General features: G+C 42.6%; 2 protein-coding genes across 2 annotated transcripts; both read right to left on the reverse strand.

The window, feature by feature from the left end:
- Positions 1–17429: 17429 nt before the first annotated feature.
- LOC141049590 (keratin, type II cytoskeletal 6A-like) lies at positions 17430–26815 on the reverse strand. The gene is made up of 9 exons (XM_073546157.1): positions 26108–26815; positions 25782–26002; positions 24346–24406; positions 24059–24154; positions 23135–23299; positions 22575–22700; positions 19786–20006; positions 18997–19031; positions 17430–18918 (listed from the first exon to the last, which is right to left on the reverse strand). The coding sequence occupies exons 1-9, from the start codon at positions 26711–26713 to the stop codon at positions 18539–18541; spliced, it is 1911 nt and encodes a 636-aa protein (XP_073402258.1). The 5' UTR covers positions 26714–26815; the 3' UTR covers positions 17430–18538.
- A 22089-nt stretch (positions 26816–48904) lies between these two features.
- LOC141049591 (keratin, type II cytoskeletal cochleal-like) lies at positions 48905–56149 on the reverse strand. The gene is made up of 9 exons (XM_073546158.1): positions 55636–56149; positions 55295–55527; positions 55076–55136; positions 53877–53972; positions 52618–52782; positions 52404–52529; positions 51835–52055; positions 51347–51381; positions 48905–49383 (listed from the first exon to the last, which is right to left on the reverse strand). Exons 1-9 carry the CDS (start codon positions 56092–56094, stop codon positions 49214–49216), a joined length of 1566 nt encoding a protein of 521 aa, XP_073402259.1. The 5' UTR covers positions 56095–56149; the 3' UTR covers positions 48905–49213.
- Between the last annotated feature and the right edge of the window lie 15940 nt (positions 56150–72089).

Genomic DNA, 72089 nt, shown 5'->3' on the forward strand with positions numbered 1-72089 from the left:
TTAGCGGTGGCCGTGCGCAGGCCGACGCTGCGGCCTTTAATGCAAATGTGGAACGGGCCTAACAAAAATATTTTTTTCTGTGACAAACGTGATGCAACAAGCTATATCTGAATTTGAAATTGTTTTGAGAATATATTCTATTGTATCCAGGCCTCATCCACAGTAAAAAAAAAAAAATACTTTCTTCTGTTTTTAATGTTTTACAGCAGGCTAGATGTCAGTTTGAAATATTTGGGTGCTGATATTGTTCTCCATACAGAAGTACACATCATAAAATCGAAATTGGTTTTCTTAACGTCGTGTTACCTAAAGCAGGCTACATTTCATCTTTTCATTCTTTGGTGTAGATATCGTTCCCCATACAGGGGTACACATGATAAAATAAAAATTTGTTCTGTTACTACCAGGCTCCAAAAATGTGGCCATATCTGAGGTTGAAATTCTTTTGTGCTCATATCCTACTATGTCCAAGGCTCGTCTACAGTAAAAAAAAATCTATTTGTTTTGTTACTACCGTGCTATATAAAGCAGGCCACATTTTATCTTTTAATGATTTTGGGCTGGTAATGTGCTCCAGCCAGGAGTCCATATGTCACAATATAAATTCTTTGTGCTAATTGCATGCTCCTTAATCCATGCCACATTTAAGCATTGGACAGGACTTAGAGCAGGATTTCTTGCTTAACATTTGATCAGTAACTGGTGGATGAGTGACAGGTATAGGCCTGGTGCTCTGAGAGCTGTTCCAAATTCAGGCAACACAAATGAAGGAGACCCAGCTTGGAAACTAAACATTTCTAAAGGGCAGATGCCACTAAAAAGTGGCATTAATTTCTGTTTATTTATTTTATTACTCACATAGCGCCAATAATTCCACAGCACTTCAGACATTTACAGATATTAGTGGCGCTGACCCCATTGGGTCTCACAATGTAAATTTCAGTATGTCTTTGGAGTGTGGGAAGAAAAATGAGTACTCAGAAGGAACCCTTGCTAACACGGGGAGAATGTACAAAGTCTTTGCAGATGCTGATGGAGCGCCCCGGCCAAGGCTATCGGGGTACTCGGCACCGGGCCCGTTGATCTCAATGGGAGTTGTCACGGAAGCTGTGACCCGGTCCGTGGCCCTGGGGCTCCATGGCAAAAGGGGATGAAAGAACAATGAAATAGAATTGATGAATAGTTTGTGACGCCACCTGTGGTGTTTGGCAAGGGAGATGATAAGCCGACGCTGCATGCAGATCCTCTGGGACTGGTGGTGTGTTGCAGCCAAGATGGTGAAGCTCCCCACAGGTGGAGCTGTAGTTCCAGGGCAGTGTAGGTGGAGGGGTAGCTGAGAGGCGCAGGCAGTGTAGAAGCTGGTACCCAGATGCAGTGGTACCAGGTGTGTTGGCACGGGAATGAATGGAGGACACCGGGACTTGTAGTTCCAAAGCTTTACTCACAGTCTGTAGTACACACCAGTGCCTGCCTCCATGCCGTGTCCTCCGGGTAAGGGACCCAGTCAACCTCCAGGTCAGATGGAATGCTCCTTTCCAACACTCCGCCAACATGTGCCTTTCTGAACTTCTCCTCTTATAGTGCCTTTAAGTGTGAAGATCTCCTAGTACTGAGTTACACTGGAGTTCCTCTTGACAGATGTTCCCAAGAACTCTACTTGTATGGCAGACAGCTGTAGTCTGCTTCGGGGACTCCTTATTCCTGAATCCCGGCTCACTATCTATGTTGCTGTTGTGCCCCCAAGTCTAAGATGGGAGTAGTGCATTTACAGCCCACTACTCAACCGGTGTCTGCTGCAGAACCATTAGTGCCCATACAACCTCGGGGACCGGGCCCGGGCCTTGCGCTTAGAACTTCTAGGCAGGGTTCTTCCTCTAACCCACGTCCTCTGTTCCCTTTTACTCCTACATTCCATACTAATCTCTCCTCATGGAAGATCAGGTTTCAGTTCAATGTCTTTCTCCTTCTTTCCTTTCCCGTGCCAGCTGGCTCAGATCACTGAGGCAGCTGCAGTACTCCTTCCCCCATCCCTCTCCCAGGGATCTCCTTTCCTAACTCCTCTCTGAGTGATTCCGAACTCTGTGACTGACTGACTGACTGAAATTCTAAACCTTCCCACTCTTTTATGTATTCTAAACTCCACCCGCCTCCCAGCACGTTTCGTGTTCCAAGCAGGGAGCCACCAAAGGTGCTCTGCTACACTCCAAGCAGGGAGCCGCAATGTGGCTTTGCTGAACTACCATGTTGTGTGGGATGCGAGTGTTGGAGCGTGGTTAGGAGCCTCCAACTCACCTGGATGGTGGGGTACCACACCTCAGGAGGAGGAGCAGTACCTCCGTGGCAACAGAACCCTCAGGGGCACCACAATGAACTTGTTGAGTTTGGAACCCAGGAGGACTCCAGCGTTGCAAGGCTGCTAATGTTTTTGCATTGATGACTCAATGTTTCCAGGGTTGGAAGTCTATCACTGTGATGCACACTGTGTGCCTCACTGCTGTCTTGGAGAAAACCACTGTCAAGATTGTCTTCAATTATATTTTGATACTGCAGTTTGGGCGTGTCGCTTTCCAAGGCGGAAGCAACTGGCAAAGTTTACGTTTGTGTCATGGATCGAACAGACTGGCAACCCAGTAGTCATCACTAGAGTTGAGCGACTTTTGGTTTTTTAGGGTCGCGTTTCGTTTCGTGAAACCCGACTTTTCCAAAAGTCGGGTCGAGCAAGATTGTCCGATTATAGGGAAAAGTCGGGGTCGTCCCGAAACACGAAACCCAATGTAAGTCAATGGGGAATAAAAGTCAGCAGTGAGAGGAGGACAGGAAACACACCAACAGTGCCCATTTGAATGCCAAAAGCATCAATTCTTCTTACTTAAGCTTGTCAACCTTAATTAACTTCATAATACAAGTTACGCACTGAAAAATGGGGGTTATTTGGCTACAGACTGTGGGGGGGAGGGCTGGCTCCAGGTTTTCATGTGCCCTGGGCGAAAGAGCGCCCCTTTAACACATACCACAACTCATCATGCTCCGATACGGCAGAGAAATAGCGGTATAGTACAATGAAAAATACCTCACTTTTTACATCTCATGACGAGGCCCATCTATTTCTCCATACAGAATCATTGGTCCCATATAATGTTTGAAACAGTATATGATGAGCTCCACATAATGCTACAGTATATGTTGGTCCCCATGGATGAAGCTCTACTGTCTTATGGGCCCAAATAATGCTCCAAACATAATGGGCCCCATTTCTAATGCTCTAGTGTATAATGGGCCCTGTAAATGCTGCTCCAGTGTCTGATGTCCACCTTTGGAATGTTCCAGTGTATGGTGGGCCCCATCTATCATTCTCAAACGGTGTTAGGCCCAGTATGTATTGCACGTGATTGCACAAAGGTTAGAAAGGGTACCGTATCCCCAGATAACATGTATGGATAGCGTACACATTCAAAATATATGTCTCAGGAGGCAGGCTCAGACGGTGTTAGGCCCAGTATGGATTGCACGTGATTGCACAAAGGTTAGAAAGGGTACCGTATCCCCGGATAACATGTATGGATAGCGTACACATTCAAAATATATGTCTCAGGAGGCAGGCTCAGACGGTGTTAGGCCCAGTATGGATTGTACGTGATTGCACAAAGGTTAGAAAGGGTACCGTATCCCCGGATAACATGTATGGATAGCGTACACATTCAAAATATATGTCTCAGGAGGCAGGCTCAGACGGTGTTAGGCCCAGTATGGATTGCACGTGATTGCACAAAGGTTAGAAAGGGTACCGTATCCCCGGATAACATGTATAGATAGCGTACACATTCAAAATATATGTCTCAGGAGGCAGACTCAGACGGTGTTAGGCCCAGTATGCATTGCACGTGATTGCACAAAGGTTAGAAAGGGTACCGTATCCCCGGATAACATGTATGGATAGCGTACACATTCAAAATATATGTCTCAGGAGGCAGGCTCAGACGGTGTTAGGCCCAGTATGGATTGCACGTGATTGCACAAAGGTTAGAAAGGGTACCGTATCCCCGGATAACATGTATGGATAGCGTACACATTCAAAATATATGTCACAGGAGGCAGGCTCAGACGGTGTTAGGCCCAGTATGGATTGCACGTGATTGCACAAAGGTTAGAAAGGGTACCGTATCCCCAGATAACATGTATGGATAGCGTACACATTCAAAATATATGTCTCAGGAGGCAGGCTCAGACGGTGTTAGGCCCAGTATGGATTGCACGTGATTGCACAAAGGTTAGAAAGGGTACCGTATCCCCGGATAACATGTATGGATAGCGTACACATTCAAAATATATGTCTCAGGAGGCAGGCTCAGACGGTGTTAGGCCCAGTATGGATTGCACGTGATTGCACAAAGGTTAGAAAGGGTACCGTATCCCCGGATAACATGTATGGATAGCGTACACATTCAAAATATATGTCTCAGGAGGCAGGCTCAGACGGTGTTAGGCCCAGTATGGATTGCACGTGATTGCACAAAGGTTAGAAAGGGTACCGTATCCCCGGATAACATGTATGGATAGCGTACACATTCAAAATATATGTCTCAGGAGGCAGGCTCAGACGGTGTTAGGCCCAGTATGGATTGCACGTGATTGCACAAAGGTTAGAAAGGGTACCGTATCCTCGGATAACATGTATGGATAGCGTACACATTCAAAATATATGTCTCAGGAGGCAGGCTCAGACGGTGTTAGGCCCAGTATGGATTGCACGTGATTGCACAAAGGTTAGAAAGGGTACCGTATCCCCAGATAACATGTATGGATAGCGTACACATTCAAAATATATGTCTCAGGAGGCAGGCTCAGATGGTGTTAGGCCCAGTATGGATTGCACGTGATTGCACAAAGGTTAGAAAGGGTACCGTATCCCCGGATAACATGTATGGATAGCGTACACATTCAAAATATATGTCTATACATCAGGAGGCAGGCTCAGACGGTGTCAGGCACAGTATGGATTTGACGGCCCAGATTACACAGCGGAGGAGCAGGGAGAGGTAAAGGTTGCAAATGCTGGGGCCCTGCCCAAGCAAGGGGGGCCCACTCGTGGGCGTCGGTACTGGCACTGGGCCCCTCATAGTACAGCGGTGTGTCTGACGGCGGGTGTGCACCACCACCGTCAGAGACACTTGATTGCACTATGAGGGACCCTGTGCCAGTGCCCGCGCCCAAGAGTCGGCCTACCCACCTGTCCAGGGCAACGGCACTCGCACGGTGTCGTGCGCTAGGTGGTGACCCCGGCCATGGGGGGGGGGAGGCAGCACAGTTAGGGAGTTTTAGAAAGTGGCATATGTTGATGTTGGACATTCAGCTGATGCAAAAGGCGAAATAGGTGAAGTACCAGGAAGAGGTGGACCAAAGCAAGCCATTTTTCTGTCACCCTATGTGTCATCAGGGGAAGGTGGGACAAAATCCTTGAAACCAATGCGTGGTTCATTTTAATGAAGGTTAGATCATCCACATTTTGGGTTGACAGACGGGTCCTTTTTTCTGTCAGGATTGATCCAGCTGCACTGAAGACTCTTTCCGATAGCACACTTGCAGCTGGGCAAGCGAGCTCCTGTAAGGCATATTGGGCCAATTCAGGCCAGGTGTCCAGTTTAGCGGCCCAATAGTCAAAGGGGAATGACCTGTGTGGGAGAACATCGATATGGGAGGAAAAGTAGTTTGTAACCATAGTTGACAACTGCTGTCTCCTGTCACTTTCCATCGATGCAGTATTACCAGTTGTGTGAGCGGTATTTGAAAAATCAGTCCACAACATTGTCATGAAACCCCTGTCTCCAACGCCACTTCTGCTGTGTGCACCACGAACACCTCTGCCAAGCTGCCCCCGGCCCGTACGGCTCGTGTGAGAACCATCACCGCTGCTGTGTGCTGGGAATGCCTCAAGCAACCGATTTACCAGAGTTGCTTGTTTATTAGCCAATATTAGGTCAAGGTTCTCCTGTGGCATGATGTTTTGTAATTTGCCTTTATAGCGTGGATCCAGGATGCTGGCCAACCAGTAGTCGTCATCGTTCATCATTTTGGCAATGCGGGGGTCCCTTTTTAGGATCCGCAAGGCATAATTTGACATGTGGGCCAATGTTCCCGGTGTCAATGATGCACTGCGAGTGCTGGGTGGAGGAGGACTTTCTGGCAAATCCACATCCCTCCAGTCACGCAAAAACCCTGTACCAGACCTTGCCACACCAACATTTTCACTTGCCCCACGAGATGCATCCTCCTCCCCTAAGTAATCATCCCCATCATCATCCTCCTCCTCCTCTTCTTCCTCCACCTCGTCCAGGAGAGGTCCCTGAGCAGACAATGGCTGAATGTCATCAAGGATTCCCTCCTCCTCTTCCTCCTCATCAACATTGGCTGCAGACGCCTGCTCCTTAAGGTGCTTCAAAGTTTGCATGAGCAGACGCATAAGTGGGATGCTCATGCTTAGGATGGCGTCATCTGCGCTTACCAGCCGTGTGCATTCCTCAAAACACTGAAGGACTTTACAAAGGTCTTTCAGCTTCGACCACTGCACACCTGTCAACTCCATGTCTGCTCTCAAAGTGCCTGGCCGTGTATCCTCCCACAAATGCATTATGGCCTGCCTCTGCTCGCACAGCCGCTCCACCATGTGCAGGGTGGAGTTCCACCTTGTTTCAATGTCGATAATGAGGCGGTGGTTGGGAAGGTGGAGCAATCGCTGCAGCTTCTGCATACGAACGGAGTGTACAGGCAACCGGCGGATGTGCGCGCACAGTGTTCGCACCTTCTGGAGCAGGGCTGTTAACTCCGGATAATTTTTGAGGAAGCACTGCACCACCAGGTTCAAGGTGTGAGCCAAGCAAGGTATGTGGCTGAGTTTTGAAAGGGCTATGGCTGCCACAAAATTACGGCCGTTATCACTAACTACCTTGCCTGCCTCAAGATGTACACTGCCCAGCCATGACTCAGTTTGTCGCTTCAAGTACTCGGCCAGCACCTCGGCGGTGTGTCTGTCGCCCAAACACATCCTCAACACAGCCTGCTGACGCTTTCCACTAGCTGCTCGATAGGGGGACACATCGTGTGCAACAGTGGCAGCTGCAGATGGAGTGCTCGTACGACTGCGCTCTGTGGACGAGCTTTCGCTTCTGAAGGAGGAGGAGTAGGAGGAGGGTCGAACGCCTACAGCCAACTGTTTCCTATACCATGGGCTAGGCAGCACTGTCCCACCACCGCTGTCCCCTGTGGACCCTGCATCCACCACATTAACTCAGTGCGCAGTGATGGACACGTAACGGCCCTGGCCATGCCGACTGGACCATGCATCAGTTGTGAGGTGCACCTTTCCGCTCACTGACTGCTTGAGTGCATGGACAATGCGGTCTTTCACATGATGGTGGAGGGCTGGGATGGCTTTATGAGAGAAGAAGTGGCGACTGGGTAGGTCATAGCGTGGTACTGCATAGGCCATGAGTTCGCGGAAAGCTGTGCTTTCCACCAACCGAAAGGGCATCATCTCAAACGAGATTAGTTTGGCAATGTGGGCGTTCAAACCCAGTTTACGCGGATGAGAGACTGAGTACTTTCTTGACCTACTCATAGTGTCTGGGAGGGTGAGCTGGACTTGAGAGCTGCATATGGTGGAAGTAGCGGTGGACAGGGCGGACTGAGAGAGGGTTGATGATGGTGATGGAGTTGGTGTTCTTTCTGATGGCCTAGAATCAGTCTTTCGTTGATATAACAGTGGGATTCCCTGACTGCTGTGGTCTTGCAACGACACCTCAACATTTGCTGCTGTGCTAACCAGTGGGCTTACAGTGGGGGAAACAATGTAGCGTTGCTGACTACCTTCGTTGTGATCAGTTGCACATGTGGCACTTGAGGTTTGGTGTTGTGTCCACGCTTGCAAGTGCATGCTGGTTAAATGTCTAAGCATGCAACTGGTATTCAAATTTTTCAGATTTTTCCCTCGGCTAAAGGTCTTTGCGCACTTCTTACAGATAACCTTGGCCTGATCATGAGGATTTTGTTCAAAAATGTTTGGAACCTGTCTTTGGAGTGCTCCGGGCCTGCCAGATAACAGCTGTTGCGATGTCGATGTCTGCTGTGGATGCTCCTCATCTGAGCTATTGGAAGCAGCACCCTCTTCCCCCAATGGATGCCAATCTGGGTCAACAACTGGGTCATCCATCACCTCCTCTTCTATGTCATGTGCACCTTCCTCTGTGTCACCGTGTATGGTGGTATAGTGTGCGGGAAGGGGCACCTGAGTCTCATCAGGGTCAGAATCTGGCTCTGTACACTGCGAGGACAATGTAGTGCTCGGAGTGAATGTACCAGCAGAATCATCTATCAGCGGCTGTGCATCAGTGCACTCCATGTCAGATTCATCTTGGCCTGGGTAATTCACCATTTCACTTGATAATCCAGGCATGGTATGTGAAAACAGCTCCATGGAGTAATCAGTAGTATGGCCTGCGTCATCCTTCAATCTTGGTTGGGGTGAAGGACACAAGGAAAGGTGTGGTTCATGAACATGAGCCTCCAATGACGACTCAGTGCTTTTACTTTTTACAACTGAAGAAGAGGAGGCGTTAGAGCTGGAGGCTGAGTCAGCAATGTAAGACAAAACTTTTTCCTGATGCTCTGGCTTTAAAAGCGGTTTGCCAACTCCTAGAAAACTAAGCGTTCGAGGCCTTATGTAGCCAGACGATGACGCAGGGTCAGCACCTCCTGCATTCGGTCCTATTTTGCTCTTGCCACTACCATCAGATCCACCACCAACACCATCATTACCAGCTGCCAACCCCCGCCCAATTCCACGGCCTCTTCCACCAGCCTTCCTCATTTTTGGTAGAAATGTAGACAAAATCCAACAAACTATATAGTAATGTAAAACAAGGTACAAGGTGTCTATAGGACAGGGGAGATTTTGAATTTCTGCAGACACTTGTGGACACTGGACACTTTTGGATTGTGTGAGGCCCACTGATATCTGAGCGCTATGTGACAGGCTCGATGGCACAGCTGTGACCAAAGTGACTAGAGGATAAGGGAGATTTTGAATCTATGCACACACTTTTTGACACTGGACACTTTTGGATTGTGTGAGGCCCACTGATATCTGAGCGCTATGTGACAGGCTCGATGGCACAGCTGTGACCAAAGTGACTAGAGGATAAGGGAGATTTTGAATCTCTGCACACACTTTTGGACACTGGACACTTTTGGATTGTGTGAGGCCCACTGATATCTGAGCGCTATGTGACAGGCTCGATGGCACAGCTGTGACCAAAGTGACTAGAGGATAAGGGAGATTTTGAATCTCTGCACACACTTTTGGACACTGGATGGACACTTTTGGATTGTGTGAGGCCCACTGATATCTGAGCGCTATGTGACAGGCTCGATGGCACAGCTGTGACCAAAGTGACTAGAGGATAAGGGAGATTTTGAATCTCTGCACACACTTTTGGACACTGGACACTTTTGGATTGTGTGAGGCCCAATGAATATCTGAGCGCTATGTGACAGGCTCGATGGCACAGCTGTGACAAAAGTGACTAGAGGATAAGGGAGATTGGATTGCTTTTAAAAAAGCAGTTTGCGGAGCAGTGGGTAAACAGCAATGCAGGAATGTCAGGAAGCCTTAGAAGGCAGCCCAACAACCAACACCACTGATACATCACTATATAGCCTCCCCTTGCACTGCACACACAGTGACTGGTGTGTTGTGCAGGCCAAATTGCTAGCAGCAGAAGCAGTTTTTTTGTCTTCTCAGCAGGACAAAAAAAAAAATTGGGATTGCTTTTAAAAAAGCAGTTTGCGGAGCAGTGGGTAAACAGCAATGCAGGAATGTCAGGAAGCCTTAGAAGGCAGCCCAACAACCAACACCACTGATACACCACTATATAGCCTCCCCTTGCACTGCACACACAGTGACTGGTGTGTTGTGCAGGCCAAATCGCTAGCAGCAGAAGCAGTTTTTTTGTCTTCTTCCCTGCCTAACGCTCTCCCTACAGAATCAGCAGCAACCTCTCCCTATACTAAGATCGGCAGAAGTAAGATGGCGGTCGGCGTGCACGCCCTTTTATACCCCCTGTGACGCCCACCAAAGCAAGCCAATCACTTGCATGCCCTTCTGAAAGATGGTGGTGACCCCTGCCTATGTCATCACGTTGCCCACAGTGTCCGTGGATCCTGATTGGCTGAAAAAGAGCGCAAAACAAACTTTTGAAACGCGACTTTGACGCGTAAGTCGCCGACCTCGTGGCCGACCTCATCCTAGGGTCGGGTTTCGTTTCATGAAACCCGACTTTGCCAAAAGTCGGCGACTTTTGAATTTTTTCGACTCGTTTCGCTCAACTCTAGTCATCACTATATCAAATCCTAACAATACGGGCAACAATCATGTTGCAAATAGTGCTGCAAGAAGGCGCTCATGGAGTACACTTCGAATGCCCATGGCATAGAATATGTGAACAGATCTGCAGACTCAGCCATCTGTGGTTCCCTACAGTCAGTTGGGTGGTTGGAGAGTTGTGACGTGGGGTAAATAAGGGTAATTGGGTTGCCACCTCTGAGGATTGTACTGTGTGTGATGTTAAGGTGGAGGAAGAGGAGCAGGGGCCACCTGATGCAGCGCTTGCCATCTACTGGAGCACATATTCTTTCTGGCCCTCATCTACAAAGCGTACTGCTGTGTGGTTGCCAAAGAAAGAGAGTGGAATAGCCTGTCCAGTAACAGAGGTTGTAATAATGCTGCACAATTGCTCACTGCAGCAAAACAAACCTATTTCTCATTTCTCATATAATACCTGTCTCACAATCTTAAACAGCTATTCAGTACTTTCAATTCTCTCCTCCTTCCACCAGCTCCCCCTCTCAAATCAGCTGAAGATTTTGCCTCATTCTTCAAGCTGAAGATTGACAACGTAAGGCAAAGCTTTTGGTTAAAGTCCCCACAGCACCTCCTCATAAGTATTCAACTCTCCTCCAAAACCAACTTCACTATCAAGGAAGATCAACTTTCCTCTTTACTCTCCAGCTAACGTCTCACCACCTGTGAACTTGACCTAATAACATCCCAAATCATTCCAAACCTTACCACAGTCTCCATCCCATGCCTAACCCACCTATTCAACCTGTCACTAACAACTTTTGCCTTACCCTCCTGATTCAAACATACCTTGATCACACCCATCCTCAAAAAGCCCTTCCTTGAGCCATCCTCTGTGTCTAGCTATCACCCCATCTCACTACTCCCCTATGCCTCCAAACTACTGAAACATCACATCCAGTTTGAACTGTCCTCCAACTTCCTCTTGCTCCCTCTTTGACCACTTACAAAATATGGCTTCCGACCACACTGTTCCACTGAAACTACCCTGACTAATGTCACCATCGACCTACTAACTGAAAAATCAAAACGACATAAGATTGTTTTCCTCCTTTTCCTGGACAAGGCATCTGCCTTTAAAACAGTGGACCATTCCCTCTTACTACAGACTTCTGATCTCTTGGCATTACAGACTTGGCCCTTTGTTGGATCTTCTGGTACCTGACAGACAAAGAATTCAGTGTCTTCCACTCACCCACAATCTCCTCATCTCGCCCCCTATGTGTCGGTGTCCCACAGTGTTTAATTGTAGGCCGGGCACTATGCTTAGGGAGCATGCGGGCACTCCCATCCTCTTGACCGTGCACGTCACCCTCCAATATGGAGGTGCCTGAGCAATGTTGTTAGTTTGCCTTGCTTGCTTGCTAGTTGTCAGGCTCCCCAGGTTCGCCTGTCTGCTTGTCTACCCTTTACCCATCTGCTTGTACCTGTCTGTGCTCATCTGTCCATCATCTGGTCCAGCCTGCACCTGCCAGTGCCCATATGTCTAACATCTGGTCCAGCCCACACCTGTCCGTGCCTGTCTGTGTAACACCCGGTCCAGTCTGCACCTGCCAGTTCTCTCCTGTTCCTCAGCCGGTCCAGCCCACCCATGTCAGTGCTCATCTGTTTAACTGTCGGTCCAGATTGCACCTGCCAATGCCCAGCTGTGTAACATCCGGTCTATCCCGCACCTGCCAGTGCTCTCTTGTTCTTCTGCGGGTCCAGGCCGCACCAGCCACTGTTCATCTGTTTAACTGCTGGACCAAATCGCTCCTGCCAGTGCCCATCTGTTTAACATCCGGTCCAGCCCACAACTGCCAGTGCACATCTGTGTAACACACAGTCCAGTCCGCACCTGCCAGTGCCCATCTGTGTAACACCCGATCCAGTCTGCAACTGCCAGCACCCATCTGTGTAACACTCAGTCCAGTCCGCACCGGCCAGTGCTCTCCTGTTCCTCATCCAGTCCAGCCCGCACTTACCAGTGCTTATCTGTTTAACTGCCCATCCAGATCACACATGCCAGTGACCATCTGTCTAACACCTGGTCCAACTCGCACCTGCCAGTGCTTATCTGTATAACAGCCGGTCCAGTCTGCACCTTCCAGTGCCTTTCTGTTCCTCAACAGGTCCTATCTGCTCCAGTGGTTTCAGTGTCCCTACAGTGCCTGCCTGCATTCTTCATCCCTCTTTTGGGCTGTACCAGCCTACCCACTTTAGGGGGTTAGCTGCCACCCCCTCTAGGTTAGCCCTGGAGTAGCACCTGGTGCCACCTCTTTGTGCCTCCTTGGTCACGGTTTTCGCCTGCTGATGCTTATCTGAGGTCAAATTACGCCCTGTCTGGCTTTCCAAGGGCTATATTTCAGTGGATCTACAACCATGCCTGTTATAGTCTCCATCTGCTAGGTTGGCTGTGGTGGAAGAAGTGTCTGTCCCCATTATACTATTTCTACTCTGGTGAAATTGATGCAGCTTTGGTAGTGTATGCCACTAATTTTTAGAAATGTGTAGACTCCTGGTGTGTGTAATCTGTAGCTGTGGGCCTCCGAGAATGGCAGGCCTCCACTTCCTTGTTACTACCCGTGTTACTACCCTTGCATTTTTCTGACAATAGTAGTCTACGAAACTGATATTTGTGCCACCTGAGTGTGGCTGAGCATAAAAGCATGTTGAACTGTTGCATGTGGTATCAGGGCTCCCAGCACAACAGGCCTACACCGATGCCTCACTCACCTCGTCTTAATTTGAAGTTCAATTCAAAGCAGTAAATGCTTGTCCAGACCCTAATGCCTCATGCATGGCTGATTGCTGCCATGCCATTCTAAAATTTGTACTATGGGTGAATTGAGGCCATTTTCTTGGTGTTTTCCCCTGATTTGATTTGTATTGCCAGCTTTTGGGCCCTTTTGAAGGTGCGGTGTACGCGTTTGTTTTTGCATCCCATTGACTCCAATGGCGTTCGACTATGTTCGGAAAATATTCTATGAATAAATTGGCGAATATTGCAAAATCGGTGATCGTAATCCGAACCGAACATTGAAATATTCGCTCATCTCTACTCAAAGGTCATCGTGTCCAACCCCCTACAGGTTTCACTAAACTATCTCAGACAGACATCTGTGAAGCCTCTGTTTACCAATCTCAGTGGAATAAACTGACCATCCAATGTGTATGGGAGACTCCTAGCTCAGGATAAGGATCGGGCAGTTAATTTTCAATTGCAGATCCTTTTGCTTTGTGGCAGATAAGATGCTGACAGATGATTATGGCAGCTGTTTACTCTGCTCTCCCCATACAGCACAGGTTTTACTGAGCTGAGTGTTCCTGTGTAGGGGGGAGTTGGGGGAGCTACCTGTTTGATAAACGACTGTTCGGTTGACAATTACCCAATGTGTATGTTCAGCTTAAGCATCAAGTATCAGACTTGTCCACCATCTATCATACCTACATATATTAATATGTTACTATAATAAGCTAAAAATAAATGTTTTTAGAAACTTGCATTATACAAAGAGATCTTGCAGCATGGTCTAGGCCAGACCTGGGCAAAGTGTGGCCCACGGGCCACATCCGGCCCTCTGGCTGTCTTAGTCCTGCAGACCAAGACAGCCGTGGGGCTGGAAACCTGAGGTTCGTCGGCCGCAATGTGCCCAACCTGCTGTTAATGCTGCCATTGACCCCCATTATGTGGCGCATCGCGACGCATGCTGTAAAGTGGCACGCGTTCGCGATGTGCCATCATTCCCTGACGGAGCCTCGGACGTGATCTGCAGCGTCTGAGGCTCCGTCACCGCTAGCGCTGATGAATCATCAGCGCTAGCGGTATAGCATAACGCATATCGCGTTATGCTATAGCGTTAATGCAGCCCGTCAACGCTATGCGTTGAACGGGCTGTGTTAACGCAATGTGAACCTGGCCTTAGGCATTCAGAGAGACTCTCGAGGGACAGAGCGCTATTTGCCTCCTGGAGCGCAGATTTTCCTAGAATAGTTTGCAGACTTCATATTCAGAGCCCCTAAGTGCTAGAAGAGCAGAATCCCTTTCAAGTGACCTCATTTTGAAAATTATCCCCCTTTGGGAATTTATCTACAGGTGTAGTGACGATTTTGACTCCATGGGTGTTTTGCATAAACAAGCAGTAGTGTATATTACTGAGCAAATTGCAAACTGCCATTTTAGTGACCAGTGTGTTGTGGTGCTCAACTCATGCCTCTAGAGGCACACACCTGTAAATTAGGTGGACTGTCATCGCAACAGAAATGCCAAGCATGTAGATTCTAAATGTAGTTTAGGCACACTGTGGGTCTCAGAAGGGAAGGGGGCCTTTGGATTTGGGAGTGCAGAATTCACTGGATTTATATTGGGGTGCATAGAGCCATAGCACTTTTCCAGAGTCTTTGTGCTACCAATAACGTGGAAGCCCCCTATATTTCCATTGGCAGGTGACAGACGTGAGGGGGACTTGGTATTTTTGTGGATTGAGTTGAAGCTTTTATTGGGAACATTTTACGTAATGTTTGGGAACACATTTATCCTGCGCTCTATGTTGAGCACTTACTTTGGGGTTTCCATCTAAATCAGTTATAAGCCATTGCAATGCACAAGACAGCTTAACTGTCCATGCTGCACTGACACAAGCTTCTGAGGCCATGCTCTGCTCATGGTGTGAGGGACTTGCCGTAGTCTGGTGACCCAGATGTCGTGATGACGACATCGGGTCACCATGGCAATGATCGGACTCAAGCTGTTATGTCGTGGGGGCGTCGACCAGAGTGCTGAGGTGGCTACCTCCTTCTGCACATCTGCTAAAGGCTGCAATCACCGTATTTAGTGGGATATAGTGCCGGGAGTGGTGGGGGTACCACTCCTGCACTGAGTGGCAGGTTTCAGCTGTCAGAATTAGCCTGAACAGCCTCTGCACGCGAACAGCCTCTGTGTGTACAAAACCGCCTGGATGTACTCAGTATGCCTAAGGTCGTTAAGTATCAACCATCCAAGATTGGAAAGGGGTTAATAGTAATGCCACAGAAAGAGGATTTAAAATTAACCCAAAAATTCAAGAATTGACACAGCAGAAGGGCAACTGTAGTTACGGTAAACCCATATAAAGATTGTGGCAACACAAGGGCAGAATACTGATGATACAACCACTCACAACCTACCAGCTCATGGAGGGGGTGATTGCTTAGTATTGAAATTGCACAAAAAAGACTGTATAGGGTGTTGGTCCCACACAGGCAGTGCACAATGACTGGCCTATTAGTGATGTCCATACTGTTTGACTAGGTGGGCTGCTCAGCACTATATACCTGCATCTTCATTACATGGGTTTGCTGCATCCTGATTAGTGCATTAGTTCTGTGATCCGGGCAGGTGTTGCTCTTTTTTGCTGTGACAATTCCCATATTTTCTCACTCTGCAGGTTTTTTTTAATATGTTCATTAAACAGTTTTTTAGAAATTCTGCAGAGATCAAGGGTTTAATCTCCTTTTTAAAACTGGGTGGACTTAGCTAAGGAGAAAGGACCTTTAATCAATTTATCCCACTGAAGACAAGGCAAAAAGGGGAGGCTCCTGCTGCCATAATTTGCCTTATAGCCAGATATAGAATAGTGAGGAAGAGTAGAGGGGAAACTAGGTGCATGGATTTCTCAGGCTTAAGAAAATTTGTGCGGGAAGTGATACGATATCTTTTTATTGTCGTGTATATTTTCTAGGTTTAAGATTCCTTCAAAAATGTCCAGTAGATTTGTGCTAACCACTGGAAGACACAGACAGAAGAGTGTCCCTGTGCAACAGCAGTATATGGCCCTTTTTGCAGTCCAATAGTTCATCATAATGCACAATTCCACCTGTTTTGGAGAAGGATATGGGTCCCTTATCTCTTGGGGCCCTGTGCGGTTGCACAGGCTGTACCAATGGTTTATAAACCCCTGGCACTAACTGTATGAACAAGAATCTGTAATTTATACCATTTTGGAGGCTTAGGTTGGTAATGAAAAAGTAAAGCCTCAAGGAAAAAGTAATTACACACTGATGCAATGCCTTTCTACTATTGCATACAATGATGCAATCAGCAGTTCGGTATAAGTATTGGATTTTTAGTGGCAATTTAGGAAACATTTCTATCATCTTTCTCTGTAATGTATGTCACAAAATGATAACCAGACCATTGGCCTTCAATGTACTCTAGATGGAGAGTGGAGTGGCAGAAAGGTCTTCAACTGGTGGGAGTATGTGCATCTTTGCCTTAGTCAAAGGACTTAAGCCCCCGTCACACTAAGCGAGATCGCTAGCGAGATCGCTGCTGAGTCACAAGTTTACCCGCCGGGTATCGCTGATTGTGCAGGAGTGTCCTGGGCTATTTTTTGATCGTTGGTCTCCCGCTGGCCTGCTCGCATCGCTGCGTGTGGCAGCGGGAGACCATCGATCAATGAGCTCCCAGCGCTGTAAGCAAATGCTGGGAGCTGGTATCCAAGGTAAACAGCGGGTAACTAAACGCACACGTTGCATAGTTACCCGCTGTGTACCCTGGATACCAGCGTGCTCGCGCTGGGAGCTGGTATCCAAGGTAAACAGCGGGTAACTAAGTGCCATGCGCGCTTAGTTACCCGCTATTTACCTTGGATACCTGCTCCCAGCGCGAGCACGTTGGTATCCAGGATACACAGCGGGGTAACTAAGCGACGCACGCTTAGTTACCTGCATCCTCGTTGGTCCTGATCTCTGGTGAGTCTGCCTGTTTGACAGCTCACCAGCGATCATGTAGCGATACACCAGCGATCCTGACCAGGTCTTATCATTGTCGGGATCGCTAGTGCGTCACTATGTGTAACGGGACCCTTAGGACAGGTGTAAGGCAGCAAACTGAATCTTTTCCTTAGAAAAGCCTACCAACGCCTTTGCAAATAGAGCATGGCTGCCATAAAGAAAAAGAAAGCACAGGGTAAATCCATACAGATCAGATAATTATGGACATCTCGTGTTATTACTTATAATTGTAAAATAATAGTAAAATAAATTCAAATTCAAACACTTATCGTGTGTTAGCATGAATGCAATTTATTAGACAAACAATATAGCTTGATAGGAGGTTAACAATCAACTACATTGAATTGACGTTGCATCTGGAGCAGGCATCATATTTAAAAATAGTACAGTGATACAAGCATAAAGTGCCATATACAAAATATAACATGCGCAGAGAATTTCACGGAAAATACGTACTTACTAAACCTACTTTGCTCACATGTCCTTAGACAAAACCTTTTTTAATTAATATTCAGCCTGACTATTTTTTTCTGGACGTATAGCTCGACAACTCTAAAAAATCTGAGAATTTACATGTTACTACAGTTAATTCCAATGTTCTCCTCCTTCCTTATGTCACTTTCAAAGACAATTAAGAAGTTGAGATATGAAGACCTGCAGGTTTCACACATCCGATGTTCAGGGGTCTCCGGACCAAAACTCAGTAGTTTCGTAGGCATACATGAGACTTTTGGGTACAAATCATGAGACCTAATGCTGATCCCGACATTGTGGTCAGTACTTGGACTGAAAATGTCGGACATATGAAACCAACCTTAGGCAATGTCCTCAAACTAGAGAACAGGTGGTTACTGGGGATTTTTATTCCCTGATAAAGTTTTAGACATTTCAAGGTAGTAGACTTTATTCCCATCAATATTCAGATTGGTGGTTTTAAAAAATACAATTTCTTAGACCTTCAAATTGTGACATGGGCAAGAAAAGGACTTTACTGATGTTAAGTAATGTCATACCAGCATTCTTAGTTTTTTGGTTTCTTGGCTTCTTGACATTTAATACATCCATTGCATATATGTATATGCCACCTGGTTATATGGTAATATTACAATTGTGGATCAGCTTGTGCTTAATAAAGTGGGGAGCTCTAAAAGTTATTATTGATTAGTCTAAAACTGAAGAGGTGACATTCACCGCTGGACATACAGAGATCTGCACCAGCTTCTAATAGAATATGATGAATTGTCATGATCATAATTTACTTGATTTGCAATTATATTGACTTCCTGACATTGCTGGTTGAATGAGGTGAGGCATATAGGAGAGAAGGACATACCCTAGCAGATAGAAAAGAAACTTGATGGGGTAATGGTAGGCTTAATTTATTTTTCTGCTTGATGAGGAAGAGGATGTTTTGGAGATAATTGTCATACCTTGCCTGCTTGAAGAGCTAGAGGCACCCCCTCCAAAGCCATAATCTCCTCCACCACCTCCACCACCCATAGAATATCCTCCTCCGAATCCACTACCTCCTCCAGCTCCAAAATCCATTCCCCCTCCTCCGTATCCTCCAGCTCCTCCTCCAAATCCACCACCTCCTGCTCCAAATCCTCCTCCTCCTCCTCCAGCTCCAAATCCACCTCCTCCATATCCGCCACCGCCACCGGCTCCAAATCCACCGCCGCCAGCACCAAATCCACCTCCTGCTCCTGATCCGCCTCCTCCCATGCTGTATGAAGTAGAGCCGCTGACCACAGCTGTAAGAAATGCTCATATTAGAAGTGAACGGCTATAAATTGTACCAAAAGCATGAAGAAAATGCATGATTTACTTACATATATTCACAGGATTGGTAATTTCTCCTGACATCCTGTAATTAAAATGAGCGAAAAACAAAAATTAGATACTTAACAAAATTTGTCATTTCCAACCCTGTAGACAATTTACTAACATATTTCAGTCAGGTATACAGGGGATTTAGTTTAGGAGATGTTTAGATGGTGATCACTCAAGCACTCATTTATGACAAGGACAATCTAATGTATTTTGGCAATTCATCGGTATTTGGAGCTAAGTGGAGTCATCTCATGACCCATAGTGTCACAATGTGACAAATAGAGCATTTGAGAGTGTGATAATGTTTAGCAATAGAAAACCGAGTGTCTAACAAAACTCTTTAGGGATGAGAAATCAAACTAACCGATTACCCAGAGGATAAATGGACCCAATTTAAGAGATAATGTGATTAAAACTTGACTATGAGTGAATTTTAATCAACTCTAGTGGTATTGCAACTGACATCTATAATTGTCCTGAGAAAAGCTATCCTAGCTAGTGGATTGCAGACATTTATATAGGTAGGAGATGTATTAGCTTTAGAAGAGTGATATCTCATAGAGGTGTCCCAAAGAAATGCTACACAGCAATACCACCCTTTTTTAATTTTTCCCTGTTAGACCATATTAATTAATTACAGTAAGAGTCAAGTTTTATGCCTTAAGTTGGGTCCATTTACCCTCTGGGTAATCTATTAGTATAATGTATAACAAGACTCCAACATCTCATATTTGTAGAATTGCAATAAGTTTGTGCTACGCAAAAGAAAATAGAAGTCCATAACATACCTGCATTCTTCTCCTTCCAACAGTGCTCTGTATGTAGCAATCTCAATATCCAGGGCCAGCTTCACATTCATCAGCTCCTGGTACTCACGCAACTGCTTAGCTAAATCTTCCTTTGCCTTCTTAAGAGCTGCTTGAAGTTCATCAAGCTTCTTCTGGGCATCTTTTATAGCAAGCTCACCACGTTCTTCAGCTTCTGCGATTGCTGCTTGCAGATTAGCACACTGAAAACAAGAAAAACTATTATATTACTATATATGTCTACAGTAGCCTATGTAATAATACTAGATAATGGTCATGGTATATAGTTAGATGGGAAGTAGGTTTGATGATTTCCATTACATTTAGCCATCGCTTAGAAGAGAAAAGTTCTACAACATTAATGGCATATCCACAGGGTATTTCCATAACTCCTAAATTTTTCAGTGGTGCTCACATGCAAAGCCATTTCTCCACTAAGCCTCTTCCAGAGGAGCCCAACACTGGCATCCTTGTTTGACAAAAGTGGTCATATACTGTATGTCATATATACTCTCAATTTTACTGATAGGTGGGAACAGGGAAGGACTAGGGTGGCAATGGCCCTCCAGAAATATTGAATCTTCGGGTCCATTGTTGTAATCTTAAATGATGCAAGTCACGACTGGTACAGGAGGAGAGAGGACCCTGCCCGTGAGAGCTCACAATCTACATGGGATGGGTGAGGAATGAGGATACAGTAGGCGAGGGTAGAGCTGGTAGTGCAGTGGTTTGGTCGAACGGTGGTTACTGCAGGTTGTAGGCTTGTCGGAAGAGGTACGTCTTCGGGTTCTTTGTGAAGGTTTCCATGGTAGGTGAGAGTCTGATATGTTGGGGTAGAGAGTTCCAGAGTAGGGGTGATGCACGGGAGAAGTCTTGTATGCGATGGTGGGAAGCGGAGATAAGAGGGGAGTGACCACCTCCATGCTATAGGGGAGTATAGAAGGAGATCCTGTGAGGATCAGAGGTTGCGTGCAGGTAAGTACCGGGAGATGAGGTCACAGATGTATGGAGGACACAGGTTGTGGATGGCTTTGTATGTCATGGTTAGGGTTTTGAACTAGAGTCTTTGTGTAATGGGAAGCCAGTGCAGGGATTGACAGAGGGGAGAGGCCAGGGAATAGCGGGGGGACAGGAGGATTTGTCCGGCAGCAGAGTTGAGAATAGATTGGAGGGGTGTGAGAGTGTTAGAGATGAGGCCACAGAGCAGGTGGTTGCTGTAGTCAATGCGGGAGATGATGAGGGCATGGACTAGGGTTTTTGCAGATTCTTGGATTAGGAATGTACAGATCTGGGAAATTTTGAGTTGAAGTCGGCAGGAAGTGGAAAGGGCTTGGATATGTGGTTTGAAGGAGAGATCAGTGTCAAGCATTACCCTGAGACAGTGAGCTTGTGGGACTGGGGAGAGTGAGTAGCCATTTAATTTAATGGATAGGTCTGTTGGGGGGGTTGAGTGAGGTGGGGAAAGATGATGAATTCTGTTTTGTACATATTAAGTTTTAGAAATCTAGCGGAGAAGAAAGATGAAATAGCAGAAAAACATTGTGGGATTCTGGTTAGAAGGGAGGTGGTATCCGGTCCAGAGATGTAGATTTGTGTGTCATCAGCATAGAAGTGATTCTATGAGCTCTCCGAGGCCAAAGGTGTAGATGGAAAAGAGCAGAGGCTCTAGGACTGAATGTTGCGGGACTCTGACAGATAGGGGGCAAGGTGAGGAGGTGGTGTGCGATTGGGAGACACTGAATGCCCGTTCTGTTAGGTATGATGAGATCCAAGATAGGACCAAGTCAGTGATGCCAAGAGATGAGAGGGTCTGTAATAATAGGGAATGGTCCACTGTGTCAAAGGCAGACGACAGATCTAGGAGTAGAAAGACAGAGTAGTATAGCTTGTCTTTGGAGGTTAATAGGTCACTGGTGACTTTAGTTAGGGCAGTTTCAGTGGAGTGATGTGGCAGGAAGCCAGATTGTATGCGGTCGAAGAGCGAGCAAGAAGAGAGGTGCGAGGACAGTTCAAGATGGACATGTTGTCCCAGTTGCTTTGAGGCATAGGGGAGAAGTAATATGGGGTGATAGCTAGGCACAGAGGATGGGTCAAGAGAGGGTTTTTTGAAGATAGGTGTGATTGAGGCATGTTTAAAGATTGAGGGGAAAACACCAGTTGTTAGTGATAAGTTGAAGAGATGGGTTAGGGTTGGGATGAAGATTGTGGTGAGGTTTGGGATGAAGTGGGATGGGATCGGGTCAAGTGCACAGGTGGTGAGATGTGATCTTGAGAGTAAAGTGGAGAGTTGATCTTCTGTAATGGTGGAGAAGTTGGTTTTGGAGGAGGAGGGCAGAGCAGTTAGAAGAAACGGCTCTGGGGATTCTCGCCCAAAACTGTCTCTGATGTTATATAGTTGATTATATAGATGATTTTGAAACCTCTTGTGTAGGTGTGAATGATCTATATTCTAAGCTAATTAAAATAGTACTTGAAATTAGGTAATTAAAATCTTGCGTGTTTTAGTGAAAGACTAAATGAAAATATTGTTTAGGTATCAATCACTTACAGTAAGCTGAATTAAGCAAGCACCATTAAGCAAGGGATAAATCCCTTGTTTTAGACTAGTGAGGTTGTAGAAAAACAAAAGATGAGAATTAATTAAACTAGTAGCATCTGATTTGCAAGTGTGCCCTTAAAAAGGCACTAGCATATTGAAAATGAAGTTCTTCTATATTCCATCTTTAGGACTGTAAATTTAGCGCAAAATGGAATTTTTTGTACGATTGTACCTGTTTTTTCACGCTTTCAATTTCAGCCTTCAATCTTTGAATCATACGGTTCAGATCAGATATTTCACTCTTGCTGCTTTTCAGACTGTTACCATGCTGACCTGCTGTCTCTTGTAGCTGTTGGAACTATAATGGAACATAGAGACATTTGTATGAATTCCTTCACAATGGTGGTCATATTACCAAATGTTCAACTTATTCTACACATTGTACAGCATCAATAGGTAGTAGGAAACATCATTACAAGTATTTACATTACTTGGATTTTTAAAAGTCGCACTAATAACTTTTATAGAATAGCTGCTGATATAAAATAGCCCATTCATGATCAGGTTTCATATTTGGACAATTAGCCATAGTGGTACTCAGTAAAAAGAATTTACATTAGAATGGTTGATCCATTGAATTCTACACTAGTATCTTCAATATCTAATACCTGGTTAATATTAGCACTCCCTAATTACATCAGGATTCATCATTTAGATAGTGAAACCCTATAGAAAATTCCTTATCTGGTTAAAATACCTAAACTTCCATTACAAACATGACATTGCTATTACCTTCATAGCATATGCATTTTCGGCCTCTGCTCTGCTCTTCTGTGCGATATCTTCATACTGAGCCTTAACCTCAGCAATGAGGCTATTAAGGTCTAGAGCTCTGTTGTTGTCCATGGAAAGAATGACTGAAGTATCAGAAATCTGGCCTTGAAGTTCACTCAGTTCCTGCAATTTAAATACAGCAGTTTAGCCGTCGTCAAAAGAAATGATTTTATATCTAGTAAACTTACCTTGGTAACAAATAATGAATATGCCATTGACAAGCTTGGTCAATTCCTTCAGAATTACATTTGTATAAAATGCTCAGGTCTAAATTACTTTGTGCTGTGTTCAAAACTTCTATAATCTTTAAGGCGCTGTGTAGTTTAGAAAATTCATTGTTAACTTTAGGAATACAAAATGTATAGATTGCTATTCCCTATTCTGGACCCTCATCTAGTTAGGGTAAAGACTAGTCTACTAACAATGGCTTTCACTCTGGAGGACCCAACATGTTCATGCATTACAGACAGCCCAGTGATTAACATAAGAACTGTGCGATGCTTCCTTTGACCTGTGGAGGCACTGCAGAGAAATTAATTGCTTCTAGTCTTGCTTCCATGCAGTAAATCAATTTTCTCATAATGTTTTAGCATCCAATTGAAATGTATTTATTTTTCATGAGGAAACTGGATATAACATGACTCCAAAATGATGCAGATTCCTTCCTTCTATCCTATTTAATAGAACATTCAAATGACCATAGTTTTGTAAAATAGAAGTTAATAACAGGATGTAACCGGAAAAGGTATCCTCGTCCTGTTTTAAAGGTGCCTTGTTCCTAATCTTAATCACCGATGATTCCTGGAGTGGGCTACTCTCTGATCTGCTTATTTTTTGGATTTTTTGCATTGACTCGCTTATAACTACAAGTGAGACTTTTACCGTTTCGTAGAGTGTTCTTAGGAAGTTGATCTCATCAGTCAAAAGATCTACTTTGCTCTCCATCTCCACCTTGTTCATGTATGCAGCATCCACATCCTAAAAAAATGTTAAACAGAATGAGTCATTGCCCAATGAACAGACCGAATGAGACATCAGTAGTGGAAATGCAATAATAATGGTTCAAAATTACATAATGATATTCATTTCCCTAGATATATAATAGATAGATAGATAGATAGATAGATAGATAGATAGATAGATAGATAGATAGATAGATAGATAGTCACCTTCTTGAGGATCACAAATTCATTTTCGGCAGTTGTGCGCTTGTTGATCTCATCTTCATATCTAGCAGAATACAGAACAGAAATGTAATGTGAACTGCGTATATCATGTCTACAGGACTTTAATGCAATGTTAATCATAAGATAGCATTGATTTCCTATACGTAGGAGTAGCAGAGTAGATAACAATCAACTAGTTTAAGATGACTTACTAATAATTTAACATACTAATAAAAAAGTAATAGATCTGCATTCTAGATATAACACATTCATCAGATTATATAAATTCAAGGCACAACAGAAAATCATACATTGTTATTGGTTACATAATCCTATTCACTTGGAGAACTTTGCTTAAAGACTTATTCCCAATGGGGCTAGTTATCCCCTATGGATAGTAGATAACTTACTGATAGCTGGGGTCTAACTCTTAAGATCCCCAGAGATCCCAAGTTTCATAGTTTTAAGGTTGATAGTAGACATTAGTCCATAGAGTTCAACCTGAAGCTTAAACAGTCTCTGCAGAGTTTGATTCAAGCGGAAGTACGCATGCCTGACCTCGGCTCCATTCATTGGCTTTGAACTGCTGGCGATAGCTACAGATACTCTTCAACTAGACTCCTTTTTTACTTGAAAAGCAATACGTTATTAAAGAAACTTGAATCCAACCAATGTATCACTCAATAATAAGAACAAAACGTGATACACAACGCAATCAACCTTTGACAATTGCAAGCGTGAAGTACAGCAATGTATATACTGTTCCAATACTATGCTTAGGGTCTACTGCAGATTTTGGCTATTTTAATAACTCATAATCTATGTGATCAAATATATTTAGACACTATATAGCGCAGAGGTGGTCACTCTAATGGGCTGATAATGACGCCCTCCAGTCTACATCTTAAATTACCAATAGTACCAATGCATGCCTAAGTACCTTCACCCACATGTCTTACAAAACATAACAATGATAATAATAATGTAAGCTCCATATATTAACACTATGTTGTATGCTAAATAAACAATTACTTATTTCCAGAACACAAACTGGTCCTTATAAAAGTAAAATATATTGTTTTATCCTTAAGCAGCTATGATCTTGGACATCTCCATTCAAGATGAGGCTCTGCACAGACCATTTCAAGTGCTCTATTTTCAAGATTTTGGGGGGGGGGCACAGTGGTCAATCCCTAAGAGATCAGTAAGTTATCCCTTATCTGATGGATAGGGGATAACTTACTATACTGGGAATAACCTTTTGAATGCTCAGGAAGTCTCAGTGTTACAAATGTTAGCACTTACCCTACTAGGCCTAAACATTATTGTCACATTTCTATTAACAAACCATTACTAAGTCATATTTGCCATAGAAATATAACAGAGTAGGATATATTTGCATTATTAACAGACTATATATGTAAGAAGATGACTCATACTTGTTTTTGTAATCTTCTACTAAGTCTTGCATGTTCCTTAGTTCTCCATCAAGACGAGTTTTTTCATTAAGTAATGAGTCTAGCTGACGCCTCAGGTTGCTGATGTAAGCCTCAAAAAGAGGGTCAATGTTGTTCCTCTTTGTTCCCCCTTTTTGCCCTTGTTCCTGTAAGAAGCTCCACTTTGTCTTTAGAACTTGATTTTGCTGCTCCAAAAACCTAACCTATAATTTGCAACAATATAGCAAAAATAAGACATAATTGTAAAACTTCCATATAGCATGAATACAAAGCCAAAATCAGTTAGTCAGCAAAATAGATTACGTTACCTTGTCAATGAAGGAGGCAAATTTATTGTTGAGGGTCTTTATCTGTTCCCTTTCTTCTGTTCTCACTTTTTGAATAGTAGGGTCAATTTCCAAATTCAGAGGAGCTAATAGGCTCTGGTTAATGGTTACTTGTTGAATTCCACCAGGTGGGCAGACAGGAAAATTTGGGCCACCAAAACCTCCATCTGGGAAGCCTCCTCCAGGTCCTCCAAATCCTCCACCTCCCATTCCACCACCAAAACCTCCTCCACCTCCCATTCCACCACCAAATCCTCCTCCACCTCCCATTCCACCACCAAATCCTCCAGCTCCTCCACCTGCTCCACCACCAGACCCATAGCCACCACCACCAGCACGAGAACTAGCACTAATAGATATTCTCTTGTTTCCCCCAAGAGAATAACAACTTCTAGAACCAAAGCCACCAGAACGGCCACCACCACCACCACCACCACCTCCCATTCCTTTTGACACAGAAGCTGAGCTAAAGCTAGTTCTTACTACACCACCTCCACCACCACCACCACCACCACCTCCAAGAGAAGCAGCTGAGAAACTCCTGCCACCTGACATAGACATACTACCAAATGACTGGCCCCTACTCATTTTGGTAAATTTTTGCGATAAAGAAAAATGTAAGAAATGAATAAGCTGATCCACAAAAGCAGAAGTCAGAGGGAAGGAGTCTGAACCCCTCTGTACAGAGAGGTCGTTGTGCTACCTTTTATACTATCTAATAAGTGGGTTTGGCTGCCTAGGGAATCAGAAAATCAATTTACTTTAATCATGGGCTTGGCAGGTTTGGCATGCCTGGCAGCTCATCTTTTATTTTAGCTGCATATCGGGTTGATAAATTGGGACACACCTTTAAATGAATAGGAAAAAAAAAGAATGCGATGAGATATTGCTTCACTTTGCTTTGGGGTTATGAAATCCTTTTATGTCTAAATTAGTGAACATATCCCAGAAGAGATCTCCAGGCTACCTTTTTTATGTAATCAATGTGCAAAACCAGCAAATTTAGAGCTGTGCTCCACCTCTTCATCTCATCTCATCTTAGATTTTGTGCCAAGTCATTAATATGGAAATTACACTGAAAAACAAAAGGTCCTTGTGTGATCTCCTTTATATGCTATAATTATGGAAAAGTATAATCTAAACCAGGGCATAAACTAAACTACATTGAAGATACATAAAAATAATGTAAAGCACAATATCATCTAAGTATGTATCATGTAACTCACCTGCTGCATAAATCATTTCACTAAATCAAAAATAACATTTTGCTCAAATCTTTAAAACTGTATTGTGACTGTAAACAGCTCAAGATTGGGGAAAGTGATTTTAGTAGGTGTGTGCTGTGTGTCTTACATATATTTCATTCAGAGATCTTAAAGGGAATTTGTCAGGCAATTTATGCTGCTCAAACCATGTACAGAATTAATCTCCCCCACCCTCTCCATATGTAGACTCAAAGGAGAGCCCCGACAATCTGGTGCGCTAGGAAAATCTTCAAATATTTTATCTGAAGCTCTGGAGCACTTCGGTAAGTAATATACCTGGCTGCAAGTGAACACTCTGAACTATGGTTAAGAACCAGTCGGTTTAAAACGTGTAAGGCCATAAGTTTCTTGGATTACTTGCCTTTTTTCTAAACTAATGCTTTTATACCATAATTTTAACCATGTTATACATTAAAAATGTTTGTTTTTGAATTATTATTCACCAATGGATTTGGTGCTGGATACCTTTCCTTCTTTGTCTGTAGTTTGGGTAGCATGAATTACATGACAGGTTCCCTTTAACCCCTTCTCAACATTTCATATACAGTCAGTTACACCAAATGTCAGGTCCCTGACTTTGACGTGGGCTCACAAGCTAAGCCTCCTTTTTTTTCCTGCAGATGATGGCTGAATTATTCAGCCATCATCTGCCTTCAACAGCCTGCTTGTTAACCTATTAAATTCTGCTCTCTATCTCTGACAGCAGAATTTAATGCGTGCCAGCAGGAGGTTACATTATTCCATGTGCCCATCGGTTATTAGACAAAAACAAGTTCCATGTAACATAAATTTTATTTTGCTAATAAAGTGCAGGACAAACTGAATACCAAAAATGGGTCAATCGTACCGGCATTTTAAAGTTTCCTAAATTTGCATGGGTGCAGTTTAAAATACAGATCTAGCCAATCAGCATCTAGAACAAAAAGATCTTTCACGAAATTCACATGGAATAATGTAGTGATCAGCAATATGAGACTTCATCCATCATCACACATCAATGAATCATGGTCTATAAGTAACAACCGGTTCACAAGACTGCCTGAAAATGTGCCAGAAATGTTGCCTTTTGGAACAATAAAAAAGCAAAAATGAGCTATTAATGTTAAAATAATAATGATAAATGGAAATACAAGTGGTTGATAATCAAAGTGGTTATCCAGGAATTTAAAATTGATGGCCTATTCATAAGAGGCACTATCAATGCTAAGTTGATAGGGGTCCAACTTTTCCACATCTACAGATCGGTTGTTTGAGGGGTCTCAATATTATTTACCAGGCAAGCCTCAGTGTTTTCAATAACAACTGGGACTGGTACAACATTTCATTGCACTCAGTAATGGAAGAACATACTGTATCAGAAAAGGTATTCCTGGACTTGTCTATGAAAGAACAACATGCCCATGTATATCGTTTGGGAGGAGGGATGACATCCTGCTGACAGATTCTCCCAGTAATCCATCACTTATCTTGTTTCTAACAATTATAGCCTTAGTGTCACAGTGTTTGACAAGGATTTTCTGTTCCTCTGTGAGGCTTTTTTTGGTGCAAATGGTGATATGTACAACTTTCTCCAATCAAAACCTTAGCTGTATTCTCAACAGATATGTCCCCAGGATATAACATTCCCTGGCAATACTATTGCTCACAGAGTCATGTTATGACAGCCTAAGGTTCGGTTTCATGCAATGAAACGCAATTTAATTATGTAAAAGTCATACAATGTGATTTTCTGGTTTTTATTTTTTGATTCGGTCTCTCATAGTTGAAGTGAACCTACGATAAAAATCGCAGATGTCTCCATTCTTTAAACATCTAGAACCCTGGTGCAAATAAATCCACGATGAAGAAGAGATCCATTAAGAATAAAATATATAATAGTATTTCAATAATATTAAAAACAACAAATACATAAACAAAAAATAAAATAAAAAGGCAAAGTGTCTCATTAAAGGAGATGCCACAAAACCACAATTTACATACACCTTTCTTTCTTCATAAATTCCATTTGAGGTAGTGGTATATGGCAATGCTCTCATCTGCACAGTGCACTTTAGGCTATGTGCACACGTAGTGAAAGGTACTGCGGATTTGGAAAAATCCACAGATAAATCCGCAGGTCAAAAAACCTGCGGATTAGCCTGCAGTTTAGCCCTGTGGTTTCACAGCTCTACAATGGAGAAGGTGTGAAACTGCTGCGGATTCCACACAAAGAATTGACATGCTGCGGATTTGAAAATGCAGCAAATCCGCGCGGAAAAATCCGCAGCTTGTGTACAGCGTTTTTCATTTTACCATTGAAAACAATGGTACCGTACAACACACCTAAACCTGCTGCGGTTCCACAGAGCCAAAAACGCTGCAGATCCGCAGCAGAATCCGCAACGTGTGCACACACCCTTATATTGGATGGAGAGACATCATATTGGATTTTATGTATTTCTCTATGCTGAATATGCACTGACGGTCACTATGTATGCATCCCTCCACACTGTTGAGATTATAGCGCTTATACCATATGGCTAGATTAGAGTAATAATACTTTGTGTCTTTTGATGGACATCCACTTTATGCACGCTTTTTGAACTGGTCATTATTTTACTATCCCGGATTACGATTAATCCTTTCACCTTTTTGTAATTACTACTTAGCCTATTATGGGCATTTGAGGATATTATTATTTATCTTTAAGGTGATAAATTGAGGTTTTGTGGCGTCTCCTTTATTGAGACACTGCCTTTTTATTTTAAACTGTGTTTATGTATTTGATGTTTTTAATCTTATTGAAATAAAATTATATATTTTATCCTTAATGGATCTCTTCTTCACCTTGGATTTATTTGCAACAGGGTTCTAAATATTTAATTGATATGAAGTGCCAGTAATTGGTTATTTGGACACCTCTGACAACTTCTCCATTCTTTGTAGGTGGGAAAACTTGCAAAATCGGCAGTGTCTCAAATACTTATTTTCCCACTGTATAACAACATTATTAACACTTAACATTATGGCTGGTCCATACAATCAGGGCAATTGTTACCACCCACCTTCGTGTCTACCTCTTTCCTCATAGACTGTAAGCCTGCGAGCAGGGCCCTCTTTCCTCTTGGTATCTGTTATGGTCTATGTGATTATTGTTATGCTGTAATGTCTATCGTCTGTACAAGTCCCCTCTGAAATGTAAAGTGCTGCGGAATATGTCGGCGCTATAGAAATAAAATGTATTATTATTATTATTAATAATAATAATTATATTATTCCTTTCTATAGCTTTATCTTTTCTTATGTTAGATCTTCTGTATGTCAGCCAGGATCTATATCAGAAGCAGGGCAGCCTGTTATTAAACATATTTCACAAGGAATTTCAAAGCTATTAAAAATTTCCAAATTTGTATCCTCCTAATATATTGCAATCATGGAGGAGGGATAGATTTGGATTAAAGGCATACAGACAGCGTTATTTCCTTACAGTTCTTATATACTGTAGATATACTGCTTCTGCAACCTAAAAACAAAAGTCCTTTTCAAGGCTACATATTTTCTTTTCTCTATTAATGATAGAAAGTTTGCAGGCATATACAGTATTTTATACCTGATTTAAACTGTGCAAGGTATGCGGTGATGTACAGGGAAGTGGATGTGCTGTTGATGGTACATGCAGAGTCCTAGACCGTGGGACAGGAGAAACTGTGCCTGCTGCGGCAGTACATCAAACATGCTCATCCACAAGACCTGGATTCCTGTCCCACTTTGCAGTGGGACATGAGATACAGCTCTTGAAACCAGAACAGTGCGAACAGGTGGTTGGTTTGATGGCAAATATTGCTTCCAGTATGTTTCCTAGCATCACTTCATGATCCAGTCTCAATAGCCAAGAGGCTGGACCACATAATCCTCACCTTGATCCTCCTTCCTCCAACCATGGCGAGTCCCAGGAGACATGTCATCCCACTATCGGACACTTCAAGGAGCCTTTTAGATTTCCATTTATTGATTCTGGCTGCTCGCCCTGCACGTGTCAAGAGGAACATGAAGAGATCTTATGTAGTGATGCCCAAATATTTCAGCAGCCATGGTCAGAAGAAGACGATGGTGGGTAATGGTAATTAGTGTCGGAAGTGGTAGATGATGATGAAAAATATTTGGAAACTATTGACTTTGTTAAGTCAACAAGACAGGAGGGCCAGAGTATAAAGTGGAAGATAAGGTGCTATGCAGAGCGAGGAGAGCAATGCTGAGGGGGAAGGATCTGCAGCACCACAACAGGCAGGCAGAAGCAGTGGGGTGGCCAGAGGGAGAAGTAAGGCAACTGTTCTCCAGAACACCTACATGTGGCAAGTTCCCAGATTAAGGATTGTGTTCCTCAGTCTGGCGCTTTTTTATAGAAAGTGCAGACAACAAAAGAATGGTCATTTTCAACCTGTGCCATACCACGATCAGCAGGGGCCTGACTACTACCAGCCTGACCACCAACAGTATGTTCAGGCACATGGGATCAAAGTACCCCACTAGGTGGATCAATGCCTGGGTCCACAATCTGTGTCTGCAGGTGACACCACTGCATCTTCCCTTGTGTAACGTGCTTGCCAGTCCCATGTCCAGGATGCAGGCACGGATGCCATGCACCTGTCAATACACATTCTCAAATATCATCAGCAACCACACCCAATTCTTTGACACAGTGCAGCATTTAGCTATTCCTACCCCAGGCCTTGGAACACAAATGCAAATACCCAGCTACCCAGCCACAGGCTCTACCTTAACCCCCTGCCATACCCTACCCACCCACAGGCCCAAACACTAAACAGGAACATTTCCAGACTGGAAATGTTGCCATTTGGGCTTGTGGACACTGAGGCGGCTATTGTCCCTTGGTACTCGGTCCCTATCTGCTACTATTTTTCCCAGTGTGCCGTTTCCACCTTACACCAACATGTGCTCCATAACATCACCCATGCCCATGCCCTGACCAACGCAGTTACTCGGAAGGTCCAAATGACGACCGACACATAGACAAGTGCTTGTGGCCAGAGACCCTACATTTCCCGAACATCTCACTAGGTGAACCCTGTGGAGGCCAGGACTGAGTCAGACCTTGGGAATGCACACATGCTATCGACGCCAAGGATTGCGGGTAGTGTTGAGCATTCCGATACCGCAAGTATCGGGTATCGGCCGATACTTGCTGTATCGGAATTCCGATACCGACTTCCGATATTTTTTCAATATCGGAATTCGGCATCGGAATCGGAAGTTCAAAGTTGATTGACAGACTGACGTCATCATGATGCGCGGTGTGTGCGCATCATGATGCGCCGTCATTTCGGGCCTTCCGGGGGTCTCTGCCGGCCTGCTGGGGGGCTGTGCCGGCCTGCCGGGGGGCTGTGTGGACTGCCCGGGGTCTGTACCGGCCTGCCGGGGGGCTGTGCCGGCCTGCCGGTGGTCTGTGCACCCTGTGGGGGTCTGTACCGGCCTGCCAGGGGGCTGTGCCGGCCTGCCGGTGGTCTGTGCACCCTGTGGGGGTCTGTACCGGCCTGCCGGGGGGCTGTGCCGGCCTGCCGGTGGTCTGTGCACCCTGTGGGGGTCTGTACCGGCCTGCCGGGGGGCTGTGCCGGCCTGCCGGGGGGCTGTGCTGATGTCCGGGGGTCTGTGCAAGCATCGTCCGATGGGACTACAAGTCCCATCGGGCGATGCCTGCTACCATGACAGTGATTGACACATTAGCCAATGATGGGACAGTAGTAGTCCCATCATCCGGCTAATGTGTTAAATGTTAAAAAAAAAAAAAAAAAAAATACTACATACATACTACATGCATGCTACATACATACTACATGCTACATACATACTACATATATACTACATACATACTACATACATGCTACATACACTCACTGGCCACTTTATTAGGTACACCATGCTAGTAACGGGTTGGACCCCCTTTTGCCTTCAGAACTGCCTCAATTCTTCGTGGCAGAGATTCAACAAGGTGCTGGAAGCATTCCTCAGAGATTTTGGACCATATTGACATGATGGCATCACACAGTTGGCGCAGATTTGTCGGCTGCACATCCCTGATGCGAATCTCCCGTTCCACCACATCCCAAAGATGCTCTATTGGATTGAGATCTGTGACTGAGGAGGCCATTTGAGTACAGTGAACTCATTGTCATGTTCAAGAAACCAATCTGAGATGATTCGAGCTTTATGACATGGCGCATTATCCTGCTGAAAGTAGCCATCAGATGCCTGTTCTTAGCTGAGAGGAGTGGTACCCAGTGTGGTCTTCTGCTGCTGTAGCCCATCTGCCTCAAAGTTCGACGCACTGTGCGTTCAGAGATGCTCTTCTGCCTACCTTGGTTGTAACGGGTGGCAATTTGAGTCACTGTTGCCTTTCTATCAGCTCGAACCAGTATGCCCATTCTCCTCTGACCTCTGGCATCAACAAGGCATTTACGGCCACAGAACTGCCGCTCACTGGATTTTTTTTCTTTTTCGGACCATTCTCTGTAAACCCTAGAGATGGTTGTGCGTGAAAATCCCAGTAGATCAGCAGTTTCTGAAATACTCAGACCAGCCCTTCTGGCACCAACAATCATGCCACGTTCAAAGGCACTCAAATCACCTTTCTTCCCCATACTGATGCTCGGTTTGAACTGCAGGAGATTGTCTTGACCATGTCTACATGCCTAAATGCACTGAGTTGCCGCCATGTGATTGGCTGATTAGAAATTAAGTCTTAACACACAGTTGGACAGGTGTACCTAATAAAGTGGCCAGTGAGTGTACATACTACATGCATGCTACATACATACTACATGCTACATACATACTACATGCATGCTACATACATACTACATGCTACATATATACTACATATATACTACATACATACTACATATATACTACATACATACTACATACATGCTACATACATACTGCATGCTACATACATACTACATACATACTACATACATACTACATGCATGCTACATACATACTACATGCATGCTACATACATACTACATGCATGCTACATGCATGCTACATACATACTACATGCTACATACATACCACATACATACTACATACATACTACATACTACATATATACTACATGCATGCTACATACATACTACATGCTACATACATACCACATACATACTACATACATACTACATACATACTACATGCTACATACATACTACATATATACTACATGCATGCTACATACATACTACATGCTACATACATACCACATACATACTACATACATGCTACATATATACTACATGCATGCTACATACATACTACATATATACTACATGCATGCTACATACATACTACATGCTACATGCATGCTACATACATACTACATATATACTACATGCATGCTACATACATACTACATATATACTACATGCATGCTACATACATACTGCATGCTACATGCATGCTACATACATACTACATACAAACTACATGCTACATACATACCACATATATACTACATACATACAATACATCCATACAATACATACATAGACATACAGTACATATAACATAGAGTAACATACTTACCAATACTTGTCACATTGTTCCCCGAAGCCATTGTCTTTTCCGGAATAAATATTAACATAACAAACCACAAAAATACTCACCCACGATCCGAAGCAGTCCACGAGTGTGTCCCACGACGATCTTGGGTAGAGAACTGCAGCATCAGATGATGCTGCCGTTCTCTACGGGCTGCAGGAATCCAATGACGGAAGGTAGGTATCCTTCCGCACTGTATTCCTCCGCCACTTAAAAAAAAAAAAAGTCCCTAGTCTCACTTTATGCCATTGCTGCGTGGGAATTTCCCACACAGCAATGGCATAAAGTGAGACTAGGGACTTTTTTTTTTTTTAAGTGGCGGAGGAATACAGTGCGGAAGGATACCTACCTTCCGTCATTGGATTCCTGCAGCCCGTAGAGAACGGCAGCAACAGCTGATGCTGCAGTTCTCTACCCAAGATCGTCGTGGGACACACTCGTGGACTGCTTCGGATCGTGGGTGAGTATTTTTGTGGTTTGTTATGTTAATATTTATTCCGGAAAAGACAATGGCTTCGGGGAACAATGTGACAAGTATTGGTAAGTATGTTACTCTATGTTATATGTACTGTATGTCTATGTATGTATTGTATGAATGTATTGTATGTATGTAGTATATATGTGGTATGTATGTAGCATGTAGTATGTATGTAGTATGTATGTAGCATGCATGTAGCATGCAGTATGTATGTAGCATGCATGTAGTATATATGTAGTATGTATGTGGTATGTATGTAGCATGTAGTATGTATGTAGCATGCATGTAGTATGTATGTAGCATGTAGTATATATGTAGTATGTATGTAGCATGTAGTATGTAGCATGCATGTAGTATATATGTAGTATGTATGTAGCATGCATGTAGTATATATGTAGTATGTATGTAGCATGTAGTATGTATGTAGCATGCATGTAGTATGTATGTAGCATGCATGTAGTATGTATATGGTATGTATGTAGCATGTAGCATGCATGTAGCATGCATGTAGTATGTATGTAGTATGTATGTAGTATATATGTAGTATGTATGTAGCATGTAGTATGTATGTATGTAGCATGCATGTAGCATGCAGTATGTATGTAGCATGCATGTAGTATATATGTAGTATGTATGTAGCATGTAGTATGTAGCATGCATGTAGTATATATGTAGTATGTAGCATGTAGTATGTATGTAGCATGCATGTAGTATATATGTGTTATGTATGTAGCATGTAGCATGCATGTAGCATGCATGTAGTATGTATGTAGTATATATGTGGTATGTATGTAGCATGCAGTATGTATGTAGCATGCATGTAGTATATATGTAGTATGTATGTTGCATGTAGTATTTATGTAGTATGAATGTAGCATGTATGTAGTATGCATGTTGTATGTATGTAGCATGTAATTTTTTTTTTTTTTTTTTACATTTAACACATTAGCCGGATGATGGGACTACTACTGTCCCATCATTGGCTAATGTGTCAATCACTGTCATGGTAGCAGGCATCGCCCGATGGGACTTGTAGTCCCATCGGACGATGCCTGCACAGACCCCCGGAGCCTGCACAGACCACCGGCAGGCCGGCACAGCCCCCCGGCAGGCCGGCACAGCCCCCCGGAGCCTGCACAGCCCCCCGGCAGGCCGGCACAGCCCCCCGGCAGGCCGGCACAGCCCCCCGTAGCCTGCACAGACCACCGGCAGGCCGGCACAGACCACCGGAGCCTGCACAGACCCCCTGGCAGGCCGGCACAGCCCCCCGAAAGGCCCGTACAGACCCCAGAGAGGCTGTACAAGGGCAGGAAAGGGTTTTTCTTATTCCGATACCGGAAGTCCCATAGACTTGAATGGGACTTCCGGTATCGAAATCGGCGATACCGATACTTTTTTTAAAGATCGGCCGATACCATCCGATACGATACTTTGAAGTATCGGACGGTATCGCTCAACTCTAATTGCGGGCCCTTTTTCCATCAAGGTTATTCCTATCTCCTACACCAGTTCATGCACCCCATCCACCTCCTCATTCTCCATCTCTCAATTGTCATTTAGGAGCACATCGTCCATATTAGTCCTTAATTTGTTTATGTGACACACCGTTGAAGAGTTGTGGAAAGGTATATCAGACCATATATATGTATACCCCCATGGTTAAATGTTTTTCAAACTGTCATGGTATCTCGAATTTTGGTCTGACAAGCGAAGGGTTAATATCATGGTATCTGGAATTTTGGTCTGACAAGTGAAGGGTTAATGGTTGGAGCTTCTCTTTGGTCTCAGGGAGGGTATTTATGGCCACAGGCAAGCAACCTTCCCTGTCGTTTATACTTCATACTTGAGTGTGTCCGACAATGCCTTTGCTAAGTGCCTCTCACCTGTTTCCGTGTTTGTGGTGTGTATGACCTGGTCTGGATTTTGGTTTTTGTCTCCTGGCTTCCTGATTTGGTACCGTCCTGCTTGACCCGTGTTCTGACCTTTGGCTCCCCTAGACTACTCTCTGACTTTCTGATTTTGTACCGTGCAGCCTGACCCGTGTCTGACCTCCTGCTTCCCTGACCATTCTTGCTCTGCCTGACTCTGTACCACATTGACTCTCCTGTGTATGACTTCTGGATTGCCTGACTATCGCTACTGTATAAACCCCTGGCTGTCTGAGCCCTCTGCCTGTCACTTCAGCGTCCCTGCGATGAGCTCCACCCCCTCTGACGTCACAGGTCACGTGGTGCTAGGTCCTGCAGCCTCTGAGTGCTTCTGCAAGTGCTCCGCCCCTTTCACAGGTCCTGCGACCTCCCAAGCTGTGCTCCTGCACTGGTCCCTCTGACAGCCCCATGGTCTGAGTTCCTTCCCCAACGCCGGGACCGCTGACCGGTCACGCTACACTCCTGAAGATAAGGGTAAGCGTGATATTATAAACGACCTTATTAATTTTCCTCCCCCCCACTCATCCTTCTGTTACTACCTGTGTGTGAGTGTGTGGGGGTCTGCTGCAGTCATGGATGCGATGCAGGCATTGTCAAAGCAAGTGAAGCAGCTCTCTCAAATGTTCCAGAAAATGAGTGTTGAACAGTGCAGTATAGCTCATACCCAGCAGCAGCTGGTTAATACTGTGCAAGGGGCTATGTCTTCCGAGAGTAGGGATGTATCCCTTACGTCCCCTGAATCCCCGGTTAAACTGCCTGACTCCTTTTCTGGAGACAAAAAGGAGTTCAGAGCGTTCCGGGAGGGGTGCAAATTATTTGTCTCCCTGAGACCTCGCTCATCCGGGGGAGAATTTCAGAGGGTGGGGGTAGTTATCTCCCTGTTGCGAGGTGCCCCACAAGCCTGGTCATTTTCGCTAGCACCCACCGCACCAGAACGTATGACTGTGGATGCGTTTTTTGAGGCCTTGAGCCATATCTATGATGAGCCTGATAGAGTACGACTGGCGGAGGACATGGTGATGAGCGAACGTCAGGGTCGCCACTCTGCAGAGTGGTATTGTTCTGAGTTTCGGCGGTGGGCAGCGGAAGTCACCTGGGATGATGCGGCTCTCCACGGTCTATCCTTAGGGGCTTAGCAGAACGCCTTCAGGACGCCCTAGCCCTGCATCCGCCTCCTGATACCCTGGAAGATGCCATGACACAAGCAGTTCAGATGGATCGACGGTTAAGGGCAAGAGGGGTGATGCACTCCGAGTCCCCTCTGTTCGCTGGGAGCAAGGAAGTTGGGGCTAGTGCGATACCCATGAAGATTGGTGCCACATCCATCAAAGAGAAAGAGAGGAGACGCCGACGGGATAAACAGCTGTGCTTTTATTGTGGAGAAGCAGGACACTGGAGGAGAGACTGTCCGTCCTGTCTCTCGTCTTCCCAGCTTCTAGGTCTGGGTAGTGATTGAGGAGGCTGCCCAGACCCGCAGGTACCTTTTTCCTCATGCCCCAAGCTGTTGTTTGATGTTGAACTGCTGGTAGACAAAAGTCGTTTTTTTTCCACAGCTTTGGTGGACTGCGGTTCCTCTCTAAACCTGGTAAGTGCCAGCACTGTCTCCAGGGCCAAGATAGGGACAGTCAGGTTAGAGACCCGGTTGAAAATCGTGGCAATTGACTCTTCCCCTCTCACCCGATCGGGGATCCGTTATGCCACCAATGCCTCTGTGTTACAGGTTGGCTCCTCCCATGCGGAGGAGATGAAATGTTTCATTATGGATAATCTACCTGAAGGGTTGGTGTTGGGTATGCCGTAGCTTCAGCGGCACAACCCGGAAATTGACTGGGAGAGGAGGGTAATTGTTAAATGGGGTCTGAAATGTGATGACTGTTCCTATAAAGCTGTGTGTTGTGTTTCCCCTGCAAATCCTGTTTTGGAGTCTTCTGGGTGTCTGGAGGGCATTCCGGAGCGCCTGAAAGACTTCGAGGACGTGTTCTCCGAAAGCGAGGCCAAGGCATTACCCCCACATAGGCCTTTTGATTGCAACATTGATTTAGTCCCAGGGGCCAAATTACCCAAAGCCCGTCTGTTTAATTTATGTGGGCCTGAACGTTTGGCAATGAAAGAGTATATAAAGGAAAGTCTCCGGAAAGGGCATATCAGACCTTCGGTCTCTCCAGTAGCAGCGGGGTTCTTTTTTGTTAAAAAGAAAGATGATGGCCTACTTCCCTGCCTCGACTTTCGGGAACTCAATAAAATCACTGTTAAAAATGCATATCCCTTACCGTTAATTCCCGATCTGTGCAATCAGCTCTCGGGAGCAAAATGGTTCTCCAAACTAGACCTTAGGGAGGCTTATAATCTTATTAGGATTAAAGAGGGGGATGAATGGAAAACGGCATTTCTTACTACTGAAGGGTTGTTTGAGAATCTTGTGATGCCATTCGGTCTCGCCAACGCTCCAGCAGTTTTTCAGAATTTTATTAATGTGATTTTTGCGGACCTGATTGGCCTCTTTATTGTCATTTATTTAGGCGATATCTTGGTTTTCTCCACAGACGAGCAGTCTCACCTATCTCATGTTAAGATTGTTCTCCAGAGACTCAGGGAGAACCATTTGTTTGTTAAATTAGAAAAGAGTACCTTTTTTGTGCAGGAGCTAACTTTTCTAGGGCTGATCATTTCTCCACAGGGGTTTTGTATGGATCCCAAGAAGGTGCAGGCCATTGCGGATTGGGTCCAACCCCAGGATCTGAAGTGACTGCAGCGTTTTCTAGGGTTAGCAAATTATTATCGAAGGTTTATCAAGGGTTTTTCTCAGATAGTGAGACCTCTTACTGATCTTACATGTAAGGGGGCCGATAAAAAGAATTGGTCCCTTCCGGCCAAACAAGCTTTTGTGAATCTGAAGAATTGCTTTATGTCCGCGCCAGTTCTGGTGCAGCCTAATCCGTCTCAGCCATTTGTGGTAGAGGTAGATGCGTCCGAGGTGGGGGTGGGGGCTGTTTTGTCTCAAGGATCGGCTACATTAACTAATCTCAGACTCTGTGCTTTTTTTCCAAGAAGTTCTCTCCGGCAGAGAGAAATTATGATGTGGGGAACAGAGAGCTCTTGACTATAAAACTAGCGTTTGAAGAATGGAGGCATTTTTTGGAGGGGGCAGAACATCCAATTACGGTTATCACTGACCATAAAAATTTGGAGCACATTAACACAGCAAAAAGGTTGACTCCCAGACAGGCTCGGTGTTCACTTTTTTTTTTCCCGGTTCCAGTTCTCCATAACTTTCCGGCCTGGTTCTAAGAACGTGAAGGAGGACGCATTGTCACGAAGTTTCAAACCTCTTTCTGCCCCCGATCCTCCCTCGTCCATTCTTCAACCCGGGGTGGTAATAGCCGAGCTTTCGTCAAAGTTGGAGCGGGAGATTGTGGGGGCTCAATCTTTAGCTCCAAGGGCCAAACCGCCTAATAAATTGTTTGTACCACAGGTCTTACGGTCCAAGCTCTTACGAGAGTTTCACGATTCTAAGTTGGGGGCCCACCCAGGTATTGCGGCCACTTATGAGGCAGTAAAGAGAATGTTTTGGTGGCCATCAATGTGTTCAGAAATTAAGGGGTATGTCATGGCCTGTGGGGTGTGCGCCCGTTCTTAGAGCTCTCATTGCCGGCCGGCTGGGGAATTGGTACCACTGCCAATTCCAGAAAGACCATGGACCCATTTATCCATGGATTTCATTACCAACCTCCCCCCCTCCAAGGGAAATACTGTCATTTGGGTAGTAGTAGATAGGTTTTCAAAGATGGCACATTTCGTACCCATGTCTAAACTACCATCTGCTGAGGTCCTTTCTAAACACTTCCATTCCCAAATCATTCGTCTCCATGGGGTACCTATCAATATTGTTTTGGATAGGTGGGCACAATTTATAGCGAAATTTTGGCGAGCGTTCTGTAGGAAGTTGGGGATATCTTTGTCTTTTTCCTCAGCCTATCACCCGGAGAGTAATGGCCAAATGGAGCGCACCAACCAGTCTTTGGAACAAATCCTTCAATGTTTAACCTCAACACTGCAAGACGACTGGTGTGATGCATTACCATTGGCGGAGTTTGCCTTTTATAACCGAATTAACCAGTCCACCAATAGGTCACCTTTTTTTTATTAATCTTGGATTAAATCCTCATTTTGGTGAGTTCTCGCGGTTGGACTCAAATTGTCCAGGGGTAGAGGATTCGGTTAGGCAGATCAGTGGTTTATGGTCAAGGGTTCGCGCAAGTATTGAAAAGGCTCAGGGAAGGTACAAACGTTTTGCTGATAGAAAGAGAGGTCCGGGTCAGGACTTGCATTGTGGGGACAAGGTGTGGCTCTCAACACAGAATATAACGCTAAAATTGCCATCAGCAAAGTTGGGTCCCAAATTTATTGGTCCCTACGTCATAACGGAGGTGATTAACCCGGTAACTTATCAGCTACGTCTCCCATCCTCCCTGAAGGTGCACAACATTTTTCATAGGTCCTTGCTTAAGCAGGTAGGTTCAGTAAGGGAGGAACGTACTCCTCTACCACCGCCTATATCAGTGGACGGCCACATGGAGTTCGAGGTGCAAAAAATTGTGCAATCTCGATGGGTTCGTGGCTCTTTGCAGTACCTCGTCCATTGGAAAGGGTATGGCCTGGAGGATCGTTCCTTGGTACCGGCCAGATCAGTGCACGCAGATCGCCTGGTCAGGGCATATCATGCTCGATACCCAGGAATACCTGGGGGTCCGGAGGCCCCCCGTTGAGGGAGGGGTACTGTCATGGTATCTGGAATTTTGGTCTGACAAGCGAAGGGTTAATATCATGGTATCTGGAATTTTTGTCTGACAAGCGAAGGGTTAATGGTTGGAGCCTCTCTTTGGTCTCAGGGAGGGTATTTATGGCCATAGGCGAGCAACCTTCCCTGTCGTTTATACTTTATACTTGAGTGTGTTCGACCCTGCCTTTGCTAAGTGCCTCTTGCCTGTTTCCGTGTTTGTGGTGTGTATGACCTGGTCTGTAATTTGTTTTTTGTCTCTTGACTTCCTGATTTGGTACTGTCCTGCTCGACACGTGTTCTGACCTTTGGCTCCCCTAGACTACTCTCTGACTTTCTGATTTTGTACCGTGCAGCCTGACCCGTGTCTGACCTCCTGCTTACCTGACCATTCTTGTTCTGCCTGACTATGTACCGCATTGATTCTCCTGTGACTTCTGGATTGCCTGACTATCACTAATGTATAAACCCCTGGCTCTCTGAGCCCTCTGCCTGTCACTTCAGCGTCCCTTCGATAAGCTCCGCCCCCTCTGACGTCACAGGTCACGTGGTGCTAGGTCCTGCAGCCTCTGAATGCTTCTGCAAGCGTTCCGCCCCTTCTACAGGTCCTGCGACCTCCCAAGCTGTGCTCCTGCACTGGTCCCTCTGACAGCCCCGTGGTCTGAGTTCCTTCCCCAACGCCGGGACCGCTGACCGGTCACGCTACACTCCTGCAGATAAGGGTAAGTGTGATACAAACGTTGCATTTAGTGCATAGGCTTTACCAGTCTAGGAGTCCCACTCCTTAAAACTGGGAAGAAAATGTTTTCTGAGGCCCTCCTCTCCTTGTTTTCCAGGGTGTATTGCCATCCCTTCTTCTAATGTTGGCAGCCCTTGCGCTTTGTGCATAGGTTTTATGAGTCTAGGAGTCCCACTACCTAACAAATTTAACAGAATGTGTATGAAGTCATCCTTTATATCTAACACAGGGCATATCAGAGTTTCTATTCCTTCTAACTTTTGGCAGTTTTTGCATTGTCTGCATAGGCTATGTGAGTTTCAGAGTCACTTCTTCAAAAATTATACAGGATGTGTCTGATCATGTCATGCACATGCCCAGATAAGGTAGTAAAATGTTAAAACTACATTTACTGGTGACTATGTATTTAGTTTTATTTCCCCCTCTACTATGTCATCTACTGTAGTCATAGGCGATGGAGAAATATAGTGAGAGATGGCCCGGCTATTAAGAGAAGCACTTGATCATTTTAGTGCTTGCTCATCACTGGTGGTTTGCCTTACCATAGAAGTCTCAAACCTTGTCATCATTGAAGGAGATGTCATTGTTCCTAATGACATTGACACTCAGAGTCTGCACTCAGTGTTCAATCTCATATGAAACACCAGCTGCATAGAAAGTGGCATACATAGAAATCACGAGGCCCCATGGCAAAAGTCATAGCGGCCCCCTATACACAGTACCATGGCTCCATAGTCCCACACACAATATGAAGGCCCCAAACACAATATGATGTCCCCAGATCCCATAGTCACTATAATGTCACGCACAGCCCACCATAAGGTATGAAGGTCCACACAAACAATATGATGTCGCCCTACAGGCCCAACATGCTGAATGGGGGCCCCCAGAACCCTCTTTATAGCTTTAATGTCCCTACACACAGATCCCATGGGCAGTGTGTGGGCTCCCACGCACTGTGATGTCGCCTACAGCCTCCCCATGTATGATGACCACCACAGACCCAAGCACAATATAATGCCCTCTGCAGCGCCAACACACAGTTTGAGGACCCCAATATAGTTTGAGGGCCCTAGCACACAATATGATTGCCCCCGCAGCCCTCCATTCAGTATAGGGGCCCCTACATCCCTAACACAGAATTGGGACCTCAACAAACTGTTTGATAGCCCCTCCGCCCATACACACACCCCCACACCCCCCCTCAGGGAATCATGTCCCCCATAAGTACTTAAAATAAAAAAAAAAACTGCTTAGCCACTGCTATTTCCCTGATGTTTGCTCCGGTCAGTGCACTGTGCCATCGTGTCTGCTGTGCTATGTCACTTAGACACAGAGCCAAAGTGGTGCTGCAGAGAATTGACAGCTCCCTCCTGCACCATTCTAGTCAATGATATCTGGATGTCGATACTGTTGAAATTGTGATAATAGACAGGGAGAGTTGGGGGAATGGTGCCATTCGGCGGCCGCAAGGTCTGTCGCTATGGACAGTACACCTCTGGCATAGAATATAGCTGTGTATATGTGCATGAGTACTAAATGTTCTACCCTTATTTTAGTGCCATTCCGGCTATTTGGATCTTTTAAACCAATGACAGAACAATATGAAAGATGTGAGAAGACAATCAAATGTTGTCACATATGTTTTTCATTCATAAATTATCCTCATTGTTACATATGCTTAGACATGCCTAACAAACTTGATGAAACCTGAAAGCATGGCCTCCTAAATAACTTTCTTACTTTTTCTCCAAAACCAAAAAATGTTAAGTGCTTGACAAGTTGAGAGAAGCAAACATCAAAGAATAGGAAGAATGCATAAAATTAAATAATTGTCAGTCTCTGCCGAAAAACACAAATTGCAAAACCGACCAAGTTCAAAAATGCTGTATATAGTAACATATAATGTTGTACGTCACTCATTATCAGTATATAATATCATTAGATTTCTTCCATACCTGTAAGTAACCAAAACAACAGTATGATACCTTCAAAAAATTTCATATATGGATTATAAGTGCATTTATGTTAAAAGGATTTTGCCACCCTGACAGTGATGTTATATAGCTTTTACAATATCTTTTACTTGTTTCTCCAAAGGTAGATACATCATTTGTGCAACCTCTGCAGTTGTACATTGAATTGGCAAATTAGGGAGCCCCCTGCAAACATACAAATCAGTGTTTTCTACTGTCTATTATACATGTAATGAATCTGTATAAGAAGATCCAAATCTCCCCAACCATTAGCTAATCTGTATGGCAATGGGGGACTTTCTGGTAAACTGTAAATTAAGCAGTCTTTGGCTTGCACCCCACTGACATTAAAGGGGTTGTCCGACCATGAGGTAGAACTCTGCAGTCACTCTATGTGATTGCAGGTGATTGCAGACTTGTGAATCCTCACAGCGTGCACACTGCGAGCTGTGAGGATTTTCCAGTGCCAGTGCCAGGAGAGGGTGATCACGTAACCGAAAGTATTTGATATGTATAATTGCAGAAACACATTCAAAACAGACGTGTTGGCCTCTCTCAATTCACTTGCATTTAGCGAGGTTGCGCATGTCTAGTTGGCATGTGATTGCATGTATGCTAATTGCATATTGTGATCACGTGAATGCCGCCTACACCGGTGAATCCTAACAGTGCACACTGCGTGCACTGTGAAGATCCACAAGTCTGCAGTCACATAGAGTGACAGCAGATTGTATCCTAAGACTTGACAACCTCTATAAATTAGTAGGTATAATTCAAGTTGCCCATGTACTATTCTTCCACAAGGACTCTCTGTTGTTGATGTAAATGTCTGACTCTAGTTAAGCTACTAAGCTACTGTTCAACTGAAAGGAGAATGTCACGCTCAGGTAAGTCTGCGGGTAAGTCCAGCAGACAGCGCAACATATACCAATGACGAGATGGAATAGGGAGAGGAAGGTCCAACCTGTGCCTTTACCTAATCTCCCCTAACATCCTATGCGGGTCCTTCACTTCACCGCCACCAAGTGCCTGGTCCTTGATTGTCACCTCAATACACGCTGGCTAGTGCATTGGCCAGCAGATGGTAACAACACAGGGGAAGTGACAAACACGAGAAAGACAAAGAAAGGGAAACAATACTCAGCCACTTGCTCTACTGCAAAACTCCAAATTGCAGAGGATACAGCATCAAGAATCCAAAACTTCACAGCAGCAGGAGCTACACCACTGACACCAGAGAGTTCCTAACTCCAGGCTGGTCTGCAAAGAATTACTCTATAAATGACAGTCAGCTGATGCGTCATGTGACTATTTAAAGAATGGTGGGAGTGTTCAAAACCCACATCAGCTGACCAGTCAAAAAGCAGCTGCCAGCAAGGAAACTGATATTAACCCGTGTTGGCCCAAAAGAAAAAAAGCAACATTTAAATTATAGCAGAACCAGAGCTGTCACAAATCCAAAAATGAATAGTGACAGAGAAGTACTTAGTGCTCCAGATTAAAAGCCTCCTCATTCAGCCATTAAATATCCATAACATCCATCAGAAAGTTGTGTACAGAAACCACACCGACTTGTTTGCATGATCATGATCATGCATAAAGATACTTTGTAAATCGGAAATGTGATAACTTCGTTGGTAGACAGATTTGGGAAAATCATTATGTTTGAGCGAATTTCATAAAAATTCTATGAAGACTTAAGATGTTAGACTGCCAAGATCTTACTGAAGGAGTAATTCTCCCCCATACTGTACACATGCTCACTTGGAATGGCTCAGTGTGCATGTTGCAATTATCAGATGGTCAATTCGATCTTGTAAAGATCACCCAACATTCAATGTGTGTGGCTATGTTAAAGAAGTTGACCACCACAGAACAACCACTTACTAATATCTCCAGTGTATAGTTTAAAATTAAAAAAAAAAGTGATAGTCCCCTAAACCTAATAACTGTTTGGTCCACCCTTAGTAGCAACAACTGCAAACAAGTGTTTGTGATACCTGGCACATAGTCTTTTTCAACGCTCTGGAGGAATTTTAGCCCAGTCATCCTTGCAGAATTGTTGCAATTTAGCCACATTGGAGGTTTTCTGAGCACGAACCCAGCTTTTTAAGGTCATGCCACAGTATCTCAATCAGATTAAGGTCATGACAATAGCTACGCTACTCCGAAATCTTAATTTTAATTTTCTTAGGCCATTCAGAGGTGCACTTGCTGTTATGTTTTGGATTATTGTTCAGCTGCTTAACTCAGGTGTTCTTCTGCTTAAGGTTATGTTCTTATTTTTTAGCAGTGGTTTTCGCCTTGGATCCCTGCCATGCAGGCCATTTTTACCCAGTTCTTTCTTATTGTGAAGTCATGAACACTGACCTTAACTTGGGCAAGTGAGGCCTGCAGTTCTTTTGATTTTGTTGTGGGGTCTTTTGTGACCTCTTGGATGAGTCATCGCTGCGCTCTTGAGGTAATTTTGGTCGGCGGACCACTCCTGGGAAGTTCACCATTGTTCCATGTTTTCACCATTTGTGGATAATGGCTCTCACTGTGGTTCACTAGAGTCCCAAAGCTTTAGAAACTGCTTTACTACCTTTTCCAGACTGATAGATATAAATTATTTTGCTTCTCATTTGTTCCATAATTTCTTTTAATAGCGGCATAATGTCTGTCTTTTGAAATTCTTTTGGTCTACGTTACTTTGTCAGGCAGGTCCTATTTAAGTGATTTTTTAAGTGATTGAAAACAGGTGTAGCAGTAATGAGGCCTGGGTGTGGCTTGGGAATTTGAACTCAGCACTTCCAAAGATGTGATAAACCACAATTTATTTATGCTTTAAACATTGTCTATGTAGTCCAGAAGTGAGGTATATAGTTTTTATTTTATTTTAGGCTATACAATGGAGCTTTTAATATTGGATTATCCGTTAGTGGGCAAAACTCTGTAAGTTCAGTGATTAAAATAAGATTTGGTCTATGTAGCATACACAAACTTCCCATATAGATTAAAAACATGTGAAATGCACAAATGTGAACACGACGGTCAGACAGCACTCACACCACCCATTAACTAAAATACAAGAGAACACAGAATGACATATTTGCAAAAATTCTCTGCAGCCAAAAATATGGCAGTGATCAGCAAGTGTTGGAGAATAAACACAGGGTATTTAGTCAATACGTTTTTTTGCAAAAAAATGTATACTAAGCTGCCTCACCAACATCAAGGTAACCCGTGTCGAAGCAGTCCCTATCTAATATATTTAAAAACCTGAACATCTGAACAATGTCTAATATGAACAGGATTTAGACAGGCCGCTCCACAGTATGGGCTTGTGGTCTGAGACAGTGATTAAAATAAGATTTGGTCTATGTAGCATACACAAACTTCCCATATAACAAACATTTCCCCTGCTTTATTTATGAATCATTAACATTTATTGTGGCCTTAGTGAATACAGAATCTGATTTTTTGAGTTATTACGCAAAAAGCATCTGATCTTCTGCTGGCCATGACTGGATTGAAGCCTCAGTTACCATCCATGGCAGGTTTGGGCTTTGTTAATGTTTGTTCTGACTTTTCGGTTGTATTGTTGTGATCACATATATCCTCTACCTCTAGAGCTAAAATTTAGATTTTGTTTGTCTACTTGTTTTTATGATTAAGTCCCTTGTTAATAGCAACTTGGCAGTACGCTTTACGTTCTTCCTACGTGGGTTCCTCCTTTGTCCTCCAAAATATAAATGATCATATAGCCAACCATGTTTAAGTGAAATGTACAAAGTACTAACCAAAGTCACAGGAAAAGATGGACATGTTATTTCAGCTTACTTCTTCGGATCAGCGCTTTAATAGACATACTGAAATGGGGTTAAGCTGTCTAGTTTATTTCCACTCACTAAAAATGAGGAATGTCTGGAGACGTATGTTTAATATTACTAAACAAGTCCTTATTAGTCCGATTTACTGCTCCTGTGCCCAAGATGATGTCAGCGTCTAAATTCTCACCCTTAAGAAATAACAATGATGCTATAAGTTTACAATGCTCTTTATTGAAGGATAATATACAGAATGGCAGTAATGCAGTGATAGCGACTAAAACCAAAGCAGTATTTTTAGTAGAAATGAATACAGTGAATATAGTCGGTCATTGATGCGTTTTCATTAAGTTAAGACTGATTTAAAACACTAGACATAAATGTATAGACCATCTCCAATAATGAATACAATTAGTTTGCTTCAGGAAATAGAAATTATTATGCCCATATTTATACATTAATGGATTAGCAGCAATAACTGGCTTGACTTTTAACATGCCTTCCCTGGAATCTGAAATTTTGATCAGAAGCGCTTCCTGCCGAAAGAGCTTTGACATGATGAAGACGTGGAGGAGTATGTTGTTTTTCCGCTCTGGACATCCCTTGGTACGCTGCTCCCAGTGCTCTTGTCATTGCATGGCTTACAGTCAGAAACACCTGAAGTGGACGTTTTCCCAGTGGTACTGAACACACCTGGAAAGAAAAGCAGATTAATATAAGACCGATATATTAAAATTCAGAAAAAAATGTGTATGTGTGATAGGGATCATAGATGATTATGTGCATGTGTGATAGGGATCATAGGTGATAATGTGTATGTGTGATAGGGATCATAGGTGATAATGTGTATGTGTGTGATCAGTGTCAGACGGGGTGCTGTGGGGCCACCAGTAATAATGACTTTGAAGGGCCCACTTTTCACCTGCAGATAAATATTACACTACCTTTCTTCACAAATTAACTTATGGTATATCTCTATATAATAAACTGAGTAGTTTGGTTAATGAATGATGAGACGCTGTTTTTTTTCTGTATAGAGTGAATCAAGTGAATTATGCCAAGTACCGCCCACACAGTGAAGTTGGGGACCCAGATCTGCACAGTGGCCCACCGGGGGATTCTCCTGTTATCCTATGGGCCAGTCCAAGCTTGTGTGTGATAAGCATCATAGATGATAATATTTTAGTAAACTTCATTCTGCCTTATTGGCCATAGATCTTGTCTTTGTAATTTATCCAACAGCAGTAATGGAAAAAGTAAAACTCTAGATTGGTGAAATTCAATAATATGGACAACTTGAGGGTATTTTTTCATTCTTGAATGGATGCATTTTGTACTTAAAATATACTTTGTTGAATTTTTTTGTATTGTACATTATGTTTCATTCAAACATTTTTACTGTTGTACTGAAGAAGAGACATATCATAAGCTTTGACAGGTCCTGCAATGCCTGCACATGAGGAAAGAGACATTGTGAATAAAGAAAACTACACTACATTTCTAATTGGAAGTATGTACTAACATTATTATTAAGCCTACTACATATTAGGATAGGATATTTCTGTGAAATCTAATAAGTTACTCTTGGATTCCAAAATATGATGTGGGGCCATGTGTTATCTAAAAGCTCTGGCAAATGTTACCATATAATTAGCTATAAAAACAGATCTGCAATTTACATTGCCGCACTATAGGACACATCTAAACAATAAAAATCATAAGTACAGTTGCTCATAAGAGCATCCATTAGGGAGATCCCCTGAGATCATCATAATTTTGTCATATTGGGTTTATGCAAAGAGGACTAAATAAAAAGGACCTAAAAGCAAGCATGATCTATCCCAAAAGTTTATGATTTATCTTTCAGCTTTAGACTTTACATTATTAGCATAATTTTTATATCAGGTCATGATAAATTCTATGGTAAAATAAGAGATAAAAAAAATAATGAGAAGTGCTGCCATAGAAACTTTACCAAAGCACATGTTGAAATAATATGCACACTTAGAATATGGCTTTTTGCCATTTTATCATCCACTAGCTAAAGAGCCGGGTGTTGCCCTGGCATAGTAACTAACTGTGGGTTCCGCTCTCTCCCTTAACAGCCTCGCTCTCAACCCACCATCACGCTCTCTCCTTCTGCAGCCCTGCTCTCCACCCACCGTCCCGTTCTATCCCTCCGCAGGCCAGCTCTCCATCCTTGTCCCATTCTCCATCCACAGCCCTGCTCTCTCCCTCCACAGCCCTGCCCTCTCCCTAAACAGCCCTGCTCTCCATGTGCCATCCCGCTCTATCTCTCTGCAGCCCCGCTCTCCATCCATGTCCCACTCTCCCTCCACAGCCCCGCTCTCTCCCTCTACAGCCCTGCTCTCCATGCGCCATCCCGATCTATCCCTCTGCAGCCCTGCTCTCCATCCATGTCCCGCTCTCTCCCTGGCTGCTCTGCTATCCACCTGCGTCCCGCACTTTCCCTCTGCAACACCGCTCTCCAGCCACCAGTGGGCAGGGCTATGTGGAGTGGGCGTGGCTTGATACAAAAGCACACACACACATACATACACTCAGCTTTATATATATATATAGATTAGCAATACAAAAGATTCTACTGTGACCACATTAACTAAAAGAAGGAGACTATGCTCAGAATTATACTTACATATTTTCACATTGTTGTCGACATCACCGTCTATCCTGTAGTAAATAGAATTGATAAATGGGGAAGTTTACTATGGAACAGCAGAGTAACAGACATACCCATTGGTTAAAAATCAGTTCATTTTCTCAGAATATTCTCATTTTAGGCCCATATTTTATCCTTTTGATCAACAGAGGTTATCCCAATCCCTTTTTCTTATCTGGTGATGACATCTAATTTCTGGAGGTCAAAGTGGTGGGACCCTTTGTGAAATATACTGTGGGTAACCTGCTCATAAAAAATGGGTTTCCCAAATTGGAGACAAACACAAGTAATTTTTATTGGAGATAAAAGAGTCTATTTTATTGATGCAATAAAGATATGTATATTAAAGAACAAGATTATGTCCAAGAAACCTGGGTTTGTTACAAATAAGTGGTTACTGCAGGATTCAGATATGGGTTTACATTGGTTTCAAGTATCTACTCTAACTAAAATCTAAATCTTACCTGCTTTCTTCTCCCTCCAATAGAGTCCGGTAAGTGGCTATCTCAATGTCTAGGGCCAATTTGACATTGAGAAGGGCCTGGTAGTCACGAAGCTGAGAAGCTAAATCTTCTTTGGCTTTCTGTAGAACAGCCTCCAGTTCACATAGTTTGGCTTTAGCATCTTTCAGAGTAAGTTCTCCATGGTCCTCAGCTTTACAAATTGCTGTCTCTATGTTGTTGACCTTTGAAAAGCAAACAATAATGTAAGGTTAGGTAGGTTCAAAGAGTAATCTGCTCAACATCTAAAACAATCATGAATTTTTTTTGTGTTATATGATGTCAGAAATTTGAGTTGCTAAAGTGGTGTATGCTTCATGCTCAAAATGTTTCCTTAAAATAAGGGAAACCAACTTGTAATTTGTAGTTTATAGCTCATTTATCAAAAAATGTTATGTTCTCCACAGATGTATTTGCTTACCTAAAGAAAGTATCTTTTGCTGATAATCAAACTTTGTTTTCACTGTATATTCATGACAAGATCCTAGTCTTTAAACTAATGAATTCTAAACTGTGGATTTGGATACACCTACCTGTTTTTTTACACACTCAGTTTCACTATGAAGTCTCTTGACCATGCTATTCAATTCTTGGATCTCAGCCTTACTGTTCCGTAGACTGTCCACGTGTTGTCCAGCTGATTCCTTCAGCTGTTGATACTATTAAAACAAAAAGTATTTCCATCATTTCGTTCAAAACTACATTTATTCTATGAGAATTTTAATACAAGGAAGTTTCATGTCTTACTTGTTTAGCATAGGTATCTTCAACTTCAGCTTTACTTTTTGCTGCAATGTCCTCATATTGAGACTTTACTTCAACAATAAGTCCATTTAAGTCCAAATCACGGTTATTGTCCATGGTCAAGACAACATTTGTATCAGAAATCTGTTCTTGCATTTCAGTCAGTTCCTGGAACAGAATGAAATCCTCAAAATTATTCCCCAAGACTGATCACTTTAGTAGAAAGCTCTTGAGGTAATCTTAGAAAAAAAGCCTAATATTTCTGTAGACTGGAAGTGAATTGATATGAATTCATATGGAAGTGAAGTGTCAACATTAATATATTAAAACTTTTTTAATAGTAACTCCCCAATTGTTTTGCTGGTCAAAAAAGAACATACATGAAAAAGAAAAAAGAATGGGACATTCTCCAGACAAGTCTTAGCCTGACTATACACATTAGATAACTGTTGGCCAAACACACGATCTCTATGCCTCCCCCATGTTTGCTGTTGGAAAGTAGGAGAATAAGAGGGAGACCTCCATATACAAATTGAGAGGTGGCAAACAAGCATCCAATGTGCATAGCCGGCTACTGGCCTTTGTAATTTTCAGAGCATTTTCTTTTATGACACATCCATTGTGTAAAAAATGTGAAACAATCTTTATGCATCCAATTGACTTCACATGGATTCCATTGGCTGCTGTTGGAATTCATGTTTTACAGTACTCAAATCTTTAGAGGAGCACTTTTTTGTTTGTGAAATAAGAATGGAAACCCAGTGGTCCCTTTTGGTAGTCTGAACAGCTGCTAACCTACTTTGACCTTGTTTTACTTCTTTGTGACTACTACACAGCATATAGAAACCAAAGTCTTACTTACTGTATATATATATATATATATATGTATCTCCTTAATGTTTCATTAAGTTATATTTAAAAAATAAATTATACATGACTTTGACAATAATTTATTGAATAAATAAAAAAAAAGCCAGCTTAACCAAAAGGCATTATTGTACTGATAAAACATATCATTATGTAACAAAATAAATTAAAATATATCTTTTTGATGGGATTTAAACTGAGTACAGGATTAAATAAAGACACCTTCCTACACCCTATAATTAACCAGCATCATAAAATGAGGTAGACACAAAACAGCTACAACACAATTGATGTGTCTTATTATGAAAAGATTTAAGCCACATCTATTGTAGGCCCAGACAAAATTCTGAGGATGTAAGGTAAAAGAAGACTAAGAAACAAAATAATTGTAATACCTCATCATAGAGCATCCTCAGGAAGTCAATCTCATTCACCAAGGCATCGTGTTTAGTCTCCAGACTACCTTTTTGTAAATAGAACTCATCCACATCCTAAAAAAAAATTAAAGAATTTACTATACTTTAGTAAAGAAAAAACATTTCTGGGCCATTTGGGAAAAGTCACAAATTCACATGGATGCATCGGTGTTATAACAGATAAAAGTTAAAGGTGGTTCCATGATTAGAAGCAAGGCCATGGTTTCCAACCATTTTCATGGAATTGTCTGATATCATAGTTTTGCAACTTTCCCTTAAATAAATACCACCATTGTAGTAACCAATTTTGGACAAGTTCTACTGTTAATTTGCGCCTTCTGGAAAGTAGGAACATTTCCAAATCGCATAGGTAAATAGTTGTATCTATGTGTACTACAATAATACTCATTGGTGTTGAACAATCAGCATGTAAATAAAAAGTTAAAAAGTAATACATATCAGCTATAATTCATTGTAGTCTTCATATTTCATGTCCGAAGGACAACATCTGTGGAATGTTTGCATATTATATTCATTATTGTGTGAGTTTTTGGGTTCTCTAATTTCTTACCCCAATGTAAAAACATAAGATTGGATAAAGAGATAGTATCATCTTCTTAAATGTGAAAAATTGCAAAGTGCTTAAAAAAATAAGCAATTTTTCACATTACCTATTATTAAAAATCATCTCCAATCTCAAGAATAGAGCAATTTTTGATAATATTTATATTGCCCTTTGCCTAGTCTGTTAAGTGGTGGCTGGTCACCTAGACAAGGAGCACAGGGGTAACAAATTTTTTGCAAAGGCGCTTGTAAGTTCTGAACTGTTTGCTTTGGATCCTGCTGAGTTTCAGTTTCACTGCACATCTTCGATGCTTTGTGTCTACCTGTGGTATTGAGATAGCAGAGTTCAAGCAAATAACTCAACCATGTAATCATCAGGAGTGCACTGCCACTATTTGCAAGCAGGAAGCTGGTAGAAAGTTGAGTACTGCGCTCCTGAAGATTGAAGATTGGAAAACCCTTTTAATTCCTTTGAAATTGAGTTGGGGTTGGAAAATGAGATAGTAAGCCCCATCATGGAGGCCCATCAGTAACAGAAAATAAATGCATTTCATACAGAGATAGTGAATGACATAAAAGGAAAAAACACAATCAATGATACAGATAAAACTTACCTTCTTCAGGGTGACAAATTGATTTTCAGCACATGTGCGTTTGTTAATTTCCTCTTCATATCTGGGAAAGATAAACATATCATTTACATTTTGATTCTATAAAGGAAAAGGGTTTCAGCCTTGATTAGAAGTTTTCACAAAATATCCATATTTACTCCATACTTAAATACGATGTAATGTACCAATAATTATTTATGGTTTTTATATACCGCAACTTACTTGCTCTTAAAATCCTCCACAACATTTTGCATATTATTCACTTCACCATCCAGGCGGCATTTTTCATTTTTCGTGCTATCCAGCTGTCTTTGAAGACTGTTAATGTACGCATCAAACATTGCTTGATATTGTCTATCATGGATCTTCTTTCTGGCTTCCATCTTTTGACTTTGCTCTTTCAAAAAGCTCCATTTTGTTTCTAGAATTTTATTTTGTTGCTCAAGGAATCTAACCTAAATAAAAATAAAAAAAAGATACAATAAAGACACTATAGCTCTAAGCAGTATGAAACTCAACAAATATACATTTTATTCTCAATTGACATTCAAAGTATGACTTACCTTGTCTATGAAAGAGGCAAATTTGTTGTTCAGACTTTTTATCTGCTCTCGTTCTTCAGTTCTGACTCTCTGAATATTTGGATCAATATCGACTTTGACAGGTTGTAGGAGTAATTGGTTGACTGTAACATTTTGGATACCTCCTGGTGGGCAAACAGGGAAGCTTTCGCCAAAGCTGCTAAGAGTTTTACCACCACCAATGACCAATCCTCTATTACTTCCAGAACTGATGGAAATCCTTTTGTTCTTGCCTAAGTTTAAGAGGCTAGTTGAGCCGAATCTTCCAGTACCACATCCAGTGTATGGAGGCTTACTTCCTGATCGTATCACAGAAGAAGAAGTGAAGCTTGCTCTTCCACCTCCATACCCACCACCAGTTGAGCAGCTGCTAAAGTTTTTAGTGCCACAAGAGCTGCCAACGCTACACTTTCCAAGTTTGGTGCTCAACGCTTGACTCATTGTGGAGTGCTAAAGATAAGTCTACACACCAAGCAGAAGCAGATGAAGGAGAAGACTAGACATAACCCCTCAAGTAGACCAACATTTCCTTTTATATATTTTGAGATAAGGGTTTGGTCACATGGGAAAGTGATAATATTTTTACAACATTAAAGGGCTTGGTCTTGGGCATGGCACATGTGCCACTAGGCATTCCTTCTTCACTAAATATAGGTGTAAATTAGAGTGTCTTAATACCATTGTGAAAATATAAATTATTCTGTTTATATGTCCTACTTCAATGTAATTTAATTTAATTTCCTACTTTATAAGCACTGTTACCTTAGAAATAGGCCACTGAACAATTATGTTTTCCATACGACAAATTTAGGTGACATATTTGTTTCATCTTCCATACAAATATTTTTTTTCTTTGATTTCTCCTCCATCTTTACATTACTTTTTCAAACTTGAATAATTTTTTTATTACCAAGAGTTAATTTAATTTTGTAAATGTAAGCTTGTAAAAAAATTTATAAGCTTGAAATTCAATCACATTCATATTTCCTTTCTCAACACGTCTAAAGCCTAATATGCTTCTTTCTACCCATGCATCTGGAAATCTTTGTTACAGCATTGAGGATGAAGGAACATTTTATTATTTTTGTTCACAGATACACAATACAAACCATCATCCTAATACTTTTTGAAGGGTAACTTTATTGATAGGTGAGATTATAAATCCTCATTCTGGCTCTTTATGAAGATAATCCCTCTTCTTGATGTTGACATCAGAACAAACTGCACAAGATTACATGGTTTTGGCTTCACTGACTTTACATCTAAGCTGTCCGGAATTTATATGTTTCCAATTTAATAACTATTGATTTTATAAAGAGTACTACTTATTTTTACTTGTTTTATGCTGCTATTGTGCAGAAATTCCTCCTCTATTGCCTACTTTTCTTTCCCTTTTCTTTACTGTCTTATAGAATCCAGTGGTGAGCCCTACTTGAATGCTAGGTGTAATCAAGTCAGTGATTACACACTTATTTTGTAATGATTATTACATTGGAAAACAAAGTTTCTCATAATGCCATATCAAAGTTTGCAAAGTTTATTTAACTTGGTGAGAACTAGAGTTGAGCGACTTTAGTAGGATCGGGTTTCATGAAACGAAATTTGTTTCAGATGAAACTGGTCCGACTAGGACAAAAAAAGTCGGAGTTTCGTCTGAAACCCGACCCCAATGCAAGTCAATGGGGAATAAAAGTCGGCATTGAGTGGATGAATGTCATCCGCTCAATGCCGACTTTTATTTCCCATTGACTTGCATTGGGATCGGGTTTCGGACGAAACTCCGACTTTTTTTACTCTATTCGGACCAGTTTCATCTGAAAGAAATTTTGTTTCATGAAACCCGATCCGACCAAAGTCGCTCAACTCTAGTGAGAACCTTTTGGAATACCACTCAGAATGATAAAAATAAAATAAAGCCATAACTTGCCAATCCTCCTCTGCTCTAATTCTAATTCCTCTCGGAACTCCGCTGATCTTTAAACTTAACTGCAGTTCATCATATTCCTCACATCCGACTACATAAAATTACTGTCAGGGATGTAGTGACCACCCATGAAAAATGAGCTAAGATTTCTCAGACCACTACCAGAAACTGGTGTCTGGCTAAACATCACTTTTGCAACTAGTCATAACAGCCAAAGAGTGATCTACTAAGTACTGAAGACTAAAAATAAGAAAATTAAATTAAATTCAATTTGAATCTTACAAAAATCCCTATTTGCCAAAATGTTTTTTTTTTGCAATTTGCTTCCATGAGGATTCAACAAAATGTTTTTTGCTGGGCAACATTTTTTTAATTCATAAAAGGCCATCAAAATGTAAACAAATAAAACCGTATACTATCTGTTCACCCTTCACTGCCATGGTCGTGGCCTTTGTAGGCTCATGCGCATAAACCTCTCAGGCCTAGCAGACTATAGCCTGAGGATTTTAGTGCTGCTGCCACTGCTCCAAAGGTTCAACAAGGAGCTGACAGATGGTGGTGAGGAACGGAGGGGCCGGTGAATGGTGAAGTGAGAATAAGAATTTTTATTATTTTTGTCATATTATGCTTATTATGCTCTGGAGTCTAAAAAGATACCAAAGCATAATAAGGGTCATTAAATTTGAGGATAATAACTTCTCTGCAAATCAAATTTCCTGGGAAAAATGCACAAGTAAGCGAATTTGAATTGTGTCTGATCCCCTCTACTGAAAGCACACATCATGAAGATGTTAAATAATTATGGGACTGTAGTAGTTATTTAAAGTGACATTTTGTGTTGAATTTGAAGAAACCACTTGTTCTAGTAGTAGTGTTCGGCTCTTTATATTGTTCTTGCTTGAATTGTTTATTGCATAGAGCAGAAAGTTTCCACATTTTTCTGATAAACCTAATTTGCAACAGAGGTTAAATAATTTTCACTGTAACTGCATAAAATATTAGGTATTTTCTTACGTAAAAGGTTCTTAAGAAAATACAAGAAGTAAACATGCTAAAGATGCAAACAAAATGTTTTTTTTTTATTCAGAATATATCTATTTGCATATCTGGATATTATCAGTGCTTCGGCTTATCACTTTGCCCCAGGGTTTTGCACTGTTTCATAAACATCATTAGTCTCTGCTGTGATATAAATTAAAGATAGAATTATCTTTTTAATTATAAATGAGATTATAAACCAGAGGCTGTAATTAAAGGAGCACTCAACACCTCACCTAACACCAGTATTATCCTATGAGGAGTATTTAAGCTTATAATGATTTTTTTTTTAACTACATCATTCCTAAATTATAAGCATTTGCTTTCGTAATATAACTGTGACAAATTAACATAATAAATCACATGGGAATAATTACCTAAAATAATTAAAAACATGACTAATTTCTTTTGTGTTCCATGAGTTTGCATCTGTTTAGCTTTTGCTTACATATTTTTTAAACTGGTGTCTCAGTGTAACAGGCCAAAATTACCCCTGGCCAGATTAAACCCGGGTATACTGTAGTTTGGACTAGGTCAGAGTATACCCTGTGGGATAAACCGTCCTACGCCAAACTATATCAGGGGTGTAAAATAGCCTAGGCCAAAGTACACCCCTCCAGGCTACAATTTACCCCTCTATTTTATGAGCCCTTGTGAGATAGATTTTAGGTGCCATTTTTTAATAACTTAAAACTGACTTACACGTAGTGAGAAGGTATTTGTGTTGTTAATCACATGATGAAGACTGATCTCACAATACAATGTGACTGGTAACAGACAACAGTCATTACATCTGAGATTACACTGCTGTCCAGTAAGATCAGTGCTTTCACCTTAGGATGTAATTATAACTTGATCCTGGTTTTCTCACCCTGTCTCTGATTGGTTGAAAAGTGCGCAGATCTCTTTCTATCATCCTCAGACACACAGCTTCTTGTAATGTGTGACTACTGAGAAGTGTGGTAGATTCTCTACCTCATCATATCTTTGTGCAAGTTTAATATTTTACTGATTGAATTTTTACTGGTTCAAGTAATAATAGTCTATGTGTTTAGAACTTTAATATTTAAGTCAGTTATCTTCTCACATAACTTACCTGACACACCTGATCCCCAAAAAAGATGTTGAAAAATTAAGTCATTCTTGTGTATTTCACTAAACACTGCTGATATCAAGGGGCTATAATCTAGCATGAGGCGATATGAAATGACCTAGGCCAGTGGTCCCCAAGCTTTCTGACTTAGAGAGCCACATTCTGCTCTGATTGAGCATCACGAGCCACATCCAGCTCCCTCCCCCCTCACAGTAGTGGCAACCAGAGCCCCCAAAGCTTTTCCACAGAAATCACCTTGAAGCAGTATACCTAGATCCAGAGGTCTCCCAATACCCCTATTCAGTATTCTCTCATCCAACACTCCCAACACATTGTCACAATCAGCTTCAGTGACCTTCTCAAAAATTCACTTTTTTTAAGATGTGCTCTTCATACCTGTTTGCTAGACCTGGAGCTAATTCACCAAACTGGCAGACAGCCACAATTCATAGGACCGTGAGCCACATGTGGCTCCCGAGCTACAGGTTGGGGACCCCTGGCCTAGGACAAGTTACAAGCACTGCTTTGTGTATAGTATTTACAAATTCTAGATAATGCAAAATATATGCAGGCATCTGCGTTACCATGTTTTAGAACAGTTTCATAAAATATAATGGTTATATTTGATGATATGATTTTTGAGTAGAGATGAGCTGATTGATCCACGGAATATCAATTTAAATTTAAATTTCCTGAAATTCGTGGCTTCATGCAAATTTTAAAATTTTGAGATTGAATTTGTGGTTCAAAAAGAAAAGCTTGTTTGACACCAATTCCCACACAGCTGAAGCATCAGAGAGTGTGCTAAAGTCGTGTTGATTTTCCATGCAGAACTCCCCATAATGCCTTGCAGCTATCACACCCTATGGATTATCACTTTGTAAAGTGGTGGTCACTACTTGTGTAAGGGGTGCGCAGGGACTAGCTGTGCCCACTCTCCTTTGTCTGTGTTTGTACATCCCAGACAGCTGGTAAATCTGATGTGAAATGTAATGCTGCTATGCATGCTGTTGTGTAGTTTAATATATATACATGTATATTGTATTTAAGGGTAGTGAAAGTGTAGTTATTGACTTAGCCCACTAGAGGGAGGCATTGTAGGAATAGCAATAAGAGTAGGATAGGAATTAGTTAAGTAGGAGGGGCCAACTGGATAAGTTGTAAGGTTTTCCTGAATAGGGCCTGGGAGCCCAGACAGGGCAGTTGTGCCACGTAACGTTTCTAAGTAAAGGAGCCCAGCTCATCCAGGGCCTAGGAGTAATGATTGCCGGTGAAGCAAATTAATACAGAGCAGCTTTGTCATGGTGGTGGTCAGCTGCATAGGAAGACACCTGCGTGTCCGGGGCGAAACAGACTGGGAACTCCTAAAGATAATCAGACTGGTCAGACAGAATGCTGTGGTACAACAGGACAACGGTGCAACCCTGCAATATTCCTGAAAATGTGAGGGACAGCACAGGGACACAAAATGTCATGTCTTGTGAAGTATCTTGTGCTGTACCTAAATGTGAACTGGACGAGCTGAGAAAGGAACTGAGTAAAACCGTTTGTTTTAAGCTTGAATTTGACTCTGTCTCTCTCTGTGTGGAACCTCAAGAAAGAAACCCCCAGTGGACCAGAGAGGATCCAGATGGACAGGAAAACAGACAAAAAGTTACGCTACCACTGGAACATTGTGTGTATGTGACGGAGGACCAGGGTGCAACAAAACACCCATTGAGAGCCACTACTACAGCCTTGGTCCCCAGACTGTTATTATTTGGTTCTCATTGTGTCCATTTTGTCTCTATTCATTTTTTGGTATTACATCTATATTGTGTAAATAATATGACATTATCATTGATTCTATGGACCAATTATTTGTAATAAAAGAAGAAATGATCCAGCTGAATTATACGTGTATCAACAGTTATAGGGGTACCTTTATGGGTTATATTATTAACCCTTTGGGTATATTGTCATTTAATGACTTTTAAATGTTTTTAATCATGTCTTGGTCTGTTTGACACTTAATAAAAATTTGATATTTTTTGTGATTTATTGTGGTGATCCCAGTTCTTGTAGCTTTCCCCTCTACATTTTTCTGGATCATCAAAGATTCCTGCCAGAGTAATGATGGTAAGGCAGAGTAATTTTCCATCTCCAGGTCTCTGGACAACTTTTTCTTGCTCTTCTGTTCAGTAGGGATTTTTTCAGCCACATCAAGTTATTCACCAAAAGAACATCTAAAGAAAGTGAAGAAAAAGAGCTGGCACTTTCAAGTAAGATTAAAAACTTGGCTTTCTTTATTAGTGCATCCATAAAAAGTTACATATATGGTTCCATATTAAACCTGTGGAACCAGACATGTAACTTTTTACGGATAAACGAATAAAGAAATCTAAGTTTTCAATCTTCCTTGCAAGTGCCAGCTCTTTTTCTTCAGTCTTCTTATGTGCTGTACTCCAGCAGTGGAGTGACACACATACTGTATATCTAATCAGTGGAGAGATTGCTAGAAATGTGGTGAGCCCAGAAATCACACTTTTTTACTGCAAAAGAACATCTAATACCAGTTGAACCATAACATTCCGATGTGTGCTGCTGTGGGTGAAAATGGCTGCGGTGCTCTGTGGTGTGAGGGGGCTTCGCCGGCATTTTGTGAAAGCCTGGAGCCCCCCCCTGCATGCCCATTATTGCGATGCGGTGGCCTCTCCCTCATCCCAGCCTTTGACCTGCAGCAACGCAAATTTCGGGGGAAAAGTGCGTCTTATAATCCGAAAAATACGGTAAATACAAATGGATGACATGGCTAAAGCATACCTTCTACCTACATGTGTAGTCAAACATCAGCGGACACAGAGAATGGACAAGATGGAGAAATTAAGTTCATCGCACTTTGACAGACTTTGAACAGAGTAATATTGGCATAATTGTCCAGATTAACTTTTATGTAACCCCCGTCCTTAACGAGAACCAGTCACCTTGTAAAATGATTTTTACTTGCAGATATAGCATTAATCAGCAGGTAAATAATTATAATGCTTCCGGGCCACTTTACTAAAAGGAAAAAATGTACTTATTTTTTCTCCGTAGCATCTAAACTGGGGTTCGTTTGCGCGAGTGTATAACTCAGACCAGTGCAATCCGATAAAAAAAAAAATGGTTTGCACTTAGATCAATGTTATTTTATGAGGCAGTGCAGATCTGCAGCTGTATTCGGCGTGAGAAAAAAAAATCACGGTTTGATGCAATTTTACTCCGAAATCGGATGGGTGTGGAAAAAAAATTGGATACCATATGGATCATCAGAGTGGCATCTGATTTTTACAGATATGTTATGATTCTGTAACATAGGGAACTGTAAATGGTCCTGTAAATGATTAATAGCTGCTGAGTAAAAAAACGGATTAGACTGTTTATGGATTGTGCAAGGATCATAATTGCAAAAAAAACTCCCACTTTTCTGGATGAAATTTGGACTGATTTTTTTATACTCTCGTGTGACCCCAGCCTTTCTGTTATGTTGGAATTCACAGCGCAACTACAGATATGACTCACTGCTCACTCACTGTGAGCAGCAGATGTAATCACCCCCTAGAACTTTGATTGACAGATTGCACTTATAAAGCGCCATCATATTTCACAGCGCTATACAGATATTGTTATCTTTGTCCCCATTGGGGCTCACAATCTACATTCCCTATCAGTATGTCTTTGGAGTGTGGGAGATAAAAGAAGAAACACACGCAAACATGGGGAGAATATTCAAACTCCATGTAGATCTGTCCTTAGTGAGACTTGAACCCAGGACTGCAAAGGAACAGTTCTAACCACTGAGCCACCATGCTGCCCCTAATATACTTGTAAGGGGGTGACAGAGGATTACCGGCTTGTTCTGCTTCCCTAATGGTTCTTAATGTGTAACTGTTTATATATGTTAGTTACTGTAATGTCGTTGTTAATACTTGGTGGTACTTCTACATGTAAAATATGTATTACCCCGCAAGGTCAATGGTACTGCCACACTCTTTTCAGTGTTATCATTTTATGTACAATGTATATCTGTTATGATCCTGTAATGTAATACTGTGTAAGATAGCGAAAGTAAAGTGCACCCTTCAGACATTAGAGGGGGGCACCTTAGTGTTATAGTTCTTATAGCTAAGGGTAAGTGTAATTCATTTGGGGGCCACTAGATGGGGCATACTAGTGTGCACTTTTAGAATAGGTTATAGCTAGGTTGTAGGGGGTTAAAATAGAAGGGGCTGCCGGGCGGTAAGTCAGAAGTTTTAGGAAGTTAAGTCAGATGGGGACAAGGTGCCGAAGTGTCCACATGGGCTATAGGCCCCGGACGGCTCGACAGCCACGCAACGTTAGGTAGCTGAAGTCCACGTTATCCACGGCCACTGGGCATCATCGCAGTGGGCCAGTACAGGAGAAGAAAGATGTGGCAACTCATAGCTTGGGCGGATGCCTTTAGGGTGGGAGTTGGTTGGAGTGAGGAGCTGAAGGAAGTTGGAGCTTCGAAGGGAACGGTACAGACACGCTGTACCAGAGGCATCCAAACCTGGTGGCTGATGATTTCGAGTCTGGTGCAAAACAGGCAGAAGAAATTGACATCATGGTGAGATTAGGTCAAGAAGGATCTGGGGAGCAGTCTAAGATGGTCCGGTCCGGATGTGTGCCGCACAGAGGCATCAGCGAAATAGGGAAAGATGAGGAAACAAGTGAATTCCATTATGTGCAAACTGTGGATATAAGTGTGAAGTTCTAAGTAAAGAGAATGTTCAACTTATCCTGGACTGTGTCTCCATTACTGGGGGTCGCCTGGAAGAGGGGCCGTCACTGCCTGGGATGTGCCCAGGGGGACTTGAAACTGGAGACGCAGGCACGCTGAGAAGTGTAATACAGTTTTCTGTGAGTGTCTCTGGCCATGACTACATGCAAATACACATATTTATTTAAAAAATATAGATGGGAGTGTTAAATTAACCTGGTCATGTGTGTGTCTGTCACTCTCACATCCTCAAAGCAGGAGCCATGCTAAAGGTACAACACACAAATGCTGACTCATATACAAGTTGAATGCACAGATTCTGCAATATGGATAGTCAAGAGCAGGCAAATGGTTACTAATGCTCAAAGGGACAGTTAGGGAAAGGCAAACAGTTATAATATGCACATACAGACAAAATATACATACAAATACATATACATCATATACACTCAATATACACACACACAGTATACACAGGATACACAAAATAAACAACATATACACATGTAGACTAGTGATGACCGAGCATGCTGGGGTGTCCTCCGAGTATTTTGGCGTGCTTGGAGACTTAGTTTTCGTCGACGCAGCTGCATGATTTGCGGCTGCTAAACAGCCTGAATACATGTGGGAATTCCCTAACAAACAGGCAACTCTCTCTTGTATTCTGGCTGTCCAGCAGCCGCAAATCATGCAGCTACGTAGAAACAAACTAAATCTCCGCTCAGGATGATCGGGAAAACCTGATCAATGAGTATAATTGCCCATCACTAATGTAGACTCATACACTGGATCAGGCAGAATCTGATACAGAAAATGAACATACACTTTAAATTACAATCGTCATCACACGTAGGGAAAGTGACTTCTTTATCACACCTTGAAAATAATCTACACTCTTCAACAGATGCCAAACAATATTCAGGCTCAGATTCAGACTCAAATAATATTCAGCAACTTTTTTATAGAAGAAGCAGAAAGGATTGTTCCTAGTCACATTGGACAACTCCTACTTCTCTGGGAGAGTCCATCTACCTCTAGAGCAGTGATTTTCAACCTTTTTTGAGCCGCGGCACACTTTTTAAACGTAAAAAATCCCGGGGCACACCACCAACCAAAATGGCACAAAATGACACTAAAACAGTACATATTATACATATAGTTAATAATATAGATTCTAAATGTATTTTTACTCACTCAGTGTGAGGTCCTTTCAATAAATTATTTATTTTAAAAAAGCTAAATAAAAAAGGATAACCCCCTCATATATACAATCCCATGTAACCTCATACATACAGTCCCATGTATTCCCATATATATATGCAGTCCCATGTAAAGTCATACATACAGTCCCACGTATATGAGCCACATAATTATCAGCATATACCATATATATATATAGTATATGAGCTGGCGCTTGTACTCCAGCCTCATGGCCATAGTATTTCTCATTGTACCCCTTTATATTGCAGTATATGAGCCACATAATTATCCCTTTCTTTTAGTAATATGCCCCATCATTATCCCCTTCTTTTAGTAATATGCCCCATCATTATCACCTTCTTGTAGTAATATGCCCCATCATAATCCCCTTCATGTAGAAATTGCCCATTCCACTACCTCCATCATTTCCTTCTCCCCACCACCCCATTATTGGCCTTTCGACAACCCCATCATTGCCCTCTCCCCACCACCGCCTTCTTATCACCCCCATCACCGCCTTCTCCATTGCCCTCTCCCCATCACCGCCTTCTCCATGACTCCCATCATTGCTTCTCATCACATCCATCAACTCACCTACACACGCACACAAACACACACCTCTCACCTAGACACACACACACACACACACACCCCTCACCTCTCCTCACCGGCAGCTTCCTCTCACTGGCACAGCAGCCGCGGGGCTGAATGATGATTTCATCCAGCCGCGCCGCTGACTGCTGTGTCAGGGAGGAAGCGACACAGGAACACGGGACTGCTGCCTTTCCGACCCGCCGCCCTGCTTGCCTCCACATGGCTAATTTGCATCGCATGAAAATTAGCCATGCGGACACGCGGCACACCCGACCATGTGTCGCGGCACACTAGTGTGCCGCGGAACACTGGTTGAAAACCACTGCTCTAGAGTAAGTGGATTATTAAAGTCAGGATGATGCAGAATCAGAGCAGAAGAGAAGTAAGATTTGTGGAGACCAAGGTCTTGAACTGCAGAATCCACCCAGTTCTGTGAATTTGTCAATTTAATATAGACCATCAGAGGAAAAACTATTTGAAAGTACTTGTTGATGAACTGCTGGAAGAAATTGACAAGATCAAGAAATATCTGAAGAACTTTAAGCCCCATAGGTTGTGACCAGTTTTGATATCCCAAACCTATTTGAGGATTGAAACATAAGACTGCAGTGTATCCTAAAAATTGTAGCTCCTGGCATTTCTCTAGCTCAGAGTAAAAGCAATTTTCCTGCAGTATGTGCAGAACTGAACACATGTGACGGCAGTGGGAGACCATACCTTGTGAAAATATTAATCCATCATCCAGATACTACAGTAACACTTTTGAAATTCAAATTTGCATTTCGCCAGGAAATTTAGGTGCTTCCAATTGAAAGTACGCCAAAATATCCAATTACCCTAAAAGATATGTATGATACTATGACTCTAGTATTAAGATGAAGGACATGACTAAATACTTGTAGTAGCCATGCGTATTGAATGTCATCCTCTATTCATCCTCATTTGTAGTGCAGATTATCAGCTCAGAATCCATTAAATTAGTAAATCTATTCTTCATGAAGAAAACCCTTGCTCCAGTAGGGTATGTGGATTTCTGAATGAAGCCCCTCTTTAAGTTCTTTTATAATATTTACAGACATTGCCTCCATGTACAGTATGAAAGAAAGAAAGAATATGTTCTAACCAGGGGCATAACAATCATATTCACAGTGGATTCCACTGTGTCTGAAACCAGAGGAAAAGATGGACCTGCCCGGAGTCTCAGGCTGGCCCAGCTTTTAACTTTATCCCCATTTTCATGATGCGGATAGAGTTAAACACTGTGATGGTGTAGTGAGTCCTTGACATATTTCCTTATAGATATTAGCAGACTCACAGGGGCCTATGCATCAAAGAAAAACCCTAGGGGTTGTGGAAGTGCTCAGATCCAAAACTTGCCTATAGGACTCTGATTACACCCCTAGTTCTAGCTCCAGATGGTTCTATGCCTTGGTGAAGAGGAGCTGCCACATTGAACGTTGAGGTGGCAGAGTTTAAACATTTTGTTTAGATAATCATGGTAATGGGAAGGAATATTAGGGTCAATGTAAAAAGAGTTGAAAGGCACTGAGGAAAGTTGAGGGACGATTTTAATGGAATACTAAAAACAGGTTGGGCCCCGCTGGTCAACCTGGATAGCCTACCAATCAATTACAGATGAGCACCGAGTTCTCATGAGATGAAATTCTAATAAAATGATGTCCTCAATATGAAGATCTCCCTCTTGGAGTAATATCTGTTGAGTGTTGCAATGCATTAAGTCATGAAATTGTGGATTCATTCACACAGGTGAGTCTCTATGGTGAATGCAGCAAAAACAACAAAATATTCAGCCCCCTTGCCAAAAAAAGTCTCTATAAAACTTTATGCAACTTCTGAACACACAAATATGTAGCAGGAAAATTTAGAGTACCCGAGGAAGACTGAAACTAATATTGAAAATTTATACCCCCTGTCTTGGGGTCACTCTTGATTTATATTTTTCATTCACCTCTACATCCATTCACTCACTCGCTCATGTCACCTATACCTCAAAAATATCTAGAATTCAGCCTTTTCTTACCTTTTGACTCTGCAAAGACTTATTCATTCTTGCCAACTATTGTATGCAATTAGTAAATAAACGTCTTTTCAGATCACCTGTCCCCTTTGTGCATGGCTGCCATCCCAGGAAAATCTAATCAGTAGTAAGAAATCCAGCACCAAAAGGCTGCATTCCAACGAACTTTATTTCAAAATCTTCGTATAAAAACATGGACCACCGACAGCAAAAAAAATGGCAGTGATAGCAGAGGTCCTGGACACTGGTTTACGCGTTTCAGGCTAAAGCCCTGTAGCATCTGTTCACACACCCAATAACTTATAAGACCTCTGTGTCGGCACTTGTACGGATACTGGTTGGTGACCAGTTCATGCAGCATTATTTGCATCTCCTAATGTATTTTATTGATGGGCGGTCCGGACAATACAAGCATTTTTTATCATTCATCTTTTGTGTCTCCCTTTATTTCTTCATAGATTGTAAGCTTGCAAACAGGGACCTCGCTCCTTTTAGTATTATTATTATTATATATTTACAGTATATAGCACCATTGATTCCATGGTGCTGTACATGAGAAGGGGTTACATACAAATTACAGATATCACTTACAGTAAACAAACTAACAATCACAGACTGATACAGAGGGGAGAGGACCCTGCCCTTGTGGGCTTACATTCTACAGAGTGGTGGGGAAGGAGACAGTAGGTTGGGGAGTTGCAGCAGCTTCAGTGATGGTGAGGCGATAGCTCCAATAGTGGTGAGGAGGCAGCGGGGATCATGGCAGGCTGTAAGTAATATCTGCTTTATGTGTTACTCTGTAATGTCTTCCTTGTCTGTACAAGTCCCCTCTAAAATGTAAAGTGCTGCGGAATATGTCGACGCCAAAGAAATTTAAAAAAAATGACTACTATTATTATTACTATCCTTGATGGAGGACAGTGAGATCTTAAGCAGCACAAACAGGTGAAGATGGTGCGGAAAATTTGATGAGTTAATAACAAGGCAGTACTTAATATGTCGCTGAGCTGATGTAGTGAAGCTGGACTGATTTAGTAGAACTAAGCAGTGGAAATACAGTAAAGTAGTGGAGACTTGGATGTAGAAGATTTGAGCAGCAAAATGGTGTCATGCCGCCTGAGTTGCATCTAAATAACCCAGCGCCATAACGCCATTGGAACATGTCAATAGGAGAAGAAACCAAACCAAACTGAGGAGAGGAACAATCCAGAACTTGCCCCTGGAACTAGGACAGGTGAATAACATGTTTTATGACAGAATAAGCAACAACAGCCAGCCATGAATGTTTTAATCTGAGAATTAAAGTCTTAGGCTACGTTCACACGTTCAGTATTTGGTCAGTATTTTGCATCAGTATTTGTAAGCCAAAACCAGGAGTGGAACAATCAGAGGAAAAGTATAATAGAAACACGGCACCACTTCTGCATTTATCACCCACTCCTGGTTTTGGCTTATGAATAGTGTTGAGCATTCCGATACCGCAAGTATCGGGTATCGGCCGATACTTGCTGTATCGGAATTCCGATACCGACTTCCGATATTTTTTCAATATCGGAATTCGGCATCGGAATCGGAAGTTCAGTTGATTGACGGCCTGACGTCATCATGATGCGCGGTGTGTGCGCATCATGATGCGCCGTCATTTCGGGCCTTCCGGGGGTCTCTGCCGGCCTGCCGGGGGGCTGTGCCGGCCTGCCGGGGGGCTGTGTGGACTGCCCGGGGTCTGTACCGGCCTGCCGGGGGGCTGTGCCGGCCTGCCGGTGGTCTGTGCACCCTGTGGGGGTCTGTACCGGCCTGCCGGGGGGCTGTGCCGGCCTGCCGGGGGGCTGTGCTGATGTCCGGGGGTCTGTGCAAGCATCGTCCGATGGGACTACAAGTCCCATCGGGCGATGCCTGCTACCATGACAGTGATTGACACATTAGCCAATGATGGGACAGTAGTAGTCCCATCATCCGGCTAATGTGTTAAATGTTAAAAAAAAAAAAAAAAAATACTACATGCATGCTACATACATACTACATGCATGCTACATATATACTACATACATACTACATACATGCTACATACATACTGCATGCTACATACATACTACATACATACTACATACATACTACATACATACTACATATATACTACATACATACTACATACATGCTACATACATACTGCATGCTACATACATACTACATACATACATACTACATACATACTACATACATGCTACATACTGCATGCTACATACATACTACATACATACTACATGCATGCTACATACATACTACATATATACTACATACATACTACATACATGCTACATACATACTGCATGCTACATACATACTACATACATACTACATGCATACTACATATATACTACATACATACTACATACATGCTGCATGCTACATATATACTACATGCTACATACATACTACATGCATGCTACATACATACTACATATATACTACATGCATGCTACATACATACTACATACTACATATATACTACATACATACTACATATATACTACATACATACATGCTACATACATACTACATACATACCACATACATACTACATGCTACATACATACCACATATATACTACATACATACAATACATTCATACAATACATACATAGACATACAGTACATATAACATAGAGTAACATACTTACCAATACTTGTCACATTGTTCCCCGAAGCCATTGTCTATTCCGGGATAAATATTAACATAACAAACCACAAAAATACTCACCCACGATCCGAAGCAGTCCACGAGTGTGTCCCACGACGATCTTGGGTAGAGAACTGCAGCATCAGCTGATGCTGCCGTTCTCTACGGGCTGCAGGAATCCAATGACGGAAGGTAGGTATCCTTCCGCACTGTATTCCTCCGCCACTTAAAAAAAAAAAAAGTCCCTAGTCTCACTTTATGCCATTGCTGTGTGGGAATTTCCCACACAGCAATGGCATAAAGTGAGACTAGGGACTTTTTTTTTTTTAAGTGGCGGAGGAATACAGTGCGGAAGGATACCTACCTTCCGTCATTGGATTCCTGCAGCCCGTAGAGAACGGCAGCATCATCTGATGCTGCAGTTCTCTACCCAAGATCGTCGTGGGACACACTCGTGGACTGCTTCGGATCGTGGGTGAGTATTTTTGTGGTTTGTTATGTTAATATTTATCCCGGAATAGACAATGGCTTCGGGGAACAATGTGACAAGTATTGGTAAGTATGTTACTCTATGTTATATGTACTGTATGTCTATGTATGTATTGTATGAATGTATTGTATGTATGTAGTATATATGTGGTATGTATGTAGCATGTAGTATGTATGTGGTATGTATGTAGCATGCATGTAGTATGTATGTAGCATGCATGTAGTATGTATGTAGTATGTATGTAGTATGTATGTAGTATATATGTAGTATGTATGTAGCATGCAGTATGTATGTAGCATGCATGTAGTATGTATGTAGTATGTATGTAGTATGTATGTAGTATATATGTGGTATGTATGTAGCATGCAGTATGTATGTAGCATGCATGTAGTATATATGTAGTATGTATGTTGCATGTAGTATTTATGTAGTATGAATGTAGCATGTATGTAGTATGTAGTATGAATGTAGCATGTATGTAGTATGCATGTTGTATGTATGTAGCATGTAATTTTTTTTTTTTTTTTTTTTTTACATTTAACACATTAGCCGGATGATGGGACTACTACTGTCCCATCATTGGCTAATGTGTCAATCACTGTCATGGTAGCAGGCATCGCCCG

The sequence above is a fragment of the Dendrobates tinctorius genome, unplaced genomic scaffold (genome assembly GCF_039654945.1).
Source record: "Dendrobates tinctorius isolate UK_male_01 unplaced genomic scaffold, ASM3965494v1 ptg000145l, whole genome shotgun sequence".
NCBI lineage: Eukaryota > Metazoa > Chordata > Amphibia > Anura > Dendrobatidae > Dendrobates > Dendrobates tinctorius.

Excerpts from the sequence above, each read along its gene's own strand:
- LOC141049590 (XM_073546157.1), bottom strand. The coding sequence starts at position 26,713 with ATGAGTAGGGGCCAGTCATTTGGTAGTATGTCTATGTCAGGTGGCAGG. Across the intron at positions 19,032-19,785 it reads TTGGAAGGAGAAGAATGCAG|GATGTCAGGAGAAATTACCA; the intron begins GTATGTTATGGA and ends TTTTAATTACAG. Across the intron at positions 18,919-18,996 it reads TACCAATCCTGTGAATATAT|CTGTGGTCAGCGGCTCTACT; the intron begins GTAAGTAAATCA and ends CATTTCTTACAG.
- LOC141049591 (XM_073546158.1), bottom strand. The coding sequence starts at position 56,094 with ATGAGTCAAGCGTTGAGCACCAAACTTGGAAAGTGTAGCGTTGGCAGC. Across the intron at positions 55,137-55,294 it reads GTGGAGGATTTTAAGAGCAA|ATATGAAGAGGAAATTAACA; the intron begins GTAAGTTGCGGT and ends TATCTTTCCCAG. Across the intron at positions 52,783-53,876 it reads TGAGGATGCTCTATGATGAG|GAACTGACTGAAATGCAAGA; the intron begins GTATTACAATTA and ends ATTCTGTTCCAG.